Source organism: Eurosta solidaginis, chromosome 2, assembly GCF_040869045.1.
Source record: "Eurosta solidaginis isolate ZX-2024a chromosome 2, ASM4086904v1, whole genome shotgun sequence".
Classification (NCBI taxonomy): Eukaryota; Metazoa; Arthropoda; class Insecta; order Diptera; family Tephritidae; genus Eurosta; species Eurosta solidaginis.
In genome coordinates, this window is record NC_090320.1 from 151661293 (window position 1) to 151733381 (window position 72089).

At 38.6% G+C, this 72089-nt stretch overlaps 2 long non-coding RNA genes across 5 annotated transcripts; both read right to left on the minus strand.

Moving 5' to 3' along the window:
- Window positions 1-22369: 22369 nt before the first annotated feature.
- Window positions 22370-57680, minus strand: LOC137242409 (uncharacterized). Of its 4 annotated transcripts, none has more exons than XR_010950229.1 (4): window positions 57660-57680; window positions 56693-57584; window positions 56097-56626; window positions 22370-23591 (listed from the first exon to the last, which is right to left on the minus strand). It is a non-coding gene; the product is annotated as an uncharacterized lncRNA (long non-coding RNA). The 4 variants fall into 4 exon arrangements; XR_010950227.1 differs by lacking the exon at window positions 22370-23591 and having other exon boundaries at window positions 55651-56626; window positions 56693-56779; window positions 56858-57584; XR_010950228.1 differs by lacking the exon at window positions 22370-23591 and having other exon boundaries at window positions 55651-56626; window positions 56693-56779; window positions 56839-57584.
- LOC137240286 (uncharacterized) lies at window positions 37983-39662 on the minus strand. Its single transcript, XR_010949677.1, has 3 exons — window positions 38903-39662; window positions 38169-38500; window positions 37983-38111 (listed from the first exon to the last, which is right to left on the minus strand). It is a non-coding gene; the product is annotated as an uncharacterized lncRNA (long non-coding RNA).
- Window positions 57681-72089: the final 14409 nt, after the last annotated feature.

Sequence of the window (72089 nt, forward strand, 5' to 3'; positions counted from 1 at the left end):
ATTGTATGTGTACCGTTTTTTATAATATAAATTTTCTTTTCTTTTTAGGTAATTCCTTTTGTTTAATTTTCAATATAAATTTGTTTTATTTCTATTTCTTAGCACTTGTATGACTTTCCGCACTTTGTATGATTTTCTTTTCTTTTCAGCACCTTGCTTTCCAAAATTTTTAGTTCTTTGGGTAATTTTCCCGATTTTAATTTACTTTAAACCTGTTTTATTTTCAGCACTTTGTAATTTTTAAATAAGTAAATGTAAATTTTTTCTACAATTTGCACTTTTTTGTTTGTTTAAATTTATTTGCAGTTTGTTTTATCGCGCACGTACCGGGTAAGTATTTAACTTTACTTTTAGTTTTTTGAATTTTATTTTTTTATGTTTTTTGCAATGGTATAAGTACATAAGTATACACTTGTATTAAGGTAAGTAAGAACTATTTGGTCTTTTTTCGCAAGTAAGTATTTTATAAATTTTTATATTTTGCAATATTTTTATCTTAGGTGTTTTTTCCACTTATTGTTTTTATTCAACCTCTTATAATTTTTTTCGCATTTAAGGTTTTAAGTTTTTCTATTTTTTCTTATAGGTCACTGATTCACTGATGGCCGCAATGGACCATGTATTAGCTAGGGGTATAAATGGGATGGGGTTTCCACTACTCTCCCTTCCAAATGAAAATCACGGCACTTCACTTTAAACTTCAAAAAATTACTTTATTAAACTTAAATCACTTCAGTCAAAAGGAGTCAACTAAAAATGATGTACATAAGCGGACGGTAGTTGATAACGAACTGATTTGGCAAATTTCCTAAGTCTCCTGCGCAGCAGGAAAACGGTAAGTATGTATGTATGTATGTATGTTAATATGAAAATGTACAAAGAGTATAAAAAATGCAGAAAACAGTAAGTAAATTCTTATTTTTCAGGGTGCTTGAAAAAGGTGAGTTAAGTAAGTTAATTTAAGTAAATCTAGGTATTTTAACAAAGGGTGTGTATCTTAGCACAGGTAAGTATTTTAGAAAAATGATTTAAGTAGATTTAAGGAATTTAAGGTAAGTACATATGTGGTTTTAAGAAGTGAATGTTTTAGTTAAATTTTACAAGGTGAGTTATTCTAAGGTAAGGATATGCATATATAAGTTTAAATTCATTGTAAATTCGTTTTTTTCATATTAAGTTCATTATTATTATAATTGAATAATTAGGGCAATTTTTTTTTTAAATTCAATCAAATTGGAGTTCATGTCTCCAACATGGCGGCCGGCCTGCTCCGATGAAGGAAGCAGCAACTCCTGCATCTCTGCCAAGGTGGATACTGCTGTGGAGAACAGGGTTTTCAAGCGCCGCTGAGTGTCCTTGCGTTCTTCCCTCTTCTTTTTCGGCTTTGCAATGACCACTCGTCGACTAGTGGGTTTCTCCTTCGGTTTCGGTACATTGCGTCGGTTCTTCTGCTTCTTGGGAGGTTTATCTTGCTGCCGATGTAGCAGCGTGTGGTGTGCAAGGCCGCATTTGCGGTAACGGTCCAGGGAGTCGCATGCGCCCGTAACATGGGATGTTGCCAAACAATTGATACAATATTTATGGGCCCGCACCGACTCATAGCGTTCTTCAGGGGTCATAGCCATGAAGGCGTTGCAATAGCGCAAAGAGTGCTTTTGGCAACAGAGCCGACAAGTGCTGTAACTCTCGTAGCGTCTGTAATGAGAATAAAAAGAGAGAGAAATATTTTGTGAGGAGAGTAGGGGGCTAACGATAGGGTTTTTTGGATATCCTAGATTTTATATGCCACGGTGAGATCGCTAGAGTGAGGGTAGAGATGTTATTCTGCTGGGGGAAGTGCGCAAAGTTTTGCAATGGGTCGTGTATATATTCCGCTTTGAGTGCGGACATCTACAACTCGAACATTTTCGTCCGATCCGGGATGAAGACGAGTGACACGTCCGAGTCGCCACTCATTCGGGGGGAAAAGGTCATCTTTCACGACGACTAGATCACCTTCTTTGATGTTTGTCTGCTGAGTTTTCCATTTAGTACGCTTATGAGATATTCATTTTTCCAGCGCGTACTAAATTGATGGTGTAGAACTTGTAGTTTTTGCCATTTGTTGATGAGCGAGAGGTTCTCGGAGTTGGGTTCGGGTAACGCGAGTAGTGGAGCACCACGGCGGAAATGTCCAGGAGTTAGAGCGAGTAAATCATTTGGATCTTGCGACATCGGAGCTAGCGGTCTAGAGTTGAGAACCGCTTCGATTCGAGTGAGTAGGGTAGTAAATTCTTCAAATGTGAATTTTTGACTGCCTGCAACTTTAAGGAAATGGGTTTTAAAGCTTTTAACTGCCGCTTCCCATAATCCGCCCATGTGAGGAGCATATGGTGGGATGAATTGCCAGGACAGTCCATGAGTAGCATATTTTTGAGCTATGTCAGTTGCGGCTTCCTTGAGAAAAGAAGAAAGCTCCTTTTGAATGACACGACTTGCTCCAATAAAGGTTTTACCATTGTCAGACATTATTTTGTGTGGGAGTCCACGACGACTAACAAAACGAGCAAATGCTGCTTTAAAAGCAGCGGTCGTCAGATCTGAGCAGACTTCCAGATGGACTGCTTTTGTTGAGAAACATACGAATACACAAACGTATGCCTTTGAGTAAGGGGCCTTCCGTAAGATTGATGTTTTAACGAGAAAAGGTCCAGCAAAGTCGATACCGGTCGTGTGAAATGGGAGAGAGTAGGTGGACCTTTCCGGAGGGAGTGCGGCCATTATTTGGGATTTAGCCTGTTGTTTGTAGATCGTGCATATCTTACAATGGAATATGCACTTCTTCACCTTTTGTTTGAGTCGAGGGATGTAGTATTCCTGTTGTATCATGCGGATCATCAGTTGTTTTTCGGCATGCAACAAGGTAGAGTGACTAAATTCTAAGAGTAAATAGCAAAACCGAGAGTTATCGGGAATTATAATGGGATAACGCTCGTTGTAACTAAGATTGGCTTTTGCGAGCCGACCATTCACCCGCATTATGCCTGATTCGTCGAGCATAGGGTTTAGAGGTAACAATGAACTCTTTTTGTGGAGTGGTTTGTTGGACTGTAGATCTGCAATTTCGGCAGAGAAGTATTTATGTTGCGTCAACAGGATCAAACGAACTTTCGCTTGATGAACTTCCTCTTGGGTTAGCGTGATCGTTTTCAAAGTATCAAGACCTTGTGCTCTGTGTATAAATCGGTACATATAAGCAACGACTCGTAGAGCTCTTGAGTAGGAAGAAAAGCGTTCGAGTAGATCAGGCACATCTACAGCATGAAATGCATGGGTGCGCTTTTGTTCCGGTGGAGTAGGGGTTTGTGTCACTGGTTTCGGCCAGGACGTTGGGGATTTGGCCAACCACTCTGGCCCCTTCCACCAAAGGGAGCATTCGGCTAGATCCTTGGGTGTACATCCACGGGTACCAAGATCTGCTGGATTATCTCCACTGGATACGTGTTTCCAAGGGGCGTTACTCACGTTTTCCAGAATTTGTGAGGTTCTATTCGCCACGTAGGTCTTCCAGGTGTGTGGGGGTTTTTCTAGCCATGCTAGTACGATAGCGGAGTCCGACCAGAGAAACAGGTCATGTGGAGTCAGAGTTAGGTGTGAGCGAATTTGTTTTATTAATTTTGTGAGTAGTACTGCTCCACAGAGTTCTAGACGAGGGAGGCTCACGGTTTTCACGGGAGCCACTTTGCTCTTTGCCACGAGTAGGTGAGTAGAAAACGTGTCCTTGCTATTCTGTACTCGCAGGTACACACAAGCGCAGAATGCTTTTTCAGATGCATCTGAGAATCCATGCATCTGAAAGGGTTTATTGGTTGAAAATTGAACCCATCGAGGTATTTTAATTTCATTTATCGCGGAGAGATTTTCGCGAAATATGTTCCATTTGTGGAAAGCGCTGGGTTTGACTTGTTCATCCCAGTCAGTTCCTTCTAACCAGAGTTGCTGGAGGAGAGTCTTGGCTAGTATCATTATTGGCGATAGCCACTACTGTTCATGTTGGATGTTAAGGAACTGTACAATTCCTCTTGTGACCAGTGTTTTGGTTATTGGTTGAAATTCCGCTAGATTTATAAGTTGGGTATGCTCACCGCGTAGACTCATTGGTTTGGTCCTTCGTGAAGTGGAATATAATAGAAAGGATTTTTAATTGGATGCCGCAGACTCTTCTGCCTCATCGCGATTGTATGGTAAGATAATGAGTTTTACCAAGGGTCGGGTTATCTGGCCTTTCATCGTCATGATATCGACCACTCTGACGCGACCTTCAGATCCTATATGTAATTTCACCACCCGTCCGAGTCTCCATTCGTTTGGAGTGATGTAAGGATTTTAACTTTTGCCATCGATTTATAATTAAGGGAGAGTTTTCGCTGGCGTCAGGTTCTGGTGCAGATAAGAGATGTCCTCCTACCAGAAAGTGACCTGGGGTTAGTGGCTCCAGGTCTGATGCATTTTTTGACGCGGGGCTCAATGGGCGGGAGTTGAGGCAGGCTTCGATCCTGCATAGCAAAGTCGCAAACTCCTCAAAGGTGAATTTGCAACTTGAGGCGATTTTTGTGAAGTGGCTTTTAAAACTCTTCACTCCCGCCTCCCACAGTCCGCCCCCATGTACGGAGCTTATGCGGGAATGAACTGCCACGATAAGGATTGATTGAAATACTTGGATAGGGCATTTTGTAGGAATTCCCTCATTTCCGCTTTAAGTGCTCTAGAAGCCCCGAAAAAATTCGTGCCATTGTCGGAAAACATCTTACTAGAGCAGCCTCTTCGCGAAACGAACCTCGCAAATGCTGCTAAATTTGATTGAGTGCTGAGGTCGGAGGTGGGTTCCAGGTGAATCGCTTTCGTTGCAAAGCAAACGAACAAGCATATATACCCCTTCGACACTCTACAACCTCGTCCCCGAAAGTTCTTTATATCGAAGGGTCCCGCAAAATCGACCCCTGTATTTGTGGATACCCGTGAGTACGTAGTTCTCTCCTTGGGTATAATTTCCATTAGCTGGGTTTGAACACGTTTTCTGTAAATCGTGCATTCCTTGCAATTTTCGATCGTCGATTTTATCAAATTCTTTATTCGTGGTATCCAATACTGCGTACGGATGAGGCGTAGCATAAGTTAGTTTTCCCCATGGAGTGAGATCCTATGGGAAAATTTTACGATAAGACGCGACAACTGGCAATTATACGGCAAAATAACTGGGTGGCGCTCGTTGTACGGGATATCTTCGGACGCTTCGAGGTGGTCGCCTGCCCTCATAACCCCGCTTTCATCGAAGAATGGGTTCAGTGGTAGTACCTCGCTCTTTGCTCCTATAAGTTGTTTAGATTTTAAAGCTGAATACTCCTCCCCATAATGCCTCTTTTGGTAGATAACAATCAGACGTTGCGTCGTTGCTTTTATTTCGCTCGACGAAATTGAGCAATAATTCGCCTGAAATGAGGCTCTTGTTTTTGAGTTAGTTCTTTGAAAGAATCTCCAGACGTAGGATAGTACTTTCAAAGCTCTCGAGAAATCAGAAAATCTTGTGAGGATATCAGAGTCTGTATCTACTGTAGATGAGTGTACCTGGACCCGCTTTTCTTCTGACGTGGTGGTATATTCTGTTTCTTGTGTAGGCCAATTTGAGCTGTCTTCATGAAGCCAAGAAGGGCCCTCCCACCACAGGGCTTTGTTTATAAGATCTTCAGCGGGTATACCTCTACTTGCGAGATCTGCAGGGTTTGATGCCGAGTCGATATGAAGCCAGTTTTCTTTCCCTACTTTGTCAAATATTTTTGTCACCCTATGGGCAACGAAAGTGGACCACGAGCATGAGGGTTTGCAAAGCCATGCAAGGACGATTGTCGAATCCGTCCACAGATAGGTTGTAGGGTTGTTAAAATTAAGATTTTTTGCGGCTGACTCTAATATTTCTGCTAGCAGAACTGCACCACATAGTTCAAGGCGGGGTAGAGATATAGTCTTGACCGGGGCGGCTCGGGTTTTTGCGAAGAGCAGATTTACGAACACATGATTCTCGATTTGTACCCTCAGGTATATTGCGGCTTCGTATGCTTTCCCGGAAGCATCGCAAAAGCCATGTAGCTCGCTGCTCGCTACCGGGGGAAACTGTACCCAACGTGGTATACGAATGCGTTCAACATGTCGGTAGCTTTCTATAAAATCATGCCATCTATCTAATATTGCGGGGGATACGGCTTCGTCCCAGCCCGTGCCTTCAAATGAATGGCCCTAGCCAACCTAGCAGATCAAATAATTATGCTATAGCAGACAATATTGTTCTCTTTGTCAACACGACTTGGTTGTCTATGGGTTTCGTGGTTAAATAGAAATAATCAGAGTGGGCATTCCACCTGATCCCTAAGGCTTTAACCATGCGAGCATCTTCAAATTTTAAAAAGTTTTCATTTAATAAATGCGATCTTGGAATACCTTCCAGTAGTTGGTCGCAATTGGAAGTCCACATCCTGAGGGAGGAACCGGCTCATTGTAATGCCGCTTGGATTTCGTCCCTTGCTTTCGTGGTGGTGCCAATGGTGTGTCCACCCGCTAAAACGTCGTCGACATACATAAACTGTCATAGGATGTCCGATGCGATGGGACAGGTTTCCTCTACGTCCTCTGCTAATTGGAGAAGGGTCCTTATGGCCAGGTAGGACGCGCAGTTCACTCCGAAGGTCACGGTCTTCAATTCGTATAGGCTGATGAGTTCGATGGTGGATGACCTGATGACGATGCGCTTATACCTGGTGTCCCTGGGCTCTAGCAATATCTGCCGGTACATCTTTTCGATGTCACTGTTGAATACGTGTCGGAACATTATCCAACGGAGTATGAGAATCGTTAGATCACTCTGAAGGACTGGGCCTGAATGAAGGACATCAATTAAACTGATTCCATTAGCAGTTGGGCAGGAGGCGTTAAAAAGAACTCTCACTTTAGTGGTGGTGCTTTTTTTCTTAATTACTGCATTATGGGGTAAAAAATAGGTATCGCATGTATCTGTCGGAACATGCTCTTCTATCCGTGCCATATGAGCTAACGTTTCGTATTCTGATACGACTCGGTTATATTCCGTTTGCAATTCGGGATTTTTCGCTAACCGGGTTTCATTTCTGAAAAATTGTGAGCACGCGCTCTTAAGCGACGGTCCTAATGAGATACCCTTTTGAAAATCCTGCTTAAAAGACAAAGACACAATATATTTGCCATCCTCATTTCTTTTGGTGGTTCTTTTATACAACTCCCTGCAGTAATTTTCGTCTTTGTTATAAATATGGTTTTTGGGAATGTCTTCCAGCTCCCAAAATGACGCTATCTGTTTGTCCAGCGATACCTCATTAAAAAATGACACACACCTGCCGGCTGGGTTGGCCGTTTCCGTTTGGCCAGTTAATATCTAGCCAAATACTGTTTCCTGCACAAGGAGGGTGCCTAAAACATTTTTTCGTATACCGTCTAGTATTATCTGTGCGTAAATATACCAAACCAGAACAAATTGTTAATTTACAAAGAACTTCCGATCTGCTAGCACCAAGTCCGGGAAAACTTGGTGTGTCATGGGGTCAATTTGACAGGTTGGCAGATTGCCAGTGAGCTGGGCTAAAACCAATGCTGTGGTGTGTATGCGTACATTCGGGTTTATTGATGACCGCAACTGAATTAAGCATGCCTCTTTCACTTGGGCTGACACCGTGTTGTTTATCCCTGACACTTGTGCATTTAGCTACCGACTGGGCAGATTTATTCTTCTTTTAAGTCGCTCCGAAATGAACGAGCACTCTGATCCTGAGTCTATTAAGGCGCGGGCCGAAAAGTTCCATTGTTATAAAAGATATTGACTTGCGCAGTACCTAATAGAACCCCCTTACTTGTATTCGCGAAACAGGAATTGAAGTTGGTTGGTTGATTATTTGCCGTGGCAAACTGACGTTGGGCCTGAGCCTGTGCCGAAGTAGATGGTCTTTGATCTAACTGTGTTTGTTGGGTTGTGGTTGGTCTTGCACTCGTGCCCGCATTTTGTTAAATATGCAGGAGTGTATGTTGCCTTAGATGGCAAATGCTACAATTAAAGGAGCACGTACATTTGGATACTGTGTGTTTTGCCGAGAGGCAATTCAGACATCCCCGACGTCTTTTATAAACGCTACTCTGTCTACGATAGAGAGCCGTTGGAAGCTTTGGCATTGTGACAGCTTGTGGTTGTTTTTCTTACAGTATCTGCAAGTGTTTCTAGCCACACTTGCTTGGTAGGCGCCTACTTTCTTTTGAGACGAATCATTATTATGTTTGGGTGGTGGTTGTTTGGGAGTTTTGGTATTTTTGGTAGCTGTTAACCCCGAGACTGTTTCCAAGGTCTGGAACCTGTGGGATAAAAATTTACCCATATCTTCCCATTTCGATATTTCCGTATAATCTATAGTCTGTTCCCATAAAGCTATCGTGCTTTCGGATAATTTGGTAGAGCATAGATATGTAAATATCGCATCCCAACTGCCTATCTCAATTTGATGCGTTTTTAGGGCTGAGATGCAGTTGTTTATTTCCCGCTGAAGTTTTTTAATTGCGGTGCCACACGCACTTTCTACGCTTTCAAGATTGAATAATATTTTTAATTGGATATTGACGAGAATTCGTTTATTCTCATATCTTTCTTCCACGGTGTGTCAAACCCATCGTTTGCAAGTGGGCATTTTTTAACTATATCTCTGGCCTCACCCTGCGTTTTTTGGTTTAGGTGAAATAACTTCTCAACCGGGGTAAGGCGCTTATTCCGTATATATATTGCCGTGAACATGTTACGGAATGTCGGCCAGGAGAGGTAGTATCCTTTGAATATATCCGTATCTCATGGAGGTAGTCGCATGCTGTGTGCTGATCAGGTGTACCTTCTCCCTCCTTATCGCGTTTAGTTAAATAAAATAAATAAATGTAAGGCACGATAACCTCCGAAGAGATCTAAGGCCGAGCTTCTCTTCCAATTTGCGTCGTGCTCCTCTTGATTTTCCCTACAAATTGGCCGGACGGGACCTACATGATTTTATGCCGACTCCGAACGGCATCTGCAAGGCAGATGAGTTTTCACTAAGAGCTTTTCATGGCAGAAATACACCCGGAGCGCTTGCCAAACACTTCCGAGGGGCGACCCCCCTTAGAAAAATTTTCTTCTAATTGAAAAACCTTATTTCTAAAATTTTTGATGTTGCTTTGCCCGGGGTTTGAACCCAGGGCATCCGGTGTGGTAGGCGGAGCACGCTACCATCACACCACGGTTGTCGCGTTTAGTTAGCTTTGCTATTAATTCAGCCATGGTCGCACTGCCGCGTAAATATGCGGAATACGTCACTTGGTATTTCGGTTTGGCCTGCGCTAACACTGTACGATCACAAAGCGTTTTTTGTGACCGCTGAAATCTCCAAACAGCAAGAACACTAATAACAGCAGCGACTATAAATTGATAGGGCCTAGTAAACTGAACGACGTGGTGGTCAGCTAATAGACTAACTTTTCAGTTCCTTAAATATAATTCACATAATTCAATAAGTACCGATATTCTATTGTATATATTCAAACTTCTTAAAAGGTGGTTGTCTCTAATATATGCTTAACGCTATTTGTATAATTCATACATCTCAACATACATACATGTGTTATAGAACAGCAATTAGCAAGAAGTGGTTTCGCAGCATTCTTATGCTTGCTTCCTTGTAGGCTTTGCCCTTGTTTAATGTGATATTATCAAGTGTACAAACAACAAATATGTGTGACTAACTATAGCGCGAGTATGTATGTAAATTTGTATGCAATGCAATTACATTAGCAGAAAACGAAAATAGGTTACAAATCAAAGTAAGCAATGCAAGTAAAATGATTGGGTCATTGTAAATTTTACCAAGTAGCGCAACTAACAGCTGATCGGTGAAATTCGCACATTCACACGCACAGTTCTCGACTCAATTTCAAAAAAAAACTTTAGATTATTTAGCTTAAATTTTAAAGTGAGATAAACCTTACCAATTGATGTATAAATAGAATATATAGGGCGTATTTGTTGTTATTAAAAGAAGCTTTTTATTTATATTAAAGTTTTTAACATTTTCTTTTCAACTTTAATTTAACAATTTCATGCGTTTTTAAAGCATTTTCGTGTATTGAATTACAACCATGTGCATATACGTTTTGACATTACATTTCATACACGTTCGTATTTGCCAATCTCATTGTATCTAAATTCGTAAACAATGACTGCAATTATTCGGTGCGATTCTCGAAAAATTTTATTATTTTTGTGAAATTTTATACTTAATCTGTGGTATTGTGGCGGTCAAAAAGGTTTTATGCAACAATATTTTGCCTCACAACGCGACAATGTATTTCGTAATGTCGAAGTACTTATATGTATATGTTTTGATGTGGAAGCTTGCATTTGAGAACACGGTTGCCACTTATTCCATTTGGACCAAAAATGGTCCCTTCCAACCCTATATGGTACGCTGGTCCCTTTTTCTAAATTTTGGTTTTTTCGGCACAGTTTTGGGACGCTTATTTCTTTTTCACTTAAACTGAAACAAAAATTCAAAATACTGCTAATAAAATTTTCCGCAAATCTATTATCCACATATAATTTTCAATTTACTGCAATGGAATTCTTACCACGAAAATTGCTCTATCTATAAAATGTAGCAGAACAATGACGTTTCACCCGGTAGATAATTTAGGCAAGGCATTAAAAAGGGAAGTGGTGAATGTTCGGGCAAACACATTGTCATTAATTTTTGAAGAAACAACGGACTTATCAGAAAAAAGACTTGTTTTAGTGGATATATATTTCGATCGGTTTTCAATTATTACACAGTTGAAACTTTTAAGACGCTTGATTTTTAGTCTGAGATCCAACTCACACTTACTGAATCTAGGCTCTGGTATGAAGTTTAAACTGTTAGAGAAAAAGTAAACATCTATAAAAATAGCATTAACAACACTGCTTAGTCTTATTTACGATTTACTGAGTTTGCCACAAAGCAAATTTTTTAACCGTTCTTTAATAAAACCTAACTGCGCTATGGACTTTATTCCATTGCAATCAAGCAAAACTAGGTTCACAACGTTTGGTTGGTGAAAGGTGCACTTTCTTTTTGTTTGTGCAGTTTGAATTAAAACAAGTTTCTACTTTATTAAAATTGTATATATTAAACCATTGAAACATCCCAATTGTTTTTATACGAATAAAAAACCTAAAATTTGGTCCTCTTTTTTGAGATCTGGTCTTTTTTTCGATGCATTTTGGGCCTAAATGAAAACATGGTTTAGCAACCGTGTTTGAGAACGCATGTGACAAGGTTGCATTTTTCAGAACTAATTTTCTTTTTAAATAATGAAATAGTAGTATGGAAACGACAGCCATAGTAGTAGACATTTATGTGATATTAGCAAAGTTTAAAAAACAGAGCATTTTTTCTTTGAAAATAATCTAATGGAAGATGCACACGAGGCGTATCTTCATAGACGCGTATTAGGTACAGCATAAAAAATCTTGAGGCGTAGAAAATCGTAGCTGCATTCCATATTTTGTACGCGTCTACGAAGCTATGTCTCGTGTGTATCTTGCCTAAGTTTAGCTTTTTACGAGATCCAACGTTTTTAATTAATAATGATATATAACACGTGAAGCAACTAAGCTTAAGGTGACTTTTGAGTCGTTTTGACACTTGCGTTGCGTCTACATCTGACTTTGAACACACGCGCTTTGATTGCTTCAATCTGTAAGCAACCCACCGCCAACGTCAAAGCAAAACACAAATAATTAAGAACTTAGGGTTCTTCTTGAAGTTTCCTGAATTTCTTGAAAAATATAAGAATTTCTATCGCCGTTCAACTAAATAAAAAACATAATTTTGTATTCATGTCGATTTCGTGATCGATCAGGAGAGACGGTGGAACATATCCCTCTGGAACGCGACGCAATCTGATGAGGGCACAATAGATCAACGGTCGCAGTGCAATCCACAATAAATTTTCTATATATCTTCATGTTATACAAATAGTTGTATTTCCTTTTTCCTCATGTGAGAGGGGAACTTTTAACGTCCGTTATTTTAAAGTAACCCTTATTTGACGAATCACTGAACGATTTCTTTCAAATAAAGTGTTTGTTAGCGTTCACCGAAGATGGTGAAAACGGCCCCTGGAATTTTTATCTTATATAGCCAAAGAAAGTTATGCAGAAGCAAAATTTAGTCAGCACAAAAACGTTAGAGAAAATTTAAAATATAATGCATATGTATAAAATGCAAGCAATTTAGGAAATCATTTTTATTATATAAAATTAGTTTGACATATCAGATTTGTCAATATTATTTTAGTCCTGCTACTTTTAACACATTTATAATATTTAAGAAGAACATTTAAGAAGTAAGAAACATGATTAATGCTTACATTAATACGTCTTTCATTTATTTTCATTGAGGCATAAGTTCGTAAAAATAAAAAGCACGTTTTTATAAAGTGCATGTGAAGCTCCCTATATAAAATGAGTAATAGAAGGAACATTGGTTTATATATTACATTTTTAAAATGAAAATCTCCTCATAAAAAAGTAATAGAATGAATGGTAGTTTGTATATTACATTTTTAAAATGAAAATCTCCTGCTAAAAAAGGAGCAAAGCCTAACTACATTTTTTCATTTTCGTACTTAACTACACTCCCTTTTGTGATTCAGGATTTCGGCATATTTTGAAAAAACTCCGAACATCAATTCCTTCATTATATGACATTCGACTACCTAGTCCACTGCCTTCCACTCTATTCGCAACATAAGCTCTATTTAAGCTGCCAAACTATATAGTAAACAATGGATTGGGTGAATGACTTGTGTTATTCTGGCCTTGAATAGCTTAGGCATATAATTAAATAGTAGTGAGGTATGTATAAAACATATGTTCAATAAATACAGCGGTTGCCAATCTATGACCCAACATCCCGGCCCCGTTGGAAGACATTTCAAACCGGCAGAGGTGCCAACTTATGGATCGGCCGCCGAATGACTCCCTTTGATGTACGAATATCGACCACCCGAACTTTGGAATCTTTTCCTGGAAAACAGTTTATAATTCTGCCAATTTGCCATTTTTGTGATGGTAAATTGTCTTCTTGGATAATAACCATTGTATTTTCATTGATATTTGGACGTTCCTCAAACCACTTTGACCGAGCTTGAAGCTCATTGATATATTCGTGTGACCACCGATTCCAAAACGCCTGTTTGATTGCAGTAATTTGATTCCACCTTTGTAAGTTGTTGATGTTGTCTGACAACTGACGCTCTGGAAGGGCCTTTAATGAACTACCAATGAGAAAATGCCCCGGAGTTAGCGTTTCATAATCATTGGGATCGCATGACAATGGTGCGATAGGACGAGAATTTAATACTGCCTCTATTTCAACCAGAACTGTCGTTAGCTCCTCAAATGTCAGTCTTTCGTTTAATATGCTGCGATTAAGGTGTCACTTGGCCGATTTAACTGCGGCCTCCCATATACCGCCAAAATGTGGTGCCCTGGGGGGAATAAAATTAAAGTTTACAAATTCATTAGCACAATATCTTAGTATTGCATCTCGATTTTCGGTTTTAAATAAAAACGCCTTTAATTCATTGAGTTTGTTGCAAGCACCAACGAAATTTGTTGCGTTATCGCAAAAGATGTCGGAAGGAAGCCCTCTTCTGCCAATCATGCGTTTTAGTGCCGCCAAGAATCCGTCGGTAGATAAGTCTGATACAATTTCGATGTGAACCGCCTTCGTTGCCAGGCAAACGAAGATGGCAATATATGCTTTATATGGTGTTTTACCACGAATTCGCAAATAAACATTAGATGGTCCACAAAAGTCGATACCGCAGCGTGCAAAAGGGCGAGATGGATTTAACCGTTCAACCGGTAACTGTCCCATTATCTGGTTCATTAGCTTTGGTTTATAGCGTACACAATGTACGCATGACCTGACGATGCGCCTTGCTGCGTCGCGAGCGTTGATTACCCAAAACTGGAGTCTTATGAGTGATACTAGTGCTTTGGGTCCTGCGTGGTAGTGCTTCAGATGAAGATGACGGATGTAGTTCAAAACGAAGTCGCATTTGTTTGGTAATAAAATTGGGTGCTTTCTTTCCTCTGGGATATCTGCATATTCTAGTCTGCCACCAACCTTCAGTATTTGAAACCCTTCCACGTATTCAAGAAAAGGGCTCAAGTAACGCAATGGGCCATTCGTCGTAAGATCCTTATGCAAAAGATAAATGTCATTAGCAAAATGTTTTTGTTGTATGTTCCAACTTATGCAAAGCAACGCGTGATGCAATTCTTGCGATGAAAGTGTATGACCATCATCAGGTTTGATACGGTGTCGTAATTTGTTAATAAACGAAACATCCAGGCTACTAATCGAAGTGCGCTAGTGTAACTACTACGCTGATTGATGATTTCTAAAATGTAATTGGTACTAATAGTTGCATTGAATGCTGATTTTCGTTTCTCGCTCTCTACAACTTCCATGTCAATGTCGCCGCACCTGCCACTTGGCCACTTGTCTGGTTTTTCATACAAAAACGTTGGTCCATTGTACCATATTGACTTGGCAAGTTCTTCCACAGTCGCTCCTCTAGACACCAAATCGGCTGGGTTCCAATGTGTCGGGACATGTTTCCGATGAGCGCCTGTAGTTAAATCTTGAATTTCCGAAACCCGGTTTCCTACAAAGGTCGAAAGTGTTGCCGAATGCATTTTTAGCCAATGTAATACGATTTGGGAATCTGTCCAAAGAAATAAGGTAAAAGAGTTATTTATGATTGGTTTAATTTTTTCTGTAGGACGAGCAAGAAGAAGAGGGCCACAAAGTTCTAATTTAGGTAAAGTTTGTTTTTTGATGGGTGCAACTCTGGACCTTGCGGTGAGCAAGTTGACGATGGTAGTTCCACACTTTTTGGTAACACGGGCATACATTGCACAGCCATATGCACGAATCGATGCATCACAGAATCCATGTAACTCAAGGGACACCATGTCGTCCGATAAACAATACCTATTAACCTTAATTGATGAAAGTGAAGATAAACAGTCTAAGAAGTTTTTCCAAGCGCTTGCAATGTTCTGTGGCACCGATTCATCCCAATCCAACTTCAGCAACCATAATTCTTGCAGTAAAATTTTGGACGTAATCACCACAGGAGCCAAAAGACCAAGTCAGTCCAACAGCGACGGTGCTACAGAGAGGATTGATCGTTTTGTAAATTTGCGTGTGGATCCGAGTTTTTCATCGAAAGAAAAAATAAAACAATCAAGATTTTGATTCCATTTTAGGCCCAGTGTGCTTGTAATAGATGCGTCTATGTTCAGATCCTTTGCAGAGTTGTCTTCTCTGGATTTATAATGATTGGAATGCCACTTCGATAACTCAGATTTTCCTAATTCTAACAACTGAGTTACCTCCTGTTTGATTCGAGAGAGTTCGACCAGAGTATCAGCACCACAAACGATTCCTTCACGATTTTCGCTCCAATTGGAAATTGTTCTGAATGCTGCTCAGCTAGATATATTAAACTCCTTATAGCCAAATATGGAGCGGACGCCATTCCATACGTTACGGTATTAAGTCGATATGTGTTAATATCTTCAGTCGGGAACTTTCGATCGTCTTCGTGCATCAGCACTTGTCTATACATCTTAACAACGTCAGCTGTGGGTGCAAACCTAAAGAGACGGAAACGAAAAAGGAGAGTAAACAGTTCATATTGAATTGTAGGGCCAACCATTTGAATATCGTTTAATGATTTTTGGGTTGTTGTTTGACAAGAGGCATCAAATACGACTCGAAGCTTCGTTGTTGTACTTGTTGGCTTTAACACACAGTGGTGTGGGATGTAATAATGTGGTTCGCTTAGGTTCGGATGTTCTACAATGCGCACGTGTCCCAAACGCTCGTACTCGTTCATAAATTCCATATATTGTTTCCTCAGTTGTGATGATCTCTCTAATCGACGCTCTTGTGCATGAAATCGTCTCAATGCCGTTGTGTGAGAATCGCCCAAACACCCTGGATTATCTTTGAAAGGTAATTTCACAACTATTCTACCATCGGGTTTCCTTGACACTGTTTTGTTGTACAACTGGTCGCAACTCTGCTGTTCACGAGTCCAAGCCTCTGGTTTACTCGTAACTTCTTCCAACTTCCACAACATTTCCAATTTGGTGTGTAAACAATCGAAAACTGCAAATAAACAAGATGATTTGGTTAAGTTATTATTACCCGTTTGGTAACGTCCCGAAACCACCCAGCCTAAGAGCGTTTTTTGCAAAAGAGGTAAGTTAGGTCCAAGTTGTATTTGACCAACAGACAGCAGACTAAAGAATGTTTCTGTACCCAATAGCATGTTTATTTTCTTTGGTACATAAAACTCATCATCAGCAAGTACAACGTTGTTTGGTATATTCCATGCTGAAATGTCGATTTCAGGATCTGGTTGATAAGCGATGTTCGATGTGATGAAAAACGTTAATGGGAGCTCGAAACCAGTGACTTGCGACCTTATGTTCGTTGTGGTTTTGTATTTGGTGTTTGTTGATGCCGCACCGATGCTTTGAATTTCTACGTTCTGCTTGTTTCTTGGTAGTAACAACCTTTGCGCAAACTCATCAGTTATAAAATTGACTTGCGAACAAGAATCCAGTAGTGCGGTGCCCAACATATAACTACCTGTTACGTCACGAACAAGAATTTTCGCGGTAGCGAGGATTACATTTTCCGACGATGAATTGTTCATATGTGTATGTACAGCTGCTTCTTGTGAAGTGGATGTTTGAGCTGCTGCTTGTTGGCTAGACGTGGACACCCGATGAAGTAAACTATGGTGTTGCCGTGCACAAACCTTGCATTTGTGTGTTGATGGACAATGGGCTATTTGATGTCCCTTCTAAAGGCAATTGAGACACAATCCCATTTTCTTTGTATTGTCGTAGCGTTGGGTGACATTCAAAGATTTAAAACATTCACAATTTGGAACCCTGTGGCCAGTGCTGGATCAAAATTGGCAAGACATACTGGAGCAAGAAAACGTGTACCCCTTTGATTGATTCCTTGACTTTGTTGTTGATTTGCTGCTACTTTGTGCGAATGGACTACTAGTGTGCGTGTTACTCAGAGACTCCAAACATTGACAGTGTCGTTCCAAGACCTGTGTACACTCTTCCCATGATGGCAACGTTTTAAAGTCCAGCGATTCCTTCCATTTTTTGTTTGTCTGTTCATCGGATTTCTGCAAAACCATATAAATTAGCATAGCTTGGGATATTTGCCTGTCAGTACCTAGCGACGTCAGCGAACCATAAATAGCAGACGCCTTATCAACTACACTTCTAAGCTGAATACTGTTTGGTTTTGTAACCGCAGGCAAATCAAATAATGACGATATACCTTCCAAAAATATAAGGGGTCTTGTTGTCATACCGTACCTTAAGTCGCTCTAAAGCTTTAGGGTAGTTTTCATTTGTCACCTGGAATGCATCAACACTTTCTAAAGCTTGGCCAATTTCGCAAATGATTGAATTTTTCAATATTTGTTAAATTGAACTCTCGATCTATAATTTGTTTGAAAGAGGTAATAAAGTTTTGATAGTTCGAATACTTGCCGTCAAAGGATGGAAGCTTGAGCCGTGGAAGTTTAGACGTCGATTGTACTACGCAAGTTGTGTCCGAAAGTGAAACGTTGTTATCTTCTGACAATTTCGTTTGAATAGCTAGTTTGGTTGTTATGTACAATTCTTCCAGGTCCGCACGTCCTCCATCCTCAGCATCCAATCTTTCGATGTCAGTTTGAATTGAGAGAATTTGCTTAAAATAAGACTCGAGGATACCCAGGCGACATTTGTATTCGGCAGTTGAAAAGGGCTTTCCACCTGGTCGTAGACTAGAGTCAACGATATTTTTTATGCGCGAAATGTTTTTCTTGGTGCTAGCGCGTTGCTGTTTTAACTCTTCCAAAGACATCGTAAAGCAGAACAAAATCAATGCAAAGAGAGTGTTTTCTTACGTTGTTAATAGCAATGGCAAACCTTGTATAGATATTGCAGTGTCTCACCCGTTTACAAATGACTATATTAACAGAGGCAAATTGGGCGACGACGACGTAGCAAGGGCAAGTGGATGATATACAGCGATATGCGTTTGATGAGCGCACGATGAGCGAGCTATGATGAATTCAAAATTTTATATACTTACGGCAACCAATGTTGAAGACACTTCAACCAAAGTATTAGCAGCTGCAAGTTCTGGCGACAACGATGTACCGACGGCAAAGCAGGTGATATGCAGTGATGTGCGCTTGATGAATGCACGATGAGCGAGCTATGATGAATTCAAAATTTTATTTACTTACGGCAACCAATGTTGAAGACACTTCAACCAAAGTATTAGCAGCTGCAAGTTCTGTCGCAACGATGTACCGACGGCAAAGCAGGTGATATGCAGTGATGTGCGCTTGATGAACGCGCGATGAGTGAGCTATGCTGGCACTTTCAATTATGCTGATGTCCAGCGATGTAATTGTTGCAACTATAATGCTATGATGTTGTCTAATGGTAGAGTCTAATGCTGACCACCAATTCCAAAATCCCAGCGCAATTCGGTACCAAAAACTTACTCGTTCCCCACGATTGGGCGCCAAAAAATGTAGGATCACAAAGCGTTTTTTGTGACCGCTGAAATCTCCAAACAGCAAGAACACTAATAACAGCAGCGACTATAAATTGATAGGGCCGAGTAAACTGAACGACGTGGTGGTCAGCTAATAGACTAACTTTATTTTACAATTTCAGTTCCTTAAATATAATTCACATAATTCAATAAGTACCGATATTCTATTGTATATATTCAAACTTCTTAAAAGGTGGTTGTCTCTAATATATGCTTAACGCTATTTGTATAATTTATACATCTCAACATACATGTGTTATAGAACAGCAATTAGCAAAAAGTGGGATCGCAGCATTCTTATGCTTGCTTTCTTGTAGGCTTTGCCCTTGTTTAATTGATATTATCAAGTGTACAAACAACAAATATGAGTGCGGGAGTATGTATGTAAATTTGTATGCAATGCAATGGTACATTAGCAGAAAACGAAAATAGGTTACAAATCAAAGTAAGCAATGCAAGTAAAATGTTTGGGTGAATGACTTGTGTTATTCTGGCCTTGAATAGCTTAGGCATGTAATTAAATAGTAGTGAGGTATGTATAAAACATATGTTCAATAAATGCAGCGGTTGCCAATCTATGACCCAACAAACACCTTTTTCTCTGCCGTTTCAGAGTACAAGAGATCCTCATAAGCTAGCTTTGCATTTCTCCAATTATTCTTTAACTCTTCTTGGTGAATGGCTAGAGTATATTTTGTGTGTTCAGCTTGAGGTCTGTCGTTGAACTCAGCCTCAAACTGTGCCACCTCATCAGCTGCTTTGATGAATTTCTCCATATCGTTTAATATTTAAACGGGAATAACTACTATACAGGGCCTAGTTGGAAAATTCGAGTTTGATACTCAGAAACAAAGGGAAGGGTTTCAATAACCTAGCACCACCACTCAAAGAATTTAACCCAAAAGAAAAATTTTGGAATAACCTCTATAATCTTCTTGTTAAATTTATTATAACCAAATATATATGTATATGTATATATATGGAAGTAAGTTTTATTTTCAGCTCTTCGCCACTGAATACCAGACTTTATGAAAAATAATTATATACGTGTATGATATAAGTAATAAATCAGATATAAAGATATAGTGAATAGTGAATAAAAAAATCTAATATAAAAAATGTGAATCTCAAAATACGCAACCCAAAGTAATTTGCTTTTGAGAAAACGAAGCTTTTACTAAAATCGACAAAACAGTGAGCCTGTATATGTGACCGATGTGCAATATGAAAAGTGAGGTTATGTCTCCTCTAAAAAATGAATATTGCTGGTGCTAAGTGTCCAAAGAAAAATTTGCTTGTCACCAAAGTGATGCTTGTAGCTAGAGCCAATAAATGGTCTTTTGCAATAAAACGTTTAAACGTAAATTTTTTAAACGAGCAGAAAGCACTCTGAAAGCGATTTTTTTTTTTTGTGTTTGCAATATTCTGATAACGACAAAAGTGGTGTTATAGAAGTTTGGACAAGCACAGTTGTCACACACAAGTTATTGTCACGTATAAGCTCAAAAAAATTTGTTTAATAATTTACCCGCTATGGTTGCAAGAACCGAAAGTGCAGTGCAGTGTAACGTTTCAAGGAAAGTTAATAAGATTTAAAACCCCTGACTGCTAGCCTTAGGCTGTGTCCAATACCACTTACCACGGGTTTGGGAGATTATTGGATAGACAAAGGTTTTTGTAATAGCACTGGATTAACTATTTTTATCACCGCATGTGATTTATATGAAAAAAATTAACCACTTTTTTCTTATTTCACTTTTTTAATCTGAGCACATACCTTTCAACCAAACGTTCTATTAGTGTATTGACGCTGAACAAATTCCTTTGTTTTGTCCGGAATGGCTTTGTAGTCAACGCTTAATGTGATAATTTGATGAATATTATTGATTTTGTTAGTGGACTTTATCTCGTTATGGTTCTGACTCCTTTACTGGCGCTGATTGGACCATGGAAACTTGAGCTGGCGGATTCCAGACTAGTTTCTCTCGATGGAAGTTAGGAAGAAAAGGCAGTGATTAATATTAAAATTTCAATAGATTTTATTTCAAGAAATATGCAGTGGAAAAAACAGAAAGAGATTTTAAAGGAGCAAGCATGCAATTGCTACAATGTTACCTTTAATATATATTCAGGCACTCTGCGTTCTGGCGGTGTGATATTTCAATGGCGGTTAAAAACTTGTTGATCCAACTTACGAGCATGCGTATACTGCTGCGGCTTTAATCCAAGTGACCGAGTCCCATTCCACGCGTTCCGTTTACCCCCCAAAGCTAACAGGCCTATGGCGGAGTAACTTAACGAAACGTCACTTTTTCTTTTAGTATAAGTTTTGTATTAGATTGCATTAGGGTGACCGGCCCTTAATTTTCCTTTGGGTTTAGCCTGCTGGCCTAAACAAATGTTTATTTAACAAAACGAAATTAATTGGTCGATAAAGTTCAAGAAAAGAGGAAATCCAATAAAAAAATATAATAAAAAAATATTTACAATCCAAAAAAACTATTTTTATCAATGAAATTTATTTGTAATACCTAATTCAATTTCAACAAATTTTGTCTAAATAATTCAAATAAACAGAAAAAATAATAATTAAACCAGGCCAATTTCCATATGTAAGTATATAGATTAGTATATGTATGTATATACCGCTTTGTACTTTTATATATGGAAAAAAGTTCAGGATAAAAATATAACAAACAAAAAATAAAAGGGTTAAGATAATAAAAATTCAAAGGTATTTTGTTAATAGGAAAAAGAAATCGTAATTTTAACGATTCGCGAGGGACTAAAAAATTGCCAAAGAACCAAAATCAAATGTCGGAATTATCGTAACGCCACTGTTAAGGAAACACTCAGTGGTATGGTATATATGTGTTTATGTATATACATAGTGTAAGAACACACTAACATAACTTAATAACTAGCACTCACCGATCTATCCAGCAACGAAGCCGCTTGCGTCGAAGAGAGAGGGGGTGGCTGAAAAGTTAAAAGTGCATACATATACTGACATATACCTATGAGCGGATTCTAAGTTGGAGGTTTTTCCAACCTCCCAGCGATAGTGGGAGAAGAGATATTTTTCTCTTTTGACTTTATTCGGAAATGCGGTCGCGGTCCGAATCAAAGTAAAATATTTCCTCCCTTTTCCTATGCCGAAAGAAAAATTATATTAATAACTAAATATAAAGGCGATAAAATAAAATTTAAAAAAAAGAATCATGAGTAAAAACAGAAGATTAACATAGGGCAAAAACGTGGCTAAATTGAACTTTGTGAAGATTAAAAAATAAACAACAAAACTTTACTGACCTGACAGAAAATAAGTGCAAACAAAAAAATGGTCAAAGCAAATATCGAAAAAAGGATTTATGTGCAAGGAAGGAAAAAATCTACAGAGAAGATCTGCAAAAAAAAGGTAGGAAACTAAAAGAGAATAGGAGTAAGAAATTTGGCCAAATAAAAAAATGAATTTACCTAACCCTATTCCGTTTAAATATTTTAGATTTTTTATGTCCTTAGTGCTTTTTAAGGACTCGCACAATTGATGCATCTTGGTCTCAATTCATAAAAATAAAACGTTTCGATATATAATGCTATCATTAGTTCATTTTTTATTTATTTGTATGGTACAGCTTAAAACATTTATTTTTTTTTTTTTGCTGTAACATAAAAATACATCGCCTTCACAGCATCGAGTGCCTGTACGCGACATACAACCCTTGCGAAGACACATGCGGGTGGACTTAAGATCAGCTTCTTCTGGCCAGTGGTTTGAGCCATCCAACCGTTTTTCATCGCATGGCTGGTCAGATGGGCGATATAGTTTTGAAGGTGGACCAGCAGTTTCATGGTCTGATTCCGACACACAACTCGATTCTTCGTTTTTAGCCGATTGGTCTGCTACCAAAGCCTCAGCGAGCGCAAGACGAAAGCTGGGCAAATGGTGTATGTCCTTTTATAGTTTTCAAGCAGCTCGGAAAGCATTTCGATATTCCAACCACGCATTACAACACACCAAGTTGATAAAATGAATATTTGCTTTTAGGGACCACTTTTTGGTTTTAAAAAACGTTCTATAAACCTCCATTTGTTGGTCGCAAATGTCAACACCACCCATTGACTGGTTGTACTATGCAACAATATTTAATAATTATTTTTTACACCAACGCCGAACGCCATTTACTGGGCTACATCCAAATGCGGTGAAGGCCAAAGTAACGGATTTTGAGTCCTTCCATTGCACTACCACAATTTTATCACCGGGTCCAGAAAATTCTTCCATTTCGCCTCTTTTCATGTTCCTGTCATTAGAAAGATTTACGTATTTTATTAGATTTCTCATTATCGTGCCAGTTGCATAAATTTCTTTTTCTAAAAGTTTATCCAGTAATGGCAGTGTGGTAAAATACCTATCGAAAAATTCTTTTGATCCTTTTCGTAGTGTTTGCGTCAGGCGTAGTACGAATGCAGGGCCAATGCCAAGGTTTTCATCGGGTAAAGGTGTTGTTTTGCCTTGGTAAATCTGGAAATTGAGAACTAGGCCTTCAGCCGTGGTTGAAACCTCATTCTTTAAGCCAACCCCTCTTGGCTTATTGGGTAAACTTTGGCGAACTGGACAGCGACCAGTGAAGGGGATCATTTGCTCATCAGCTAATTCAGGCTGCTCCGCATCCACGTTCTCTGTGTCTTCTTCTTCCTCGGTTTCACTATCACACAGTATGTAATTCTCTTCTCTGATATCATCATCATCACTAAATTCAGCATGCGAATCTTCTAGCAGGGCTAAAATATCATCAGCTGTAAGTACTCCTAAAGAAATTAAAAACAAGAATTTTAAGTGATTTGCGTCCCAATACGCACAATTTATGCACCAATCAAACATAAGCACTAAAATGTTAATAGTTTGCACTGGATGATCTCAATTAATTAGTAATGTTTAAGATGTTATTTTCGCAGTAAAAAATTTCCAATGCACTTCTTTTTCACTAATAATATTTTTGAAATCGAAAGTATCACTTACTCATTTTTTGGAACCGAAAAGTGGCCAAATAAATTTGCGTAAATTAAAAAAACGGAAAGCCAAATAACGGCGTATTGCGAGAAGAAACATTGGAAATAATCTATTAAACTATTCTATGAGCTCGAGGCCTTATCCTGCGTTATACTGCGTTTTTATTTGGATAAGGCCTCGAGTTCATAAAATAGTTTAATAAATTTTAGAGATTAAAGGCCAATAATAATTTTTTAAAAAAATTAGAAATAATCAGTATATTCGATACATATGATTTTTTTCTTCATACGTGAAAAATTTATCGAAATATCGGCTTAGAAACTTACCCGCACAATTGATGCACCACGGTCTGAAAGGGCTAATAAAAATAGGAAAAATAGCCGAATTGGGGCCTGGTGACATAAATATATATACACATATATTTACATATGTATTTACAATTTAGCAAAAATTTTAAGAAATTGAACGCTAAAGATATTACGGTGAACACAAATATATTTTATAAAAAAAATGCTGGCAACAAAAGAAACTTAGAAAAAATTTAAATAAATTACTCCACGGCTAACTCAGGGTATTAAATCAGACAGACTAATAAAAAAAAACAAATGCAAAAATTATACTACAAAAAAAAACCAAAAAATGTAGATTAATTTTTGATCTCTGTTCGGCAGTGGCTCGAGACTTGCTCCTCCCCTCTTCGTTATTCTCCTCTGCTGCAATGCATCATGTATCATCCAAAATCCTCGTTGCCGGGCCGGGAGCGTAGTGAGACACCTCTCCTGTATCTGTGTGGAGTCCGGCACCGTACTTATGTTTCCTCTGCTCCTTATTTAATATTAGGCTGTCTTGATGTGTGCGTTTAATGGCGCATTAAGATTTTTGAGCCTGGCCTGCTCTATGGCTTTCTATTCAGAGAAAAAGGAAGATGACTTAAGGAGCTCGACAAAGGACTCAGAAAAAAAATTCAATGCATGCATGTGAACTTACTTATCATTTTATTTAAATATTACCTTATTTGTTTATTTATATTTCCCTATATTTTACTTTTATTTTAGTTTCATTTTATTTCAATTTTTTTTATTTTAATTTTATTTTATTTTTATTTAATTTTATTTTCTTTTGTGTTTATTTTATTTTTACTTTATTTTATTTTAATTTTATTTCGGGGCTTATCATTCATTAATGTAGATAAAGTAAGATATGAATTATCGTTTATAATCTTCGTGCGAGTCGCTCTTTGTTTTAAATACTTACTTGCATTCGGGACACCGCCAAGCGCCACGTTCGCAATTCACCAGAAGCAGAACACCACCGCTTACATGGCCATGTCTGCCGCCAAGGTGCATTTTATTAACTTCCGACCATGTACTGAAGAGCTTAGAATTTCCGCACGGTAATATATTTGTGATCAGGAAACTCCCCCTTTCGTTGCACACCTAGTATAGTGTCAAATTCGTTCGATTCCAAATTAATTGATTTTTAAAATTTGTTTCCAACTTAATTTTTATTTGGACAATATTTATTATTTATTTTGCCAACAAAAACAGCTGATTTGAAGGGAAAAAATTTGAAGCACTAATTCGAAATTATTATTTTAGTTGGCAGGACTAACTACGAAAACGTCGGAATGGCCAATACCAATTTTCACGCATTCGGTAAATACACACCCTTTACGACGGGAGCTCATTCGTAATTAATGATAGTCCCCTTTATTTCAGTTTTATTTAAATTTTATTTTCATTTTATTTAAATTTTATTTTAGGAAAATTATTTTAAATATTACTTAATATGCACATTATTATTAGAAATTTTGTATTTTACTATTATTTCACAGTTTTATTTTATTTTATCATTTTATATGATTATTTTATATTATTTTATTCATTTTTATTTTTGATTTATTTCCTCTACTTAGTTAACATGCACAGGGGTTTAGAAACAGAACTTCACTGGACTCACCCATTTAACTCCTGGACAGGGTACAGGATACCGGTCCTTTGTCGTGGCCCGGTGCTTGTTAGTCCGTTAACACGGCTAACAGGAAAATGCAAAACTTAAAAAAAACTTTTTGCACTTTAAAATAAACTTCACTAGACACTCGCATTTATGTCCAAGTCGCTTTTGATATTGAAAGAAGCCATTTGCTCGTTTGGTAATCAATCCCCATAAGCTGAAAGTTCCCCGTTTTTCCTTTTTTCACTCAAAGACGAAGTACACAATACACACAATCTCACATTGGCGGGATACGGTATCTAGAAATTTACACGAACTATCTCCACATATACTAACAGATACATATTCGTACATCTCTACACATGTATTTGCTTTCTACCAGTTACTAACACATGTATACATAGCTCTGTTGTCGTTAGCACACAGATACCTACGTAGATGTTCGAATATGATTAACCCTGTATTAACCAACACGGTGCCGCTACACGTTACTTACTCTCTTATGAAGAAAATGTGTGTAGTGTTAGTGTGTACTGTAAAGGTAGTTTGGGTCGTGGGCAAATTTTTAGGTAATCAATACTTCGCTAAGGCTTTACCGCGTTTTTCGTCCATTACAAAATTGTGGACCATTACATTGTCTTTAAGTCTTTCCTGAAATATTGTTTTAGACGGTAGACCGTTTCTGCTATTAATAAATGTAGGTATTAAATAAAACTGTGGTGAAAGGGAATTTTCGCAGATAATTGCCAATCTATACCTAAATATTCCATCTGAAATTGGGCTTGAGAGTCGCTGAAGTGAAAGCCCCGTTACATAAGCAGTTTTTCATATAGATGTGTTTAACGTAGTCATATGCAATGCATGTGTTTGCAAGTGGAGCGACAAATAGGCCGCGGCACAATGAAATTTTTCATATAGATGCGTTTAACATAAGCTTATGCATTCCAGTAACATCGCCACAATCAACCAATTTGTTGCGTTTGTAAATATGAAGGAACTTCACACTTGGCAATTGAAGTTTATTTTGCCTTGCATATTCACATACAAACTTTCGCGAAGCACTGTTTTAAACAGCCCCCCTATACAACAAAAATACTTGCTAACATATTTTGTGTCGTATTTATTGCAGTTTTTAATTGCGAAAAATATGGGAAAAATAATTTTACTTTCAAAGCGTGCCAGCACCCTTAGCCAAAGCAAATGTCAATTACTTCTTCTTATGCTTTGCTTGTAACAAAATTTGAAAGTTGTCTTTTTTTTCATATCAGATGGCGCCAGTGTCGCTCGATCTGTCGTTCTGCATAAAAATGCGTGCAAACAACACGTCATGCATAAGCTTGTGTTAAGCTCATCTATATAAAAAACTGCTTATGTGACGAAGCTCTTACGAGAGTTCCATTGAGTTATCGAACTCTGGCTCACGATCAAATCTCATTGGAACGATCTGGATCAACTTTATGAGATCTGGAAGCACTAATATAAAATATCTGTTTTGTTGAAAATAAGAAGAAACGTACTCAAAAATTTAAGATACTGATAGCATTTTTAACATTTAAATAGGTTCGCACGTAAACAAACTATATATTTTCCTTACATTTTCTTCAAGTTATTTACTCTTTCCGTGTGTTTGCTTTTAAATATGACGAAATCTTTCATGTATACACCTATGTACACATATTTATTTCAGCTCAGCTTATTTGGCTCAGCTATATGGGTGGCTCATCTCATCAGCTGATTTTGTTTTCATTTCGCTGGAGTAGGGTGCTAAGTTTTACGTTTTCATTCCAATCCATTCGTCTAACCCCAAACGCTGATTTTGACAATCTGAACAAAGGTATGTTGTTGCTGTAGAGTTGAGCCAACCATATAGTTGAGCCATGTGTGCTACCAATTCAAAAGTGGTTAGCTGTCAAAAAATCTACTACAGAAAACGAAACGAACAAAAATGCTATACGGATCAGAAATTGAACCAGATAAATATCAGGATCACAGCGTTGTTGTTACATTTACATGTTAAATTTCTATAGGTATCTGGTTGACGCGTCTTTGGAACTGTACTATTATGATACAAATAGGTGCAGTCAACCAGTGAGTTTTACAGCTTTGGCTCACGCTCAATTCTCACGGGAATGCTCTGGATCATTGAGAGACTTGAGAAGCAGATGTCGCGAAATTTTCGCACACATGAAATGTGGTAGGCAGATGTCGCCGCTGTTTTACATTTAACTCATACGGCGAAAGGCTAAGCAGCGACATCTATTTTTGAAAAATTAGGTTTATTAAAGGCAGCGTTGCCAAACTAAAAAGAAGTAATTAACAAATTATCTGGTTCACAAATTGAACCAGACTTCTATCTGGATTTATCTGGCTCAAATCGTTGTTGTTGCATTTACATGCAAAATTATTTATCTGGCTCAGGATTTTGCCACCGGATGATGGCTAGGGTTTCACATGAATCACGCCGCTGATAACAACGTGTTGCGTTATACATAAAGCTGTAGACAATGGTGCGTTATCGGTAACCGTATCGGTAACCTTATAACAGCTGATTCGACCAACCTTATGGGAATCAATGTAATCGATTATTGGTGCCATATCGTAACGCTAAGGTCGTAACCGTATCGTACCCAACAAATTGGTTTATGGTTTTTCTCCATATCCATAACCTAAAAATTATTGAATTGGTGAATTTAATACCTTTTTGGAGATTTTATTCATTGTTTTGGATACGTTATGACTAGGAGACTTATTTTTTCGGAATATGTTTGTAATTTTTGCGTTCATATTTATGAAATTTTCACGATTTTTAGGTTAAGGGACCATTAATCGATAACAATGTATCGTATAGGGTTACGTTAGGGATACGACTACAACGATACGACAAATAGCACCAGTGACTCCGCTTTAATAAGGGCATCACTATGGTTCTGTGAATATATTAAGGCCTGGGTTTAGTGCGAGTTTAAACTCCAGTTAAAGTTGACTGGTGTTAAACCCTACCACTTCGGCCGCTTAAGCTGAGATGAGCAGCAAAATTTGTTGTTAACCAACAAAGTGGCATGGTTGAATTCTAGTTAACTTTAACTTTAAACTCGCACTGAAAAACCCAGCCTAAGTCATATTTAGATCCCCTTTAATATACTCCTGCTCCCCTATATATTTGACGAGTTATACCAGTTGAAAGCTAAAGCGTAGAATTCCCTGGTTATAAGCATATGGGTATATAAAGGATTAGAAGTAATTTTATACGGTTGACACGGACTTGTCTATGCTACACGATTACGAATCCCAAGTTGGCATTAGCAATTTTTTTTTATTGTATTTGTTTACTTTGCGCTATCAATGACCTACGTGCACGACTGAAACTCCCATTAAGTCCCCTCCGGTCATTTGCATACAGCCCGTGGCATAAAACCGTAACGTTATCAATAGCATCTCCTTAGGAATTAGATCATTATTCCTAGAAGCAACGTAAGTAAAGAAGAAGCACACGTTTTCTTTACATTCATATGGCTTACCATGTTATTATCCTGTGCATTCTATGTCGTATAATGGCTAGTACCATCCATGCTCCTTACTTGCTTATGCGAAACCTATTCCGGAAACTTTGTTCATCGTAATTTCCGAAGCGTATTGGCGTCTCTGTTTCAGTCCTTGGACGTTTGACTATTATCTCTCTCTCATCACTACACTTCATTTTAATAACTTTGGCCCTTATTATGAGCATCTTTCTATCTTCGATCTTCGTTGGCTACCTAACATCGAACATCGAATTTCCAATTTGTATTATGACAGTTCATTGCTGCCGAAATTTTCGTTTTGTATCAATTTTGAATCGAGTAAAAGTTTGTTTTCGATGCTGCATTGAATTAGAAGAAAATTGTTTGAAACGTAAGTTTTTTGCGGTTATCTTCTACTTTTTTGCCAGCTAATAGTAATTTCAAACTATTTATATTAGTCGTATATATTGTAGGATGCTTTATTTTTATTAAAATTAATATCCACACAAAAATTATTTAAAAGAAAATGTTGTATTTTCATGATGCAAAATTGAATAATAATGAAAATTTTTGAAAGTAGTAAAATCAATATTGAAAATTAAAATATTGTAAAACATATTAAAATTAAAAGTTCGAAGTAACATAATAACAAAGTTAAATAAAAATAATTTAGTCAATATAATTTAAGAACCCTACATATAGGTCCAAAATCGTGAATACAAAACAACAGCTTTGAAGAGTGCTTTCAAAAATGGGACAAAATCCGTTTATAACAAAAGGAACTTGCACAAAAGATTAGGTGGAAAAAATTTTCCAAGTGCATTGTCGTTCCCGAGCTCAGTTGAGACAATCGCTAGCGCAAAATCCGAGAATTGTTGCCAATTTAAAAATGGTTGGAACAGACTTGGCTATTGTACATTGTTGCATCCATTAATCTTTCCTGGATATCAAGTGCATGAACGCTTCTATGGTCAGTATGAAGTGTAGTTTTTAACACATTTAACCCTTTCAATACGACTTTTGGCCAGCGAAGATATTTCTGTATAATTGAGCTAAATGGGCTGTAAATAAGTAAAGGAACATATTTACATAATTTCAGATTTTTAGAAAATATAGTTTTTGAAAAAATGCCTTGGGACACATATATCCCAGCAGTAGTTTAGTTATGGGATAAATATATGATGTATATTGGAACGATTTTCCGTCATCCCTTGTCAAATTTGGTTTTGAGACAAACCGGTTTCGGCGTTGTGCCATCATCAGTGTCGATTTTCGTTCCGATCTGTTGTTGTCGTTTGTCCTGTATTTATAGTTCGTAGGTATATGAGCAGGTATTGTCAAATTGATGTTTATGTATATTTAGTTATGTGTATGTGCTGTGTGTTCATTCAGAACCGAGGGTGGTTTACTAATCGATTTGTGTGGCTGACTGGGGTAGGTAGAAATCTGTGATTTTAGTCGTTTGACCTTCTTTGTCGGTTTTTTATTTTGGTGTGTTAATTGTTTTGCGTTTATTTGTTGTTGTGTGTTTGTCTGTTGTACCTGTGTGATTAAATTGTTTACTGTAAACAAGTTTTAAAGGCTCGAATATTGTGTCAGAAATTATGTTTAACTGTTCGTTTATTATTCTACCGTCGAATGTTTTCTGTTTGTAGATTTCCATGTTTTCGAGTACGTTGAGACGTCGGCCCTTTTCCTGTATGTGAAGAACCCTAACTGTTTTATTGATGTTTGCTGGGGACCATTCATATATATATCCCAGCAGTAAATAATCAGAACACAAATTTAGGTATTCAAGAGTAAAAAATATTTATTTTTATCGAAACTGTTACATTATGTTTGGAATGGTGTAAATCAATCAATATATAAAGCTACTTGACATTGTTGGCAAATGATTTTAGTCCGTTTTTCCATTTTCCTAGAGTGGCATCTCACGCATCTTTTTCGGCTGCCTTTTTCAACTGGAAGATGATCTCCAACGTTTTCGAAAACTTTGACATTCTTTGAAATCCTACCTTGTCTTCTGGTTCGTTTGTACAAAGACTCTGATCGTCCTTGACTAATCAACTGTTCAGCTAAATTTACTATGAAATCGATAGATGGAATTTTTTTGCCATTTCACACTTCTTCTATTTAAATCGTATAAAGTAATCATTTGATTTGCCTGATCTACGCCACCCATATATTTTTTGTAGAAAATCATAGCTTCAGGACATTCAATATTTTTAGTAGTACCATCTTTAATTTTTCGAACTCTGGCATCAATAGTGGCATTGTGGCAGTTGCTCATAAGAAGCACGTCTTTTGTGTCTTTCCACTTGACTGCTAATATCCCTTCATCACATACTGCTATTTCACATTCACCTCTTTCTTTTAGTTTAGTTTCAATCCTAGGTGTATTTTTACGGTTTGATATAAACGTTCCTACAGCAGGAAATTTTATAGTGTCAAGTAGACGTGTTGAAGTGTAAAAACGGTCTAAAGACAAAGCAACGTTTGAACTCGTAATGGTTTCTGCCAATTTTAGAATCACACGCTCTCCCAAGGTTCCAGCAGTAACTTCAGTTTCCCGTCCACTATATATGTTTGTGTCATAAACATACCCGGTTTCTGCATTGCATCTTGTCCAAAGTTTGATTCCTCTTTTGACAACTTTCAGAGGGAGATACTGTTTCAGACTGGACCTCCCTTTGAATTTCGTCATTGACTCATCAGTGGATTGAAATGTGCTGTAAGTTCTCTCGTTCAAAAATTTATATTTCAAGCAAGATACAAATTCTTCAATGTAGTACGTTTTTGATGCATCTGGAGGTTTTTCGGGGTCACAGAAATACAGTTTTGATATCAGTAGTATAAAACGATCTCGGGAAATGCATCTAATATTGCTGCGTTCCGGAGGGATTTGTTGCGAGACCAATACTAATGTATTCGTGGTACACGATTATATGACATTATCAATGAACAGCCCAGAATAATTTTTATTTCTCCTGGCGATGTCATCTTTGCATTATTGAGCTTCTGTAGGCGCATATTTGTATAATGACTTATCTGCATTATGAGACTCTTTGGAAAAAGCTTATAAAAACAATCAAGATTGGTGGAACCTCTGGTCAGGTTAACCATTATAATTGGCTTGTCCTCTTGAGGCAGTGACATTTTTGGCGAAAAATTATCAATACCGCCGTGCCAAATAAACTTACTATTGCTTGTTGATTGTACAGGAAATTTGCATCTTCAGAATTGTTATCACTATCTTCATTTACCGTTTGTACATTTTCAAGCATCTGGATATCTTCATCATCTTAGGAGTATGTGCTATCTACCGCAGAAGATATGGAGGCATCAGAGACTTTATAATCTGTGTCACGGCTATCGTCACTGTCGTGGAAAGGATCCACCTCCATATCAGATGAATTATCAAGCTCGTCCTCTATTTCTTCGTTAGTCAGTGGTCGATTCATCCTAAAATTATTTCAATAACAAAAACTAAATTCGTTTGATAGAAAACTGCTGGGACAATTACATCCCACACTACCGCACTGTAGGGATGTATACGTCCCAATGCAATAAAACATGGTATATATGCATGCAGATCAATTTATTCTTATATGTAAATGTGACATGAAATTTACCTTTTCCTTTTGTAATGAGAAAAAGAAAAATTTTTCACTAAAACACTTAGAAAAAACTTAAAATATTGCTTACACGTGTATGCACCAAGAACACTCTTACACTTATGCCCGTATACCAAGTACAAATTAGTTACGTTATGTTGACCGAAGCACGTGTTGTGAAGTACTGTCTACAACTTACGGTTTAATCCCATCCCAGCGCTTTTAAAGCGAATATTTTTCGCTCCAGTAATTTTTGAACATTCGCTGGGACTTATATATTCCCGCAGTATTGAAAGGGTTAATAACATGTTCAGAAAGCTATCGTTACGTGCTGAAATTCATTTCAGCCATTTTCTACTTCTGGCTAGTTCCAGTACTTAAGCTTTTTTCTTCATAATAAATAATTTTGCTTTTATTTTATTTAACAGCTGATGGGAATTTGCTTTTCCGAACGGTTAAATTTATCGAAATATCGAACAATGACACTATTCTTTTTCGAATGAGTGTCATAATACCGAATGAAAATTCATTCGATCAGCTCTTTTGACCACAGTCAAAAATCGAATTTGTCTCATAATTGGGGCCTTTAATAATTTAACTATATTTAAGGTTTGATTAATTATTTCAAATTGACGAAAAATCACAAAAATAAACAATTTTACTAATTTATCTTTGTATTAAGCTGTTAGTAATCAGCTGTTTTTTTAGTCGCAGAGGTTGCGTTTTCTATATTTAAATAACCGAAATTTGGCATTTAAGTATAGTTTAAATATGGCGTGGTGAAAGTGAATTTTTGCAGATAATTGCTGTGACAGTTGTAATTAATGACAGCTGGCAGCTCTATGTATTACATCGATATGTTTACTATTACACTCATCTCTAGTATTATAAACGTAGATGTAAAGCCATCCCTTTAAAAAACGCGAGTACTCTATAAATAATGTAAGGAATACTCCTTTGGGAGATAGGACTGCTCCAAATCTAATCTGTATTCATACAAAAAATGTGCTCCAAGGAGAGGCGTAGGTGATCTCACTCTCGCTTTGTTTGTGAGTATTCCCTATAGTACATAAGTGAGAGTACTTTCCAAAGTACTTCACTGTTGTACTCCATGGAGCACCCACAGAGGATCATATGCCAAAGTACTAAAGAGGAATTGTGTAGGAAAGAATTATCGAAGTGAATTTAATTTAAAATGAAATTAAATGAAGAAGGGCAATACAACTTTTATATTTTATACTACGAATATTCTTATGTTATTTAGCATTTGCGTGAATAAAGAAACTAATATAATACGCATACGCATACGAGAATAAAGAAACTTATATAATATGTATACATAAAACCAGTGCGCTGTTGCATTTTATCAGAGTTGCCAAAGTAAAATTTTATTATTAATTATTTGCATGCAATAGTTTACTTTAGGCAACTCTGTTCGATCATCATCGTGTCGTGATCACTGTCGTTAAAAAATGAGCAATGATCGGCTGATGGTGGTCCGCAAACGCATTGCAAAGGAGTATTGTTAGAGTACTCCAACATGAAGAAAATGGAACACGTAATCCAACAATTTTGCAGGGATGCTTCCTTTCCACTTGTACATCTGAAGCGCTATTCACTAACTTTTAGGGTATCTACATACGAGATTTTTAACATAAACACATTCGTTTGTTATATCAGACATGCGATTCACTAACTTAGTTTTAACAACACTTGTCAACTATCATTTCGATGTGGCAATGCTGGTAGTTAAATGTCAAAATTTACGAAAAGTTCATAGAGGAATCGAAAAAAACAATCAATTTTTTGTACGCGCCAATAATTTTATGCAGCTTTTTTAGCAAAGGGAAGTATTTTTGATATATGTTTTATATTTAGGTCATTTACTGCTTTTATTTCTCATTTTATATTTCAGAATGGCACCAAATACTGCATCATCCACAAAACGAAGCCGAGCAACAGCAGAGCAGATAAGAATGATGGTGGACCTGCTTGAAGAGGTTCCTGGGTGAGTGTCCGGCAGATTCCAACGGATGCACGGCAAGTTGGAGTAGCAGAAGCAGTGGAACAAGCTAGCGGGCAAGCTCAACGCCGTTGGAGGAGCTTCAAAGAGTGCAGAGCAATGGCTTACGGTAAGTACTGAGGAAAAAAGGGGGTAAATTTTAGGGATCTGAAAATCCGTTTTTAACTAACTTCCCGGTGACCTAGGGACTCCAAAATCACCACATAATTTGGGGCCTAGTTATACTACAACTTGTAGAAGACAAAATTGAGTTAGGCGATGCAGGGACCGAGACATCTAGAAAATTGGTTTTCCTATAATATATGTTTCCTGTGGGATATACTATATGTTTTAGTCAAGCCCAGAGCTCAAATAAAAAAAAAAAATAAGGTTCACCCTAATAGTTAATACTTTTTTACAGGTCTGGCGCGATCTAAAAAATCGCACGAGGAATCGAGTTAAGGACATAAATAACCAGCGGGCAGAGAAGCGCATCGTGGAGCTAATTGGGGACCGATATGTTGAAGGCGCAGGCATATGTAGGGGCAGTGTGCCTATGGATGAGGTCAGTATATAGTTATACAGCTACACCTATTATCATTATTAACTTATTGTTCATTCGATTGTAAATTTTAAGGAAATGCATTCGGTGATGGAGGAGGATGAAGGAGAAGTGGAGTACCTCTAGGAGCTAGAAGCCAGTAGCGAGGGGCAATCCCAAGGCGAGGGTGAGGAGCAGCCAACCACATATTCTGCTGCCATTGCAGTAACGAAAAGATGTGCTCCAACCACCCCGACAACTCCTGCAATTCGCCCTAAAACTCCTGCATTTCGCCCTAGAACTCCCACAACCACCCAAAGAACTTCTGCACAAACTCCTCACAGGTTCTCGAGAACGAAATTCAACGACGAGGAGGCCGAGCGCCAAAACAGGTTTTTAGCGATTGCTGAGAAACAGGCAGGTAATATAAGGGTAAGAAATAATTGAAAGTTCAATATATTTTACAATATATAAAATCCTTACTTAAATTAAAAAATGGCAACAGTGTCCTTATAAATTTAAAATATAAAATTTCTCATCCTCTAGATGCTGACTGAAAACCAAATAAAGTTGGCTGAAAATTAAGAAAACTAGACGGAGGCAACATTTGCAATGGCCAAGGCAATTGAAATAATGGGAAAAGGGTTGGAAGTGTGTGCCGAAGCTTTCAAAGAACTGTCAGGTACAATACTAAACAAAGACTAATTTACCAAATAATTAAGTATAAGATATTTATAAAATATGTTTAATATAAATATATATTTTTAGTTTATACGTATCCCTAACATCAACCATAAAGCCATTTTAGAGCTAGTTTAGTTTAGTTTTTTACATTCGCTTGCCTTTTTTTAACTTTTCATAGATTACTGTTTCATGCTTCTTTTCATTAAAGCATTACCTTTTCCCACTGACTATGTAAATACTTTTTAGTTGTTGAAAATGCGCTTTATATTTGACGATAGCGATAATATTAAGGTTGACTTTCTAGTCATTTTAAATGAATTTCCTTTTTTAATTTTCGACTTGAAATGAATTGTACCTGTTTTGTTATTCGTTTTATATAACGTTTGATGTTGACGTTTTTGTTAAATATGTTTAAGATATTAAAGATGTTAAGTTTTTAAAAATATGTTTAATTATTACGCGAAACGTATGCAACTTTTTTTAAGGAAACCGTTAAACTCTTTTAAAATCTTAATTTAATAAATCTTAATTTAATAAAATTTTATTGTATTAATCATAAATTATTTAAAACATAAATAAATACGGTACTGTTTAATGGCTTACTTGAAAAAAGGTGCATATATTTCGAACTATACTTACTTTATAAACCAAAATAAAATTAAAAAATATGATACGAAAGTTCTATATTATAGGTCTGCATAATAACAAATTAGTTTTCCTATGGGAATCTTGAAAAATCCTTTTAAATAACTTCCGCAGTATTTTTAAAACTTGCAACTTTTTCAATGTGTTTAATAAATTTAACAATTTTTGTTGTTAATACATCCCAGAGCACGGGGAAAAAGTGTCAATAAAATATGACACTATGGCAGCATTGCCAACAAACAAGTCCAATTTTCACAGCCATTCTGCAACAGATGTCGCAGTGTTGTGAATATCAATTGGCACGAACCAGAATAGAAGTAGGATTAATGAAGACAAACAAAAAACCGCTGTGATGGCTGAATGGTTATAGCAACGGCGCCTAAACGTTGCCGATGAAGGAATTTAGCAGTTCCCGAAATGGATCTATACAACGAGCTTTGGCAGTTGTCTAAATTTTTTCTTTCTTCTATTCTAATTTAAAAATTTTTTCAATTAAGAAAAAATTTATCATAACAATAATAATGATTAAAAAAAAAAAAATTATTGTTAGGCCTTGAGCTCGATTCGAACCCGCTATCTAATAAATTTAACAAAATTCCATGAAATAAAAAAATTGTAAATGTTTCTTATTCAATTCATTTTTGTTTTATTTGGATTAATAATAATAATTAATATATGAATACTTATATATTATAATGCTCGAATGAATTTGGTACTTAATACAAGGTAGGTTCTAAATTTCATGGCAATATAAAAATTGTAAGTAATGAAACTTGAAAAAAAACCTGCCTTTTTTAAAATGTCTCGCTTGGCTCACACGTCTTTTTTGTGCACAGGACTCGATATGCACGAATGTTTAGGAAAGACACTGAACTTATATTATCGGGATTGTCGTCTGTCGGCGGGCCCAAGACTAAGTTCATGTCTTCATGATCGCCCAAACGAACATTATGCAAGATTGCACACGCATTTACAATGTTACCAGCAAAACCTGGCTCATATTGAAGAGTCTTGTGTTGCGACAAACAACGCCAAGTTCCTTTTAATACACCAAATAGTCTCTCAATAGGATTTCTGGCTTTGCATAGCGCCTCGTTATACCGAAACTTGGGCGTACCTTCGGGTTGGTTCGGTAATGGCGTCATAAGCCACAGCTCCAAGGGATATCCAGAATCTCCTGCAAGTTGCGTATCAAAAAATTACATGAATTTCGCTGTAAACTGTATAGAAATACCTATCAGAAACAAGTTCCGGTATTAATTTTGATGGTCTCTCTGCAAAATTCGATGTACAGAACAGGAGCTCCATATGGAGGCGTCATGGCGAGCCCCCAGAAATTTGGCATTTATGTTTAAGATTTTTAGATTCGGGTTACATATCTACGAAAAAATGTACATGTTATATATATAGGCCAATATATTTTATATTAACTTTACCATTTGAACATTTATGGAGTGATATCCATGATGGTTCACGTACGCTTCCTCATAATGTTTCGGAGCCAAAAAGGCAATGTGCGTACAGTCAATTGCGCCTATCGTACCCCCAACGAATGGCGCAGGTGCGGCACTAAAAACCTCTTTTGGTGCTTGACGATCTGCCTCAGTCATACGGAACTTAATCTCCTCATAAAGCATGGCGGAGCTTATGGCATCGGTTACTCGGTGGATGCAGCGGCTTATTGTGGTTGGCTCATTGAGATGCCCCACTGTTCTCCCACAGAACTTTGGTAGCATCCCGTAGCATAAAAACGCAATGCACACAAAAACTGTAAAGGAAAGGTATGCAACCAAGTTGTTAATTTCCAATAAGGATAAATAAATGTTGGCAATCATATGCGACAGCACGTATCTGCTAAAGCTGGTCTAAAAGTCACGTTTTATCCTCGGTATTTATAATCGGAAATCCAAGAAGTTATTGGGAAGCTCCAAAAATAACCCTTAGCCCATCTAACACCCTTTACGTGACCCCCAATATTGCCGGGCAAAAAGCCCTTCTGCACTTTTTAGAACAGCTAATACGTGTGACTGCAATAACCACATGACGATGAGAGAAAATTTACACTTTGTTTGCAAATATTTCTTGACAGTAATAGGATTCTTCATACATGTCTTTTTAAACTTTTTTGTTAGCAGTTGCGTGGTGCCACATAGAATTACCTAAATGTTACCTGCTTCTCTGGAGAAATTGCTGTGATCATCTGTCCCCGTAAATGTTCCTGCAGGCGCTCCGCAACGTCTTTGGCAATGTCAGGACTCACCCGGTACAACTTCCTACACTCGGAGGATGCTAGGTCAAATGGATCGTCTATGTCCCTCAGTAAACGCCGATCTACTGCTGCGTGCCTTGCAACTGCATTCCGGGACATACTAAAGGCAACAAACTCGAAAGCCATATTTTTTTAAATAAAATGTAATTTTGCACAAACCAAACGAAAGTAAACAATGTTTTAACAGCTTACACAAAATCTGCATTAAAATAGCACATGCCAAATCGACTACGTTAAATTATCGGATTTGGAGTTGGCAAAAAGTTAGTGAATCGAAAGAGTGTTAAAATTTATGTTAAGCTAATTTAACATCTCCAAATGTAGTTAAAAAAGTTAGCGAATAGCTATAATATAATAAAACACGTGTATTTTATTGAATCCACAACATGGCGCAGCCGGTAAATCATCAAATATCCAGAATTTAAACATCACGAGAGCAAAATTATCATCAAAATTGGGACGACAGTAACTTGCGCGTAGGACCATGACAACATTTCAATGTGGAAGAAAACAAGAAGTCGGATCCGGCAAACACGCCCGAACATGTGTCCGAGAAATCACAGGAAGAGAAAGAAGCAGAAAGAATGGAGACATTTGGTACCTTCACCTCTATTATCGTTCGACGGCAATGTAAAAAAAAATGGAATAAGTGGAAGCAAAAATTCGATTTATACATGAGGGCCACAGGGCTGGACGAAAGAGAAGAAGAGAGGAAAGCTGCAGTGTTTCTACATGTCATCGGTGATGAAGCACTCGAAACTTTAACACATTCGGGCTAAGTGAGGCGGATAGCAACAAAATCGAGGCAGTGGCAAAATCATTCGAAAACTACTGTTCCCCTAAAGCGAATAAGAGAGTAGAAATACACCTATTTTTCACACGTGTGCAACAGAGTGGTGAAAATTTTACAAATTATTTGACTGACCTAAAAACACAAAGCGCTACATGCGGCTTTGGTAACCTCAAAGACAACCTAATAAAAGACAGAATAATCTGTGTTATCCGAGACTTAGAATTAAGGAATCGCTTTCTATGAGAAGATAACTTAGATCTGGAGAAGTGCACACAAATATACAAAACAGTAGAACTAGCAGACATACAAATGAAAACAATTGGCGAGCATTCGAAATCCATTAAGAGGCTACATAAAAATATTCCCACATTTGATGAACTGAGCTCAAGTATAGCTGGTAGCAAAATTTTTAGCGTGCTTGATGCAAGCAAAGCATTCCATCAAGTAAGGTTGACAGATCGAAGTAGTTATATGACGACAGTCATCACCCCGTTTGGCAGATACATGTATCTAAGAATGCCGTTTGGCATTAACTATGCCACTGAAGTTTTTCAGGAGTGTTTCGAGGAAATCTTTTGTGACATTGAAGGCCTCGATATTTACGTTGATGACGTCAGGTAAGTAGGTAGGTGAAGTGGCTGCGACCCTGGTCGCCCAAGTAGCTATTTAAAGCCGGTTTGATGCCACGTAACTCGTCTAAAAACCTACGGAATGTTACGGTCAATGTATTACAACCAGCCAGAGTTGTTGATAATATTAAGAATATTCGGAATTGCTATCACAGATAAACCTCTGATGTCGTCTAGAAACGGGGTTCCAAGGAACCTTAGTCGGGCTCTAGCTAGAGGGCATTTACACATAAAGTGTTCTACTGTCTTGTCTCCCTGGCATTTGGATCTTTGCAGCTTCTGCAGTAGTCGTTATACGGAATGCCCATCTTTTCCGCATGCGTACCTACTGCCCAATTACCGGTGCAGACTGCTTTCAGTTTGCGTGTGTTGGCCCTGGATTTGTTCAGAAGACTTTCGTCCTCTTTCCATCATAGTTTGGCCAAATGGATTTTGATATTGCACAGATGGTGATGTTATTCCATTTTGTTTGTGCTTTCTTCAAGTAGAAGCTTTGGATATTCCCCTTGGCTACTGCTAAGGGTATGCCTACCTTGACACTGGTTATTTCCTCGCTTATCTCCGATGAGCCCCTGCGTGCCAGCTCGTCGGCCTTCTCGTTACCCTCTATCCCCCTATGACCCGGGACCCATATAACGCATAGTTCCAGATTGGTGGTTATCTGGGATATGAGCCCACCCTAATTTTGAGTTAATGTGTGGCGAAAAAGCGCTTTTATCGCTGCTTGGCTATCCGACAGGATGCAAACTTTACCAGCTCCGTTCAAGCCCTCCAGTGATTTGCAGACTTGCCAAATCGCGAGGATTTCTGCTTGAAACACACTCAGTTCGATGGGAGTCTGAATGATGCAGACAAATCTATGGACTAAGAGTAGACTCCGGCCCCCACTCCCGATTCCATCTTGGAGCCGTCAATGTAGATTTGAACATCGTCGACCCTCATGCCCGGGCTTCTTTTCCACTCGTTCCTGCTTGGAATGGCGGTATTACACAGTACAAACTTCAGTTTGCGAGGGTAGTAATCTGTCTCGGTACTACATGTACCATCCGGAAGTTTCTTTAGGATACTACTATGCCCTTGCTGAGTATCCTTCCAACACCCAGACTCCCTGAGTCTCAGTGCGGTTTGTGACGATGTACAAAGTATATGCAAGTCGATCGGAAGCAGGTGCAAAATGGGGTCTAAAGAAGATGTGGGTCGAGTGCGTCCGGCCCCTATAGCACCAACACACGCAGTGCACTGGACTTTTTACAGGCTGGTGAGATTGTAGCTCTTACTTAGAGCTTCCCACCAGACTATGGAACCATAGGTAAGCACCGGTCGCACCACCGCCTCGTACATCCAAAGTGCCATGCTTGGCTTGTCTTCCCATTTCTTACCAAACATTGATTTGCAGGCATAGAAGGCGATGCATGCCTTCCGTCAATTGTTAGTCCCAGATACTTGGTACTCGATGACAGGGTTAGTTTCTGGCCGTTTAAGAATGGTAATCTGAAGCCAGGTGGCTTGTACTTCCTCGTGAAGAGAAGCAGGTCCGCCTTGTCGGGCTTTAACCTAAGGCCACATCCCTGTGCCCACCTGCTGAGTTTAGTCAAAGCCCTTTCCATGATTTCGCTCATTACGGAGGGGAAGGACCAAAAACCAAGATCGCCACGTCGTCGGCATACGCCACGATCTTAACTTAGGATTTCATTTATGGTGACCAACCAAAGCAGAGTTGAAAGCACCCCCTGTAATGTTTGCGGATAAGAGAAAATCGAAATCTAGGTTGCAGTGCCCAGTTAGCGGCACCAGATAGAATTTACTGTCAATTGAAACGGCAGCAGGTTGAATTCTCCTCTTTATTCAAAAGTTGTTTTCTTTTATACAAAATTTCTATGAGCTAAAATACTTACTTACACTAATACTTACAAACTAAGTATAACACACATATACATTCAATTCTGTTCCCTGGTGACTGCATTCTAAGCATAATTAAAACTGGTTGTGGAATGTGAAACGCAAGCATAAATGGATCATGTTAATAATTTGTCTACAGGTAAAGGCTTGTCGCGAGCAATCTCTAAACAGTGTCATTCCAAGGCTCAGGTTACCATATGATGCACGGTGTACAAAATATATGTTTGTACAAATGAATGAATTTATTTTTATTTTATTTTATTTATTTATTTATTACAGCGTAAGCCTAGTTTGAACAATATTTATTAAATCACATTGTAGAACTTATCTTATAGGTAAGGTTTTACAATGTTCAATGAATGTGTCAGTAGAATCTCATGCCGTACCAAAGCGAGCCAAAATATACGTATGTACAATTGTATGAATATGTATGTAAGAGTCAATATATTTTAAGACATTCCAAAACGGGTTGAAATATATGTTTGTACAAATGAATCAATAACTTAATGAGTGAATGGTGTGCCTCTGCATACCTGCTTGCCAATACTAGCTCCGCCTATCTCTGCTGTTATTTCGCGGTTGCGGAGCAGGCCCAAAGCCGTATGGGCTCTCCAACCTCTGCCCTACCGAAGGCAGCCACAATCGCTTCGGCTCCTACATTGTTAAACGCGCCTTCCACATCAACAAACGCAGCCAGAGTGAACTGCTTGTGATGAAGGGATATTTCCACCGTTCGAACTACCTCATGTAGCGCGGTTTCTGTGGATTTCCCTCACAGGTACGCGTGCTGTGCCGTGGAAAGTGGAGCCTCGCTTAGAAGCTCCCGTATATGTATGTCTAGTAGCCTTTCGAACGTTTTCAGAACAAAGGACGTGAGACTTATTGGCCGAAAGTCTTTGGCTACTTCATGCCCCCTTTTGCCGGCCTTAGGGATGAAATTCACCCTTGTTTTCGTCCACGAAACTGGAATGTGGTTGGGACGAATGCATGCCACAAAGATCTCCTTTAGTTCCTTAACCAAAGATTTCTGAGTCTTCTGCAGCATAATAGGTAGAATACCGTCCACGCCCGGTGTTTCAAATGGAGAGAAGCTATCTATTGCCCAGGAAATTTTCTTCTCCGCTAAAACGTTGTCTATGAGGCCAACAGGTACTTCCTGATATGTCGTCTCTGTATTGCGTACTCCCTCCCCCGATCCATCCGGGAAGTGAGCATCTACAAGGACGTTTAGAGTCTCAGCCGCCGATCCTGCCCATATTCCATCGGCGCGCTTGACAAATGTCTTGTTTGCATGACTCTTTCAAGAATCTTTCCCAGTCTGGCTGAGTTCTTCGTGAACTCAATCGACTCCCAGTGTTCTCGCCAGGAGCTTGATTTTGCTGTCCATATGGCTTCCTTATACTCCCTAAGAGCCGTCCTGTACTCCTGGAAATCGTTCCTGAAGTGACAGTCGTTGAAGACCCTGCTCAGCTTTGACTTAAGATCGCTGAGATTTTTGTCCCACCACGGTGGGAAGGCCTTTTTGCTCCTCAAAATTGGACAGGCGACTTTAAAGGCCACCTGAAATCTTTTCTCCAGAGACCGGACTCGGTCGTCAAGACTATCTTTAGATTGAATAGGCGTCCTAATTATATGAAGCCTATCACTGACTATCATGTCAAATAAACTCTAGGACGTCCGTTTAGGGTTTCTGTGCGGCTGACATATTTCTTTTGTTTTTTCTATGTTGAAAAGGATCAACCGGTGACCCGACATGGAAAGTGTTTTCGACACCTCCCAGTTTCTTACCGTAAGCTCCCGGGAGTCAGAGGTTAGTGTTAAATCAAGGACTTCCTCCTACCTCGGGTAGTTCGCCGTACTCGGAAAACTAAAGTTGGGAGAGCTGCCCTTGTTACATACGTAAGGGTTGTTAGCTAATATAAATTCAAACAGAGACTCACCCCGTTCGTTCATCTCGCTGCTCCTTCAAACCGCGTGCCTTGCGTTGGCGTAGCAACCCATAACGGCTGTCTCCTTGTTGGCTGTTTGTGCTATCATTTGCGCTACCTCCTCTGGAGGAGCGGGCTAATCGTGGGCCATATAAGCCAGAGCGACCGTCATGTTTCGGCCGCTTCTTGACTCGACCTTGACCACAGCAACGTCGTAAGTACTCAAATTAGGAAAAAAGAAAGCATTAATAGTATTCCTAACGAGGATACAAGCCCTCGGTTTACCTTCTCCATGTGTGTAAAAGAGGTTATAGTTTCTGGTCTTTAGGCCCATAACCTGTGACCGCCAGACCCATGGTTCCTGCGCTAGGCAGACATCAATGTCCCCCACCCTGAGGAGGACCAGCAGGTTATCCGAGGCGACTTTTGAGTGGTGCAGGTTAATTTGAGCCACCCTGATCATTGGGTTGAGACTCGCCTGCTCCCCTTCCGAGGGTTGACGACCCATCCTCACCCAGCTCCGCCAGGTTGAGCTCCCCCAGGAGTTTGTTGGCTTCGTCAATTTCCTTCAGATTATTGTCTGGTGCCACTGCCGCCGGAAAAACCTTCACTTCCCTCAAGCCAAACTTCAGGCGGTTTCCCCTTCGCTCGAGTGCCTCCAGGGAGTCGTTGCTGATTAGCAGCAGCACGGGCTGGCTTTTTTTTGCTGTTGCTCTACCTTGATCAGAGTCCCTGAGTCCCTCTCTGTAAGTGGGTCTGTCCGATACCTAAGCACTGGTAGAGCACTATAAGGTACCCATTTTAGACACCATGAAAATGTTCTGCTACACGGAGAACTGTACACACACACGTACTTACTTTACTTGCGTTGAAATTAATAAAAGGTTATTATTTATAAGTGAGTTTACTAAAAATAGTCTTTTTATTTTATAGCCTTTTATTTGTATATCCGTACATTAGTACATAACAATTATATTTTTAACTACACTTCAGTTTCTCTCAATTTCAGAACCGGCGTCTTTTCTTCACAGTCACGAATTGGTTTTTTCATTTTTCTATTTCGCTGAATCCAATTCGCCCTGCTGAGTACAATTGCCACTGCTGTTCAGCAACAGCTGATAGCGATGCCAGTTGCACTCAGAGGTGTATTCAGTGCGTGAAGGCTAGTTTACGCAGTGCGGTTATACCACCCTTCCTTAGAAAAAGAAGAATCTGACAAGTTTATCAGATTTGTCATATTCTTCTTGTGCCTATGACTTTTAAATTGTTTTGGTTGAATGAATGTATTGGTGTTCCTCCCCTTTTTTCTCATTCGTTCAATCAGAACAATTTTTTTCTTTTTACCTATGAAATTTTGTTAATATTATAATATGAATTCAATTACTTATGTGTAAATTATTTTCTAATTTCTATTGCATTAAATTAATGTATTATAAATTTTTATTACTAATAATGCGTGCATATTAAGATTTGGTTTTATTTACATGTTAATTGAAATGTAGCTTAAAATACTTAAAAAAAATTGTTTCGTATATTAATATAAATTTTAGTTTGGGATGAAATGATTGTAATGAAAATATAAAATTAGTTAAAAGTTAGTTTGTAAATTTGTATGGGAAAAAATTTTTAATTTACCTTATTGATTCGGTTTTTGTGAACGGTTTTTTCCTTTTTATTTATTTCATCTAAAACCGTGACATTAACTGCATCAATTTTTGTGACTATATATGGTCCTTGATAAATACTTTCGTGTTTATTTCTAGGTTCTTTTTGTACTACTACCTTATCGTTTATATTAATAGCTAACGGACGCGCCCTCTTATCATATATATCCTTATTTTTAATTTTATGTTTATTAATTAAATCTTTGCTATTTTTGATATGTTTTTTGTAGTCTATATTTTACTTCTTTTGCATAATTTTCAACATTGTAAATTTGATCGATTTGTTCCTTTTGAACTTCATTTGGTAGGGTAACATTTCTACCGAATACTAATTCGTATGGAGTAAATCCATTATCAAAAACTGTACTAGGAGTTGTATTATGCAAAAATGTAAAATATTTCAAATAAATGTCCCATTCGGGGAAGTTATCATTTAAAAAAGCTCGTAAATATTCATTAAACACCCGATGATTGCTTTCAATTGTACCTAGGGTTTCATGATGATAAGCTGTAGAAAAATTATGTTCGATTTTTAGGATTTTAGTTAATTCAGAGAAAATTTCATTTTTATATTCGGTTCCTAAATCGGTTTTAATTGATTTGATTATGCTATAAATGAGGATGAAGCCTTCAAAAATGGCAGTTGCAATTGTTTTTGCTGTCTTATCAGGGATTGATATTGTAACTAGGTATTTGCTTAAGTCGCACATAATAATAACCGCGAACCTATTCCCATTATTCGACTTAGGCAAAGGTCCTATTGTAGCTATAACTACGCCATCGAAAGGTTTGCAGGTTGTTGGTGTAAGCACCAAATTTTCTTTGGTTTTTGGCTTGACTTTATTCAAAAGGCACTTTTTGCAATTTTTGACGTATGTTGCAATATCACGGGTCATACATTTCCAATAATATTTTGTACGTATTTTAGCGTAAAGCTTTTTATGTCCGCAGTGACCTCCTGATATCGGGACATTGTGGTAAATTTCCATTGTTTAGGCCACCAGCCTAAATATTTTCGGACCACCCTAACACGCACATTAGTTATTTATTTATTATTATTACCGGTAACGGCTAACACCAGCCCAAAGCTAACTTTGAAGGGGAAAAACTCAACGAAAGTTAGCTATCGGCAGGTGCCGCGGACTTCTTCGCGGTCTTGATCCTTCGTTTCTATTTTGGAACGTTCACGAGCCAGCAGCTAGCCCCAAGTGAGTAAGACAAAACAACCATTTTATACAGTGTCACATATAAATAATTTGCGAGTGTCAGTTAGTTAATATTTGCAAACAATTAACGCCATAAATTGCGAACTGCCAAGCGAATTTATTGGTATAATTTAACTCCTCGCCATTGCCACTTAATTTTTAATTCTTAATTTTCTTTTTGCAATTAATTACTGGCATAACGTTGAATGTGTCAAGTGCATTTTGTATTTTAATTAGCTTTCCTGACGAACAGGAAGTTTGTGAGTGTTTCACTTTGATAAGCAAATATTGTAAAACATTTATAAATAAATAATTGTAACTACTCGGTACTAATTCTTCCTTTTTTATTTTCCCTTATTTGCGTGCGATCGCGCCCCACGACCCGGGTGCCACATTCCCCCCGCGACATTTGGTCCATTCGTGCCGAGAAAATTTTTTGGAGAAAACAGCACCTTTTTGTAAAATTTTGGCCAATTTTCATCTTGGAAATTAAACAAAAGTTAAGGAGGCGATTATTAACATACATAGAAACCAGCGAAAACACAAAACAAGCGAGCACACATACAGCCACAAATCATCACATACAGTCTATTGACATCGAAATCATATCACGTCAGCGCACAACATCAAACAGTCCACACGACATCACATACAATCCATTGATCATCTCAGGTCATAACATCATACAGTCCATTACAGTCAACAGCACATCATACATTTACAATATCGCAGTACACTCTTCAAGTTCACATACAACATCCTAAAACAAATCATCACATCAACACAGCGCCGAAGAACTTAAGGTACGTGGTTTTGCTTGGTTGCACAAAACCCTTTTTTTATTAGTTGCGTGATTTTACGCATGGAAAGTGCGTTCCGTGTTAGATATAAAAAAGGCAAAGCAAGTGAAATTGCTAAATTTCGTGGTTTAAACACACCAATCGCCTTTTGACGATCGGGTAATTCCCCCCACCAGTGGTAAGGGTTACTCGACACATTCATCACTGCACTGTGTTGTACCCCTCATCGTCACATACGTTGACAAAACTTGCTACAGGAACCGTATTTTCACTTGGTTGATAGCCTTAGCATATCTATCACGGAATTCGCTTTATTAAGCAATTTGCGAGCTGAAATAATACCAAAAGCCAAAAACTATCACTACGTTGGGTGGCTAGTTGCTTGATCACACAATTAAACTATATCACCTCATATTATATAGCTGTATTTTTCTCACTCTTTTCTTAATAAATATTTTAAATTGTACGTATTCCACGTCAAGTTGAATATACAAAATTTATTTCTTTTGGTTGGGAAAGATACCCTGGTTGGCTACTCGAGGATACTCATCAGCGTTCACATCACACTTTTTGCATACACATTAAATCCTCATTGGGATTTCTATCTGTGGTTCAAATTTCTAGAATTACACACATTAAATCCACAGGATTTCGATTTGTGGTTCAAATCTCGAGGTTGACACACTATATTCACATCGGGATTACATCTGCGTTTTTTAAACTTTTTTTAGACACGCTAAGTTTTCAGAAAATATTTCTATCTGTGTCCAATACACCCTTTAGACACATTAAATATTTGCAGACGATTTCTCTTCTCTGCATTGCACATCACTGTAGACACATTAAATTCTCGTCAGGATTTCTATCTGTGTTTGATATCACTTTGTACACACTAGAACCTTTCAGGATTTCTATCTGTGCTGCATATCACTACATACACATTAAATCCTCGTCAGGATTTCTATCTGTGTTTGATATCACTTTGTACACATTTGATATCACATTTACATACACATTAAATCCTCGTCAGGATTTCTATCTATATCACTGTATACACATTAAATCCTCGTCAGGATTTCTATCTGTGGCTTACATAATCCTCGTGAGGATCTCTTTAAGTGGTTCATATCACTAGCCACACATTACATTCACGTCAAGATTTACATCTGATTCATTTTTTCGCTTATCATCAAATTCACATAAGATTGCTTTCTGTGTTAACACATACAATCAGTTCAGAGTTTCAATCCGTGTGTTTTTTAAGATTTTACTTATACAGCACAATCACAGCAGAATTGATAGCTGGGCTACGTTCAAAAAACGAAACACACTTGTAATTTTTGCTGCGGTTAGATACACACCAACGCCACTAAGTATTTTGCCTCCAAGCTCGAACCCTTTAAAGAATCAAGATATTCAAATTAATAAAATCAATGGAGACTTATATTAGATTGGCTGATTCCATAGCCGAGTTTGAACAAGATTTCAACTCCACCCCGGCCGAATCCCGGAACAAGCACACCCTTGCACTACTGCAAGAGGAGCTAAGGGCACTATGGAAGAAGACCAAGTCCACATATGAAAGTCTTCTCAGCAATTCTGAGCTGTCCAAAGACGAGCTCAGCTCACTAAGAAAGAAGAATAAAAGCTGCTTCGCATGCTACCTGCAATGCATGTCTGCTGTGGCGGCTGAAGCCGAAGCTATCACCCAACAGCCGGCAAAAGATGAAGCAAAGGATGAAGACTCTTCGCGCCGTGGACATAAAATGCGGCTGCCGCCTTTTGACACCGATTTATTTAAAGGCGACTACCTTTCCTGGCCAGCCTTTAGAGATATGTTCACGTCCATCTACATCCACAATACTGATCTGAAAGATGTCGAGAAATTATATTATCTAAAACAAAAAACTCAAGGGGAGGCAAAAGAAATAGTGGGCAGGTGCTCATTAACAAACGAGAGTTTTGCAACCGCCTGGAAAAATCTAAGCGACAGGTACGAAAATAAACGTATCCTCGTCAACACACAACTAAAACTTTTATTTAATCTGACGGCAGTCGAACAGGAGTGTGGAACCTCAATCAAAAAATTGCAACGGGAGATAAACAATTACATTTCTGCGCTACAATGTCATAATATTGACATCACAAATTGGGATGCAATCATAACCTACTTATGCTCCACAAAACTCCCTGAATCTACATTGGCTCTTTGGGAACAGACCGTAGAACGAAAGACAGATATCCCGAAATGGGAGGATATGGACAAATTCCTGTCCAATTGCTTCCAGACATTAGAGACGGTTTCTGATCTTAGGGGTAACAAAACGACAAAAGCACCCAAAAGTCAAAATTCGAATTCTAGGGAAAACTCTACAAAACTTGGGGTTTACCAAGCCAGCGTCCCAAAATCGGCATGTAAGATGTGCAACAGTACGGAGCACAAATTACGAAATTGCCAAAAATTCCGTAGGTTGTCTACGTCAGGGAAAATCGAATTTGTAACAAACAATAGTTACTGTCTGAATTGTCTGTCGGGTGGACACACCGTGACACGATGCACTAGCCAATTTAATTGCAGCACGTGCCATGCAAGGCACAACACCTTGCTCCATCTTCCGACAGCACAACCAAAGACAACTCCTCAAAGGTGGACTCAAAACGCCACCGACAATAGACTTTCAACCTCACAGCAGGCTAGGGCAAGGATGGAGTTTGAAAAAAGACAAGATAATGGTAATAACGTCTCTTCGTGTCATGCTAACACCACTAAAGGGGTGTTATTAGGAACAGCACGTGTTAATATACACTAAAATGGAGTGAAATTTTCAGCCAGAGCGCTGATAGACTCTGGGTCCGAATGCTCTTTCATAACAGAAAGACTAAAAAAGCAAATAAACCTTCCATCCAAACGCCTGCATGTGCAAGTGTCAGGAATAAATAATACACCATCTGCACAGGTAAAGGAATCATGTGCGATTACCTTAGGTTCGCTTACAGACCCCTTAGTAAGCATCAATACAGTGGCCCTAGTCCTGCCTCAATTAACAGGGGACCTTCCGACTTGCCAAGTGAGCGCAACGACTCGGCAAGCGTTTCCTGATCTGATTCTGGCGGATAAGAGGTTCTTCATTAATGAACCAGTCGATTTCATACTTGGAGGCGGCATTTATCCGCAGATAATACTAAACGGTATACGGAAGAAATTTCTAAATACGCTTCTCGCCCAAGAAACCGTTTCCGGTTGGATTTTAACCGGTCGTGCAGATGCACCTCGCCCAACCAATACGCGGGTATCCTTTTTTAATGAAATCAGCCTAGACAAGCAACTAACCGCTTTCTGGGGACTTGAAAACGTACCTAAGAAAAGGGCACTTAACGAAGATAATGCCTATTGCGAGGAACTTTTCAGAGCTACAACAGAAAGAAACTCCGTTGGCAAATACACTGTCGCCCTTCCTTTTAAACAGGATTTTCCTAACAACGTCTCCTTAGGGCCTTCCCTAAACGGCGTCTGCTCCCAATTCTACCGGCCTACAGACAGCGTACAATAGGGTACTAGCGGAATATGAGACATTGGGACATATGTCAAAAGTTCCAAAAATCATACCACCCCACGTAACCGATTGCTACTTCTTACCCCATCATGCGGTTATAAAAGAAGACAGCACCACGACAAAAGTTCGTGTGGTGTTCAACGCTTCGTGTCCCACAGGCAATGGCACAAGCCTAAACGACGTACTTTATACAGGCCCAGTGCTTCAGGCCGACTTAACGATTCTACTCCTTCGATGGAGATTCTTTAAATATGTTTTTAATAGCGACATCGAAAAGATGTACCGGCAGATATGGGTAAAGCCAAACCAAACACAATTCCAGAGAATAGTTTTTCGCAAAAATCCTAGCTCGCGATGAAATCACAGATGCTTTACAGTCCGCAGGCTTTTTCCTTCGTAAATGGACGTAAAATTGCTCAAGAATACTGAAAGGGATACCCAAACCTCATCTGCTCAACGAAGATTTTTTGGAATTCGAGGACACGAGTACGGTCAAGACCCTAGGCATTCGATGGAACGCGCATGCGGATTATTTTTACTTCACCGCAAAACCAATTGAAAATCGGGATATGTTAACGAAAACGGCAATACTTTCTGCAATCGCTAAGCTTTTTGATCCTCTAGGTTGGCTCGCCCCAGTCGTCATTGTTGCCAAAATCATTATGCAAAGCATTTGGCTAGAAGGGACTGACTGGGACGAACCAGTGTCGGCAGGAACTCTAGACCGATGGCAAAATTTTATGCAGGAATACCCCTCCATTAACGGAATTCGTATCCCACGTTGGGTGTATTTTACGCCAACCAACGACGTTGAAATACACGGCTTTTGCGACGCCTCCGAAAAAGCTTACGCCGCTACAGTCTTTTTACGAGCAAAGATAAAGGATGAGGTCTACGTTAACTTATTAATAGCAAAAGCAAGAGTAGCACCCGTTAAAACAATTTCCTTACCCCGATTAGAGCTATGCGGTGCAGTGTTTCTGGCCGAAACCATCGAATCAGTGCATGAAAATCTGCATTTAGAAATTTTCAATCGACACCTATGGACAGACTCCACGATTGTTTTGCCGTGGATAAGAAAACCTCCTTGTTCTTGGTCAACCTTTGTCTCTCATCGAGTAACGAAAATAGTAGAAAAGGTAGGAAACAAATCTTGGCACCACGTAGAATCCGCATCCAATGACTGCCGGCTCACACGACTTCTTGTCCAGTTCATCCATAAAGACACCCTGCATGGGGAGAACCAACTTATGTTTCGTCGCCTACGCACACAATATTGGATCCCTAGGGTCAAAAATATGATCCGATCGGTCATACACAATTGCAAAACGTGCACAATATTCCGCAAGCGGACCCAAACCCAACTTATGGGAGATCTACCCTCAGAACGAACCACCTTTTCCCGGGCTTTCACCAATGCGGGGATAGATTTTGCCGGACCATTTGATATCAAATCTTATAGCGGAAGAGGATGCCGCATGTCAAAGGGTTACGTCTGCCTCTTTGTTTGCTTTGCAACCAAGGCTATTCACTTGGAAGCCACTAGTGACCTCAGTACTGCCGCATTCCTGGCAGCGTTCGATAGGTTTGTTGCTCGGCGAGGATGTCCAAAGAACATCTACTCCGACAACGGAACCAACTTTGTCGGAGCCTCCAGAGCTCTCCGCTCGGAACTCAAAGCCTTCCTGGCGGACGCTCGCAACCAAACTCTATCCAAGTACTGTCACCAAAACCTGACATGACATTTCATACCACCAGGAGCTTCTGACATGGGCGGACTATGGGAGGCAGGGGTCAAAAGCTTAAAGAACCACTTCAAGAAGATCGCTTTGGATCACAAATTTACCCTTGAAGAGTTCAGCACACTACTTTGTCGAATCGAGTCCTGTCTCAATTCTCGACCGTTAAGCCCCTCCTCCAACGAGCCGTCTAACTTGGAGCCACTTACTCCAGGCCATTTCCTCGTGGGAGGGCACCTGTTAGCTTCACCGGAGATCGACGTCAGCGAGAATCGCGCATCACTCGTCAATAGATGGGAAAAACTTAAAGCGCTGCATCAAACCTTCTGCAAACGGTGGAAAACGGAGTATCTCACCGAATTGCAGAAGCGCGTTAAGTGGAAGCATCCACAATCAAACCTTAAACAGGGTGACCTAGTCGTCATTAAGGAGGATAATCTACCCCCAACGAATGGAGACTAGGTCGGATAGCCAATCTCCATTATGGCCCCGATAACCGAGTTCGAGTCGTCGAACTGGATACGGCAAGGGGACAAACCACCAGACCAATCACGAAATTGGTCTTACTACCACCCTCCAGTGAGGGTGGGGGAGACTTGTAACTCCCACCCGTTATAACAAACCGCGTAGCCCAGCTCTCGTTCACCCCGAACGAGGCCAACAAACCAGCTTAACCCAGCTCTCGTTCACCCCGAACGAGGCCAACAAACCAGCTTAACCCAGCTCTCGTTCTCCCCGAACGAGGCCAACAGAATCATACCGCAGATCTACTATCTGCCACAGAACCTAAACGGCATCGGCCAAAGGCACGAGACCAACAGAATTCTGTATAAAAAGCATTCAGTTTACGAATAGCTGACAAGTCCTGAACTGCATAATTGCTTCGAACATTTCTTAATTTTATGATGAATTTACTAACTATGCCATGATCTATTAGTGTGGATGAATACAAGTAATTGGATGAAAAGTACGGACACCTATACACCTCCGAACCCTAATTTAAAATTCATTCCTGCACATGAACTGGACCAGCAAATCGATTCCCGTAAAAATTTCATTAAAAACAATTGGGATGCCATAACGACATGTATTCATTGAGTACGTTAACTTACTCACTCCGTATGTTCGGAGCCTACGTCCCCATTTATATTTGGAATATTTTATGCATGCATACTTATTTGGAATATTCGGACCTCACGAGGTAGTATCAGGCGAACGTGTTCCGAATACTCTAAATTAAAGTTTTTCCGCAACACTTCAATGAACACTTAAACGGGAAAGAGCTTTCCGAAATATTAGAATATAAGGGTAGATACTCCCTGTGTAGCAGGACTGCACGAAAACTTAACTCTTCTGGCAAAGTCAAGGCCGGAATATAACGATTAAAGACAATAAGCTATATTCCTTTATTTTCTCTGTCAGTTCATTGCGGCTGCTGACTAGAGTATCACCCCATGTCGACTGTTAGTTCGAAATCATCCTATCATTTAACCTTTCCTCATATAGGGAGTTTGAATTCTTCAAGCATATCGTCGATGTCTTTGTAAAACCACCTGTCGACCAACTGCAAAACCGTCTTATCTCGCGGTATTTGAATAATTTTACCGGAGAGCAGAACAACTTATTACACCCCTTATTCTTTAGGATTTTTTTTCCCCATGATAAATTAATGTTATCTTTTTTAAATAGCTAAGAATATTACGTTGTATGTACTTAAAACCGCTCCTGTGTCTCCCCCATTAGCAATTTTATATAAGATTTTAGTAAGGAAAGTGGTTCAGGCACTGAATCGCGTAGTAGTCGTAGTCGAAGTCCTTCATCTCAGGCAGCACCAACTCCAGGATTCACATTAGAACATCATGATCCCGAACCAGTGGCTCGATTTGCTACAATTGTAAAGGACACGCCCCCGCGAGAACATTATGTTGCAGATAAAGCATCGAACCGATTCAACAACAGCGCAAATTGCCATACCATCGCCAACACGTATTACCAGACCCAGTCAACATCAGGCTCACCAGCATACAATACGTATAATCAGCAAATTATCAAAAAAAAACAAAAAAAAAACCGCAACAAATCACGCTCGCTCAATATCAGGTCCAACAGTTACAGCAGTAGCAACGAGCTCAACACCAGCTAGCCGTTGCCGCACAGCAACAACAACAACAGCAACCTCAAGGAGATATACGCTACAAACTGCCTAAAACGAAATTGGTCACTGTACCAGATTCGGATAAGTTACAATAGAATATTGTCGAGCGAAAACATCGTCGCTTGGCGCGCTCTGAACGCTCACGTATATCCGTTCAAGATGCAAAGCCTACTGCTATTATAGACAAGTAATTGCATACAATTGTTTATCCAACCAACATGTGTACTCAGCAGCGAAGAACAATATCTATTATGGAAATGTCGATCTTATGTGTGTTCACATCGTAAGACTTTAACGAAATTTCTAAAATGTATCAATTGGGAAACTTAACATGAAATCTTGCAAGCACTTTCCTTATTCCAATCAAGAAACCTTATATATTTTTTCCTTTGTCGCTTCAATTAGATTTATTGTACCGGCGGACCAGTCGGTTGTACCCCCCAGTCTATTGCGTCTACCTAAAGTGTGCCTGCACATAGGTCAGTGATAACAAATAACATACTGAAGGTTAATTGACTCACGTGTATTTCGAATTTTACAAATTATGATAATCTCGACAAGGTGACTATTTATTGAAGGAATAAGATCAAAGGAAGGATTGTGGATTACAACCGATTCCCTATGTATTAGTTTCAAAAAACATTCGGACTATGATATGCACAGTAATGGTTTCACATTTAGGATTAATTTGTTTAAACATTTATAATAACAAAACATCTTACACCTTACCAACCAAAAAACGGGTCCATTGCTTATATCACACCGTAGCTGCTTTAAGGCAAGTTTCCATCATTAACAACAGCCGACTTATTTTGTGCGCCGTTACTGGTAATTTGTGTCAATGGACGTACCTGGCACGGTGGCATATTGTCTTCGTACGCGTTATGTCTTTTCGATGATATTTTATCTCACAGTCTACTTCCATATTCTTGACCACCCTTTTTTCAATCTTCAATATTGGATGCATCACCTCTAACCAGGTCAACTTTGTTCTAAAACAATCGGAAATGTCGATTCACGACCATACAAAGGGCGAACTTTAATCCATTTCCCAAAGCATAATCAACAACACATTGACCGGCTATGCCGGTGCTTTCGATAATAGCGTCTTTGCATGATACACGATTTGTTTCATGTGAATCGTAGGCTGCCCCAGGAAATTGTTAGCTGCACAGTTCACGAATGTGAAGAGACTGTGCACTCAATAAAATATGTCAATGTAAACGACTTGTTATAATAGCTTTAATTGTCGGTATTTCCTGGAGAATAAAAAGAGAAATCAGTTCATAAAAATATTATCATCACTTACGAGCTTCCATACTTACGACCCCTTGCCTGGTTAATAACTTTATTTCTACTTCGGAAAACTCAATCTCTGCATGACCTTTTATAAAATCACCGCATTCAAGCATCTGAATAATGTAAAATACAAACTAAATTATTTAATAAAATCAAACTTGACGGATCTCACTTCTATGACGAGACCCTACCACAAACGTGTAATACAATCGATAGTTGTCTCATTATAATCACGTTAGAGTCCTCTCGATAGATCAATCCGCCGATTCTCTGCGTTTGTTAGTGGAAAAAAGGTCTGTGGGCAGGCAAGAGATAACTCCAATTGCCTAGAAGTATTGCGAATAACATGGCAGGGTGGTACCTTGCTTTCACACCGCAAACAAAGGAGTTGAAGGGCAGCAATAATTTTGGGGATATTGCATTCAAATTTGTAGCCGCGCAAGGCTTGATTTGAGAGGAAAAGTCGGTTGGCAGATCTTGAATGTGATTATAATAGAGTAAAACCTCAGAAACGCGCACGAGGAAACCAATATCGTTCGGCAGCGCCGTAAGCGAATTATGTGAAGCATTACAAATACTCCAACATATGCAAATCACTTAGAACTGGATGCAGTTCTTCGAATTCATTATACGATATGGTCAAGTAACGTAACTCAGGTAACGAATAAAAAAGAATTTGTTGTGACCAAAATTCTCACGCACTATTTTTTCCAATCAGCATATTTCTCTAGGAAGGCTCCGTTAACAAATTGTCATGGAGAGTTAAAGTAGTCAATGAATCGAGACTCAATTTTTGGTGATAAACGTGTTAGAGCGTTTGAACTCAGGTCTAAATTCTTTATAGGCATCTGAGTCCACCAAGCATCCTCTTCCTTCACCGAAAGCTGTTCCAATGATGATACCTTTTGAATCTGTTTGCTGAAATGAAACAAAAGAATAAGAAGTTAGAAAATTTATAAAATTAGCAAATGGGAACGATACTAGTATACTTACCAATCACAAGTTTTTCTTCATAATGAAAACTCATTCAAAAATGTCTATACTCATTTCCATGAATGAATGACATTTTGAATGAACGAAACAAGGTTGCCACTCGATGACATTTGCTCTTTTCGGTTCTTACGCAGTATACACATCCCATGGGATCACAAGTCGGATCCGTGGGATCCAACAAACACGAGTGTTAGTACCCGAACAAAAAAAAGCAACTAACGAAAACCCCGAAGATACAGCCTGGTTTCACTGAAAACAAACGCGCCAGGTTGTATTTCGATAGTTTTTTTTTGACATTCGGTCGTTTTTTCTTCTTTATTTTTTTTTTTTTTTACAAAAGTTTGTAGTTTGAAAATTTGTGCATAAAAACACAATCAAAATCAGCCTTCTTGGGAAAAAAAATGAACCACTCGAAAGAATTTTTGCGGTTTATTTGCATTGTTCTCCTTGTTAAAAAGGTTAGTGCAAAATTAAAAATGTAAAACCTAAACAAAAACATGTCACACTCAATAGTGGTCTCGCTTTCATGATAGAAATTTTGTTTGTGTATTGAAGTTCCGATAAAGTTTCGTCAGTCCTTTAGCTTGGAATCCAAGCAAGAATAAAGCAGTGTAATATATGCTTTAGATAATACAAACAAGGGAGAAATTAAAATTTGTAGTAAAGACTATAAAATTTATGTCGCGTCAGAACTCAGACGCGAGTTTTCCCTAAATAATTGCATGACATGACCATTATGTATCATTACACTGCAATGGGCAGCACCGCACAGCTGTCTCATTCCAACGATTGGAAGAGTGAGCAGCTGAGAGCTCTACAAATTACCACACTCGATAGTGTAGGATATATCCGCCAGGATGTGTTGAAATCAACAAATACACCACAATTTGTGATTCTCACACAACATGGCCCAAATCAACACAAAGAGTGTTCCCAGACAGCGAATAAAGGCCTCTTTACATCTGTCGCACATTTTATCTGCACGACGTCATTTGACTAGTCATTTTACAGTCATTCATAGGTTATATTCATAGTCACATTTGCATGGGCGTGGGTAAGTTTTGTGACCAAATTTTTGTAGGGCAATTACAAGGAGCCGTGACACCACACGGGTTTACCGTGATATACTGTATATTGTCGCGTATTGCCTGCCTTAGGCAAACACAAAAAAATATAGGTTGCCCTAAGTCTATATTTAATAATTCTTAATCTTACTATTGGTGGCTTTCAATATCAGCATTTTCATTCTGATGAAACTATTTTCAAAACGAAAGGTCATTTTAGGCGTATGTCAATCAAAATTTACTAAACTTAAGAGTGGGTTCAACCACCACACGTCACTACATCGGCAGAATAACTTAACCAGGTTATTCATCCCAAATAAAACCTTAACCCGAGTACGCCAACCACAAGCTCGACCAATTAAGCTTCTACTCTCCGCCCATACTCTACCCAACCCCTTTAGAATGCAAAACAAATAATAACAAGTTCCCGTTCCAGAATGACGGGTTTCTCGGTCAAACGCAACAAGACGGGGCAACGCGTTGACTCATTCACCGTCTCCTGCCGGTTGTGCCAGAAGAATCACGGCCTACGACTATGCCCACTGTACAGGGGAATGTCGGCAGAAGAACGCCTCCGGGCCGTCCTTATACACCGGCACTGCCCCAATTGTTTATCGCCGTTCCATCGGCTGGAAATATGCCCCAGCCGCGACCGTTGCCACCGATGCCGGGAGCCGCACCACACTACGCTGCATATAGAGGATGAGCAACCGCAGCCACGCCCTACCTACCACGACGAGCACGACGAGGAAGCAAGCGCCGACGAAGTGCTCTCTATTCATGTCACGGAGGACACCCGATCATGGGCACAACAAGTAGCAGATGAGGAGGAAGAGATGGAGGAGATCGCCCGAAGTGCCGCAGCCTTAGCCAACGCTCCAGCTCCCAACGGTGAAGCACGATCCTTTCGACCGCCGCTGCAACACGAAAAGCGGACAGCAGTCCCAGACCGGAAACGCGACCAGGGGCAAAGGAAACACGGGGATGGCGCGGAGACACGTCCTTTCCTCCCATCGCACCGCAATGCCAGTGGGCGACGGGGCGGCGCGGAGCCGCGTCCGTTCCGCTCGACCCGACGCTCCACTGACAAAGCGGTCCCGTATCCACCACACAGGGAAGGTTTTACCACAACTCTAGTCCCACGACAGGCGATCCCAACCGGCTTCCGAACAGGGAGACTGCGGACAACCAACGACGCCACGACGATTACCCGATCATTTCTAGCTATTGCTCCTACCGCGATCGTGCGAATAGAAGCAGGGGGTCGCCTCCATTTGGTGCGCGCCCTCCTTGATCCCTGCGCGCCGACGTCCGTGATAGATGCGCACTTAGCCAACGACCTCCAGCTCGAGCGGCTTAATATGGCCAGACTTACGAAGGGTACCTTAGTGTTACGCGGGAAATATGGAATTACGGATAGGATCACGGCCCAGGCTACCGTGGTAGCACGACATACGCGTCTGAGTCCAACCGCAACGATTAACTCCTCGATCGCCTCATCATTTCAGTTCATGAAACTCGCTGACCCGACGTTTTATCGATCCGCGCCGGTGCTGCTAACACTTGGTGACGACGTCTACGCCACCATCATGGTCAGTGGCACAACCCCGGCCACGGTCAATGGGCTTCTCATGCAGCCCACTGTCTTCGGCCTGGTAATATCTGGAGCCGTCCAGCAATAATGTTCTGGCATCGCCCATTTACAGTTATTCTAAGCCCCTACCAATTTCAAAAGTACATCTAATTAACCAGGTGCATAAAAACCAAGCAACCCCACGTACATGACCACTAACGTTTTTCTCTTTTCATCCACAGTTCAGCGAGGCTGCATTACTGCGAGCACGGATGTCCGCCGGAGAGCGTACTGACGATCCACCTATACATAAATACCATATTTTTTAAATTTATTTAGTTTATCCCGCCTTGGGAAGGTTGCTGGCGTACTCACCGAATTTCAAGTTGCTCGCCGCAAGGGGGCCGGCATGTTTAGGCCACCAGCCTAAATATTTTCGGACCACCCTAACACGTACATTAGTTATTTATTTATTATTATTACCGGTAACGGCTAACACCAGCCCAAAGCTAACTTTGAAGGGGAAAAACTCAACGAAAGTTAGCTATCGGCAGGTGCCGCGGACTTCTTCGCGGTCTTGATCCTTCGTTTCTATTTTGAAACGTTCACGAGCCAGCAGCTAGCCCCAAGTGAGTAAGACAAAACAACCATTTTATACAGTGTCACATATAAATAATTTGCGAGTGTCAGTTAGTTAATATTTGCAAACAATTAACGCCATAAATTGCGAACTGCCAAGCGAATTTATTGGTATCATTTAACTCCTCGCCATTGCCACTTAATTTTTAATTCTTAATTTTCTTTTTGCAATTAATTACGTGCATAACGTTGAATGAGTCAAGTGCATTTTGTATTTTAATTAGCTTTCCTGACGAACAGGAAGTTTGTGAGTGTTTCACTTTGATAAGCAAATATTGTAAAATATTTATAAATAAATAATTGTAACTACTCGGTACTAATTCTTCCTTTTTTATTTTCCTTTATTTGCGTGCGATCGCGCCCCACGACCCGGGTGCCACATTCCCCCCGCAACATCCATTAATTTAAGTTTTTTGTGGTTGTCTGTAACTGTTTCGACAGGTTCTATTAATAGTATTTGTAAATTTTTTAAAATTGAATTCCCTGTACTTTTAAAATTTGAAATAGAAAAATATTTAAATATTTGATCATCTTTTTGCCATTCTGCTTGCTTAATACTATGTTTACCAGCTTCTTTTTCAAGCTTCAAAAGTAATTCATCTAATTGCATTATTTTGTTAGTTCACACAATATTAAGTAACTCGAGTTTTTATGTTTTAAATGCGCATATATTTTTAAATTGATTTTATCATTATCGTTGTCATGACATATTTGGCTTTTTATCCTATGGATTTTCTTGGAAAAATTATATGAAAATTTGTCGAATACCTGTAATTTAATATTTTTTTCGTTTATGTCTTCAGCCGATTGTTGTAGTTTTTCGTGACGTTTCGTCATAGACCTCGTCTGTACTGCTAAAATTTGATTATTGGAATTTTTAACTTCTTTAATTGAATTTCGCGATAATTATTATTATTATTATTATTATTATCTACCGGACATAGTCCTCACAGATATGTAACAACTTAAACAAAAATTATCGAGATAGAAAAATATATGGTAACAATTTATAAATACAACGACATTATAACAAAAAAATTTTTGTAAAAAATTCGCTACTGCTTAAATAAAACTACATGTAAAAACATTTATATAGTAATACGAATACTGAAACATATTAATTGAAAAGAAAGTAATCAATAACATCAGCTTTAAAATGTTCTTTACATGAGCTAAAATCGGCATGATTGCAAACAGAGTTACATAAGGAGATCATTCTGTGAATAGGTTCATTATTTCCAAAATTCGTTCTACGCGTTTGGACGTAGAAAATGTATTTGTACCTTAGACACCTTTCAGGTGCATAGAAGGGGAGAAGAAAAAGTAGTTCCGGAGAATCGATTTTGTTGTCGTAAATGTCTTTGATAAAGAAAATACCACAAATTTTCCTTCGAGTATTAAGGCACTGAATATTTAAAATTCTACATCTTAGTGCATAAGATGGCATCGATTCAAAAGTGAACATTCGTCGAAGCGCGAATTTAGTGAATCTCCTTTGAACTCTTTCTAACCGGCTGGAATGTGTTACAAAGTCTGAGTCCCAAATGATGCAGGCATATTCCAAAGTGGATCTTACAAGGCTAATGTAAAGACTTTTCAGCGTTAGCGGATCAAAAAAGTCTTTGGAATTACGTTTGAGAAAGCCGAGTTTTGAATTGGCAGCACTGATTATGTACTCCCTATGAAAGTCGAATCTAAGCTTCGAGTCTAAGTATACTCCTAAATCCTTAACAGTAGTTGTACGATTGAATGAGTCGCTATCGTTAAAGTAATAGCTGTTCATTATGCATACGTTTCTCCGAGTGAATGTGATAATGTTACACTTGGAGAAGTTCAAGAAAAGACCGATACTATTACACCATTTTATCAATTCCAAGATGTCTTGCTGTAGCTCTATGCAGTCGCTAATGTGTTTAACTCTGTAATAAAGTTTTAGATCATCAGCGTACATCAGGCAACTACAAAATTTAAAACACTGGCAGATATCATTTATAAATAAAGAAAAGAGTAAAGGGCCCAGATGACTACCTTGTGGTACTCCTGATGTAACGATTATAGGCTTGGAGAGATTGCTGCCGATCTTTACTATTAATTTCCTGTTTTGGAGATACGACTCAAGCCAACTTAGGGCGTTGGAGTGGATTCCGAGTTTCTCGAGTTTATTAAGTAAAAGATTATGATTGAGACTATCGAAAGCTTTTACGAAATCAGTGTACAGAGTGTCCACTTTTTCGCCGTCCTCAATCGCATTAACCACACAATTAACAAATATTGTGAGATTTGTGCTGATAGATCTCCCTGGATAAAAACCATGCTGTTGAGGAACAATATAGTTTTTAAAAACTGCAAATAGCTGGTCATTTACAATTTTGTCCAGCAGCTTTGGGATGATGGATAGCTTGGCAATGGGTCGATAGTTGTCTACCTTGTTTCGAGGGCCAGACTTATAAATTGGCGATAAGAATGCCACTTTCCATTCGTCAAGGAAATTACCACATTCAAGGGACTTGTTAAAGATTTTAGTAAGAGGCGGATAGAGTGAAACCGCACAATTCTTTAAGAACAAGGGTGGCAGAAGATCGTATCCAGCCCCCTTAGATACATCAAGGTTCATAAGGGACTCCAGGACTTCTTCCTCTGTAACCGTGAACTGACCAATATTTACAGACTCCGCTATGGCAGTTGTATCACATGACGTACTAACTGTCCGGAACCTGTTAAATACCGACCCGAAGAAGTCGGCAAAGAGCTCACATGCTTCCTGAGTTGAGGAAGCAACTTTGCCTCCAAACTCCATTGATTTCGGCATACCGTTATATTTTCGTTTTGAGTTAACAAAAACCCAAAAAGACTTCGGGTTGGCTTTTATGTTAGTCTCAAGCGAATTAATATATTTATCATGAAGGAACTTGGATAGGCATTCAAATTTCTTCCTGCACTCAGCAAATTTTGCTTCGTCATCAGCAGAGCCAGTTTTCTTAAATTTTTTATGCGCTTTGTTTCGTTGGTTTTTTAACCTCAAAAGTTCTTTTGTGTGCCATGGGAGATTGAAAGATCTCTTTTTTCTGTGGGCTGGGACGTATAAGTTAAGGCTTTCTTCTACTACGCTCTTGAACTTTATATACATATTTGATAAGTCTAATTGCTCAAAGATTAAATTCCAATCAATGGAGTCGAAAAACGCATTCAGAGCCGTAAAATTCGCCTTATAAAAATTGAAGTAGTACTCGGGTTCAATGGAGTTATTATCGTATTTATAGAAAGAGAACTGGATAGAGATTGCTTTGTGATGAACCGATTCACAGGTGAGTGGCATATCACACTTATAAATATCACAGGAAAAATTAGATCTAACACTCTGTTTAAATCATTTCCAATGTCGTTAATTTGAGATAGGTTAAAGGAGTACAATGTATCACAAAGTAAGTCCTCGACATCCTTTTTAGATGTAAAGGGGGTTAAAAAGCCGTCATCAGGATCTCTCACCCATTGAATAGAACCCAGATTAAAGTCACCCAAAATACAGGGCGTTTGGTGAGGTAATAGAGAATCAATAATAAAGCTGATATTATCAATATGTGACTTGTACATTCCATAATTGTTATTTGGTGGGATGTAACTAGCAATAAAGAAAATTTCATTTATACTATCAAGGAACGTTTCTCCTATATTTACAGAAATACAAATTTGCTCAATGTTGGCATCATTAACGTGTAGTTGCACTTCACGACTTGCCAGAGAAGATGCTACAGCCACCAAAATACCGCCTCCTCTTGTTACCCCCGGTTGCAGTACTCTGTCCCTTCGATAGACATTATAAAAACGATCAAAAAGCTCTGATGATAAAAAATCTACAGTCAGCCAAGTTTCCACGAGTATGATGACATCAAAGTCGTGGGTTGCTGCCGATTGAAATAGCTCATTTGTTTTTGTACGCAGACCACCGGCATTGTGATAATATATTAGGAGCTTTGGATTTGAGATAGGCGCATCACTCACTGTCCTCCCTCTGTCGAGACAAACTTTTGAATAATGCGTCTGCACCTACGTTAGATTTTCCTTTAATATATTCTATGGTAAAATTATATTCGGACAATTCCAAACGGATTCTGGAAAGTTTCGACGACGGATCTTTCATATTAAATAGATAAACTGGGGGACGATTATTTGATTTAACTTTGAAGTGAGTGCCATAGACATATGCACGAAATTGCTTTATTGCAAAATATATTGCCAAAAGTTCTAATTCTATTATTGCTTTATTTTGTTCCGATTTGCTAAAGGATTTTGAAGCAAAAGAAATGAGGCATTATGATTTTGACTCAGTATCGCACCACAACCCACTTTGAAGCATCTACCGTAATTAAAAATTCTTTGGTGAAATCTGGATATTGTAATAGTTTTGGGGAAATCAGACTTTTTCTTTGTTTATCGAAAGCTAACTCATATGACGTATCCCAATTAAATTCAACCTTTTTTCTACTCAAACGATTCAATGGAGCTGCTAAAGAAGCGAAATTTGGAATAAATCTCCTATAAGAATTCGCAAATGCCACGAATCTTCGGACAGCGTCTTTATCGCGTGGCTTAGGATACCTTGTAATTGCTACAATTTTTGAATGGTCTGGTAGCAACCCATTTGCTGAGCATTTATGCCCTAAGAAAGTTACTTCAGGTCGAAGAAAATTACACTTTTTTGGGTTAAGTCGCAAGTTGAACTTCCTACAGGTCTCGAAAACTTTTTTTAGATTATTGAGATGATGTGCTTCGCTACATCCAATTGCTATTATATCTTCTACATACATAAAGGCTTGGTTGGGTGAAATACCAGAAAATGCAATTGACATCATTCTTGAAAATGAATTTGGAGCCACGTTTAGACAAAATGGTAACACCTTCCATCGAAAAGCTCCGCGGTCAGTACTAAAAGATGTTATGTCTCTTGAATCTTTGTGGAGTGGAATTTGGTGAAAACCCGAAAAAAGATCTAAAGTAGAAAAGAATTTCGCACGGCAAAGGTTATCCAGAATATCGTCTACACGTGCCAAAGAAAATTTATCGGCAATTAACTTTTTATTTACAGCCCTAAAGTCAACGTACATTCTATAAGATTTTTGGCCATTTGGGTCTTTTTTCGGTACCAAAATCAAGGGACTGTTGTAATTTGAACAACTATTTTCGATCAGATCGTTTTCCAATAATTTATTAACCTGTTTATTTATTTCTTCGCGTTGAGAATACGGTAGGCGGTAATTTTAAATGTATACTGGCGTCGTATCGTTTAGTCTTAGTTTTTGTTCATAAAAATTGTTTATTGTCATTTTATCATTGTCTAGCGCGAAAATATCGGAATATTGTAAACATAAGTTAATAAGCTTATTTTCAGCATAATTAGGTATTTGTTTTTCTAAAATGCTTTTAAGCTCTTTGATACGACTATCTTGTTTTACTGGGTTATTGATTTTATAAACGTGATAATTAGAAAGTTTTTCTGTTTGAATGTTGCAGTTATTTACGTATTTTACGCTATTTGTGGTGTTTATTACTTTAATGATCGGATTACTAGTATCAACTATACATTTCGCTGTGAAAACACCGTCAAAAATCTCTTGAGAATCCACGAAAAGTGGTTCTGAGTCTTTTTCCAAGGCTAAAATTCTATAAACTTCGCAACGAGGTGGTATAACGAATGTATCGCTTTCCATTCCGTGAAGGATGGGAAGGGCGATCATTTCATTGCCTATCCAGAAGGAAATGCAATTTGTTGCAAAGCTGATATCGCATTTATTTGTTTTTAGGAAATCCTTACCAAGTATTCCATCTGATGGAATGTTGAAATCATTGTCTACCACGTGCAACGTATGTCTAATATAAAAATTTGAAAAGTGTAAGTTAGTTGTAAAAGAACCTAATGTAGAAACTGTGTCTGTAGTTACTCCAGTAATATTAATTGTATCATTGTTATTAATTGACAAATTTTTATTGAGAGAAGAAATTTTAATAAATGAAATTTTGGCTTGTGTATCGACCAGAAATGTACAAAATTTGTTAGAGCCAGTAATTTTTATTTGTATAAAATCGGAATAATTTAAGTTAAGACAATAGACGTTTTTAGAAGAAAAACTGTGAGCTGAATCAGTTAGTAATTTGTCTCGTCCTCCCTCAGTGTTCGCTCCTGAGGGGCCTCCCTGTTTAAAGTCCGGACACTTGCATTTCTACCTCTATTATTGGAAGTGTTAGAACCGTTATTATTGCTAGTACGACTATTGCTTCTGTTATCATTATTATTAGGCGGATGCCGATTTCCGCCTCCGGAACGGAAATTTTGTCTTTGATTGCCGCGATTGAAGTTGTTACCATAGTTACTGTTACTAAAAAATGGTCTATTTTGTCTATAATTGTTAAAGTTACGACTTTGATTTTGGAAGTTTCGACATCGGTTATTACTTAGAAAATTTCTAAAATTGTTATTGTTCCGCGCCCTAAATGCTAAAACTTGGCGTTCTTTTATTTCATTTGATTGCTCTACAATCAGTTTAGCTACTACGTCCTTGTAGTCAGAAAAATTGGTTGAAGCGAGGATTGATTTGACTAAACTAGTTTTTGCGTTCAATCGGCAAACGTTAACTGTTTGCTCGATGGCCATTCCATGGGCTTTGGCCTGAGTAATCCCTTCGATAATGAGCGAGCGCTCTAAAGAATCAGACAATTCCTCGACGCGTTTTCCAAAATCGGTGTAATTATTATTATTAACTTGCAAAGCCGCAATTTTTCCGGCCACAACTTTGGAGTTGTCGGGTTTTATACGGTTACGTAGTGCTATTTTTATATCATTAACTGAAAGTATTTGAGTTGGTATCGCTTCTCGGGCTTTACCATCGAGTTTGGAATTAATATATGAAATACAAGTGCCAGTTAAATTTTCGTAGACAAATTCTTCGATTAACTCAATTTTATTAATGAAAGATTTAAGACCCAGGGGCTCGCCGCTATAATTTTCACGCATGATACCAGCACACATGCCGATAAACGATCTTTTTTCTTCAGGAGTTGCCATATTTGTATCGGAATTAGGAGGATTTGAAATATGTGTTTCGGGCAATTCCTCAAATCCGTGATATTCTCCGGACAAAGAAAGTCTAACAACAAGGTTTTTGATTGTACTGGGCGAATATGTGGTTGTGGTTCGGAAACTTGGCTTTTAAAGTAAAGATTTTCGGAATCGGAACTTTCGGAATTAAAATATTTGGAATTGGAATCTGCATTTTTGGAATTAGAATCTGAATTTTCGGAATCTGAGCCTTGCTCTGAAATTCTGGGAACTACTTTTTTGTTTCTAAGAAACATATGTAGTAGAAAGCAAAGAAGAAATATTTAAACTGATTAAAGTCGAATTTATAGAAATTGCTTACGAAAATTTAACAGAAATTGAAATTGAATTGAATGTTGATGTGACATAGAAAGAATTATCCGGCAATTTAATGAAAGACTAAATATTCAATGATAAATTGAATGTATATTGAGTAATTTAATTTAATTTGATTTCAACGGAAAATATTTTATTTTAGTAAAAGGACTTGACTGTTGATAACGGACGCACCGCTTTATTAAAAAGATCTCAATATGTTTGTGTTATTACGGACGCACCGTTTTTATTAAAATTGTATGGTTTTATTTTTATAGATACGGGCGCACCGCATCTTTCCAAAGTTTTAATATGAATGTCCTCGGACGCACCGGGTTTTAAAAAAAGTTTCATTGGTTATTTACGGAACCACCGCTGTATGCAAAAAAAAAAAAATTATGTATGTTTGTTTATGGACGCACCGTATTTCAAAAAAAAACTCATATTTGTAAGTATGTACGTTTGCTCAAAAATAAAAATTTTTTCCCAACTTTGATTTATTTATCAGGGGTTTCATAGCAAAACACGATAAGTGCAATCGACAAAAAAAAATTTTGTGAAATTAGAAAAAAATATGCAAAAAGTATTGATCTGGTGAAAATACAATGTTTGCTGACCATCTTAGGTAGGCTAGTCTCACAATTCTCAAAATTAGATATTCGCATGAGAATAAGATTATGTCAAAATTCCGAAAAAAAAAAATATTTCTATGTACACTTAGCCGCTTAATTTGAAGCTCCTCAAATGTTTTATCTATTTAGCAATATATTATTCATATTCACGAGAATATTTAATTTATTTGTTGTAGTTTACATATAAAAAGAGAAAAAGTCGAAAATTTTAGTATGTAATTCATTTGACAATTACTGAAATATGTATGCAATTTGAAATGATTATTTTGAATGCTCGCAAGTCGAAAATGTGAAATTTTAGTGACATAAGTTTAATAAATTCGATATAGATGTCTTTCATCAAAATTTTAAAATTTAAAGTTACAAATTCCAAAAAGTTATACATATTTTTGCCGAATGATACTGCTTTGCTTTATGCTGCTGCTATTACCGCAGCTCCGCTTCCGTTGCTGACCGAATTCTGCTGCTGCTCCTAGGGGTTGCCTCTGCTGCTGGTTTTCTTCTACCGCTTTATAAGCCGTTGGTTAACATATTTGTTATTTTATGTATCATGGTATACTTGTAGTTTTGTGGTGGTATTTACGCCGTTATACTTGGCGTGGCGTGTTTTTGTACAATTTAAATATGGTCTGATGCTCCGTTATTTTGCATATTGGGTTTTTGGTACAGCCCCAAAACCATGATTTTCATATGTATTTATGTAATTTTGTAACTTTCACATTTTTTAATTTTTGTAATTTTCATTATTTTTTTTGAAAACTTTTTATATATTTTTTGTTAATGTTCTTATAGTTTTTTAAAGAACTTTTTTTTTCTGTAGTTTCTAGAGTTTTTAAATTTTTTTTTTTTGTAAAGTTTTTGCATTGTTACGTTTTTTTTTGGATTTTTTATTTGATTTTATTATTTTTTTGTAGATTGTTTAAATTTTTCTACTTTTCGATTTTAAACTTTGCTTGTAGCTTTTGTTTTTATAACAATTTTGTGTATATGTGTATTTGTTGTAATTTATTAATATTTCATTTTCTTCCGATTTTGTAATTTTTTGTATGTTTTTTTGATTTTATTAAGAAAAATTTTTGGTTTCCCGCTTTAATTAGTGGTACACCCACGCTTGTTGGGAGGTTTTGCCTCCTTTTGGCCACGCGCCATATATGCAGGCCTTCGGCTCACGGTCGCCATATAAGGTGCCCATTTTAGACACCATGAAAATGTTCTGCTACACGGGGAACTGTACACATACACGTACTTACTTTACTTGCGTTGAAATTAATAAGAGGTTATTATTTATAATTGAGTTTACTAAAAATAGTATTTTTATTTTATAACCTTTTATTTGCATATCCGTACATTAGTACATCACAATTATATTTTTAACTACACTTCAGTTTCTCTCAATTTCACAACCGGCGTCTTTTCTTCAGAGTCACGAATTAGTTTTTTCATTTTTCTATTTCGCTGAATCCAATTCGCCCTGCTGAGTACAATTGCCACTGCTGTTCAGCAACAGCTGATAGCGATGCCAGTTGCACTCAGAGGTGTATTCAGTGCGTGAAGGCTAGTTTACGCAGTGCGGTTATAGCACCTCCCCTTCCTGACGTCGCGCTCGTTCACCTCTTGTAACCGGTTGCGCTTCGCTGACTGTTTTTGAGCTGGTTGTTGTTTGTTTGTTTGGGGCTGCACTGCGGGCTTATGCGCGAGGGCGGTCTCCAAATCTTTGACCACTGCCTCCCACCACACCTTATCTTTGGCGTCCCGCTCGTGATCCTCACCTTTTTCCTCATTTCTGGCTATCTTTTTGAGGATGAAGAGAGCCCTCAGATACCTAGCTTTCAGCAGAGTGCCTGAGGACTTCTTCGACTTCTTGGGAGCCATTTTGGCTGGTGTGCTCCCCTTTCTATTTTGAGTTTGGATATCGATTTGGCTGGGTGCGACAGGGGTACTATGGCTCGTACCCCGGCCGACATCTTCGACGCTCTCCTGGCTGCTAGCCAGAAGATCGTCTTCAGAGAGCGTTCCCAGAACGCTCCCTTTCTCCCCCACCTTTCTATCATTTTTAATTATTTTGGACATACAGTTCCCACGAGCTTGCATGGAATAATTAGTCAACCCCCGGCAGAGCCAGCATACCGGGGGTAAGACACTTATACAACCAACCTTGCCCAGGCATCGGAGGGGACGAGTACCTCGGCACGAGTACCTCAACACCTTGGCTTGGGTGTTGTTGGTGCGGCAATCCTCACATCTCCTGCAGCGACAAGTGATGCGTTCTTCTGAACACGCCGTTGACGCTGCAGGACATATGGGGCTTTCCTCTTAGTTCGTCTCGTGTTGGGACTCCTCCGGAGAGAAGATTCCAACATGATACTTAAGCCCCTTCTCCACGACAAGGCAACCAACATTGAAGGGGTGATGACGCCAGAATCAGAGGCAAAACCCAAGAAGAACATGATCTTAGACTGGAAAAGGGTTTGGAAAGAACCATAAAAAGAAACGTTAAATTCAAATTAGATAAATGTAGAATTGGTAGCAAAGAGGTTAGGTACATGGGTCATATTTTCACTGATCAAGGTATAAAAACTGATACAGATAGAGTAAAATTAATCGTGGATATGAAACCACCAAAAAAACAAGAATGAACTTGAAACTTTTCTTGGTATAATAACATATGTATCAAGGTTTATACCTAGTTTATCGTGCAAAACTGCTCTGCTGAGGGAATTGACAAGGAAAAATGTTGAATGGAATTGGGACGAAAATCCAGCCAACGCTTTTGTAGAACTAAAAAAACGTTCTATGCAAAGCCCCCGTTTTACAATACTACAATGTAAACAAACCCACAGTTTTAAGTATTGATGCGTCCAAAAGTGGATTAGGCGCGGTCCTGTTACAGTCTAACTTACCTGATACAGATATGTGGTAAAGAGATCATGGTAAAAACACTGGAAAACCTCCAGTGCAAAATATTCTCAATCAAATGGAATGATAGAGAGACATATAGGCAAAAGAATGTTTAAGAAAATGGATGAAGATCAAAGCAAGGATCCGAATCTGGCAAGGTTAGAATACAGGAACACATCGAAGAATACAGGAAGATTAGAGGAATTTAACCAAATAACA